Source organism: Drosophila melanogaster, chromosome 2R, assembly GCF_000001215.4.
Source record: "Drosophila melanogaster chromosome 2R".
Lineage (NCBI taxonomy): Eukaryota > Metazoa > Arthropoda > Insecta > Diptera > Drosophilidae > Drosophila > Drosophila melanogaster.
The window spans coordinates 2,910,196-2,971,143 of record NT_033778.4 but is presented as its reverse complement, the minus strand read 5'-3'; the positions used below and the strand labels follow the sequence as shown (position 1 = coordinate 2,971,143).

Below are 60,948 nucleotides of genomic sequence, written 5' to 3'. Positions count from 1 at the left end.
CGCAAAGTGAGAGCTTAGCGAGAAACGAGCTACATTGCTTTTTTTTTTTAGTTATTCGTGTGAACGTGATGGATTCGGACGGGGAATTTCTTGCATCAAGCGCAACTATTAACTTTCTGTTAAAATAAAACTGGCGTCCACTCTAACTTAACTAAAGCGATAAAGCAGGTTTCAAACTGATCTCTCGCTTTATCGCATGAGCTCACAACTCGCTTCGCTCTCACTCTGACATCTTTCGCGCGATTGTACTTAAAAATTCATGCAGTGTTTTATCGCTCGTTCTCGCCCAATAATATCGCATCGCTTCTCGAACTTACTCTGCCGTCAGACCCTTAAAAGTTATCTTTATGAAAAAGCAAAGAGTAAGATTTTTACAGATCATCAGCCCCTAGCGTATTCTCTGCATAGCTGTAATGGAAATGCCAGAATTAATAGATGGAAAGCTTAGCTAGAGGAGTATCATTACACGCTATTCTAAAAACCAGGAAAAGAATATATTTTCGCAGACGTGCTCTCAAGAATACCATTACACCAGATTAACTCTGTTTCCTTTACGCAACATAGTGCTGAAAGTTCTAGCCATGATCTAGTATTGTAGTTCATGTTGAAACAGCAATATATGTTCTTTAAAATCTAAAATTCTTTTACAATCAGACAGATCCAACTTCAGGCTTACATTTCCACTTCCAACCTTCCATAAACATAAAATATACAGTCCGGAATATACTACATACAAAATAAGAGCAGACCTAAAGAAACATCTCAACCCATCCGTAATAAACTGCATCCACATGACTGAACAATATTATTGAAAACTACAGACAATCTACCGAAGACACACCGTTACCGTTCAAATAGAACGGTTCCATTTGATTCCATTCGACACTTTCCGAAATACTGAGATGCCTCAAAAGAGGAGGTTCAGATAGAAATTTACAAAAACTTTTAGAAAGAACAAGTTATAAGTACAATTACGGTTTCTATTCAGTTACAAAGGAGCGACCATTAGAAGTATTCAGAAAAGTGACCCAAACTCGGACCAAAACGAAACAGCCAGACAACACATTTTGAAGACTTATCAAACAGAAACCAGACCTCGGAAATCATAATAAAAAGAAAAGGGAAATACGTAATTATCAATAATAATAGTTCTTAAATTGGCTAGGTCCCAGGTGAAAATACATAGCGGCCACTCCAGATCACGATGACCTGGTCATAATAGAGCAGAGCTCATTGACAACAATAACCAACAAGTCATTGTTTACAAACAAGAAAGAATAAACAAACTGACTACAGTATCTAAAGCTCTAACAATTTCTATACAAAAGGGCAGTTCCGTTCGTTTAGAAATTGCTCTTAGTTTACAAACCCAGATTAGACTCCTAAAAGTAGAAACTGCCATCCAGTGGGCGCGACAAGAGGTCGTAACACACTAGTACTAAATGAAGATGAATTAATTGAAATAGAAAGAATATTTAAGGGAAACAACATGTTATTACTATCGATGAAAGAAGCTATGGCGTTTTCCGAGGTCTCTATTCTACATAATAAGACAACACATTTGTACATCGTAAAAGTCGCAAACTTTATAGAAATACTAAGATATCATTGTAAAACCAATAGTTAAAAACAACAGAACTACAACAACTTAGACTTTCAAGAAATCTTTGCTTTCGAAAATCTTACCTATATATACATATATAAATATGCGATGAGAAAAAAATTGTAAATATAAGAAATTAATTAATTAAATTAGTTGATTGCTCTCCAAATTTAGTTCTGGGAAAGAAAGATCTGTGTAGTTTTAGCAACTCCGACAACTTATCCAGAATGGAAGAGGTCGACGACGGAATCATCCTATTAAACGATTACGATGGAATCATATCCTGGATCCTCACAGAGCTTCACCTACTTTGTTTAGCTATCAAACGACTCGATGATTATCGACAACAGGGGGATTCGCCAACTTGGAACCTACAGCCCTGTCTCCTAGTTCGCCTCTTGTACAATTTACAGATGAAGAAAAAGAAAGACTGAGGTTATATCTCTTGAAACACTGAACCGTTGCATATACATAAAAGGCCAACAGCATAACCCTACTGACGCTCTTCGACAATACTCTGATTATCATCCTGGGCCTTCACACCTATAGTCAAAGGAAGAGAAGCATAAACTTGCAGCTTAGACCTATACCGGGAATGGAAACAAAAGTTAACATCAGCTACCTCAGTTCAATAACATTCCCTACATAAATTAGAAAGTTAAAGTTAATAACAATGAATTCAACATCGGTCTACAACAGAATGTAATAGAGTAACAAACCCCAAATATGCAAGCTCAGCGCCACCAAGCAGATTTCCCAAAATGTGTTTGGCAATTGTTTCCGCTCCCACCAGCGCTTGTGATTCCAAGAAGCCGACGTCGATCCTCTGCCAATAAGGACAGCACAGCCGACAGCTAAAGACTCGCAGCTTATAAAGACGATGTTCTCACTTAAGTTTATAGTCCAACTCTTTTAATGCTCGTTACTCATAGAGTAAAAGGGTATACTAGATTGGTTGAAACAGGCAGAAGAAAGCGCTTCCGACAATAAAATGTATATATATTCATGATCAGGATCAATGTATCGATTTGCAAAAAAAAATTTTGCCACGCCTACTCAAACGCCCCAAAGCCGACAAGCCGGTCACCCCCGCACTTTTGAAAAATTGTTAGATATTTTTCATAATTTTATTGGTCGTGTATATTTCTATTGATTTGCCAAAAAACTTTTTGCCACGCCCACTCAAACGCCCTAAAGCCACCAAACCGGTCACGCCCACACTTTTTTAACAATTTTTTATTTTTTTTTCATTTTATTTTTTTTCTAATATCAATCAATCAATCGATATCAATCGATTTTCCAGAAAAATTATGAACTTTCGCGTTAGCATTGACCCTAGCTTAGTTACTGGTATCTGATAATCAGGGAACTCGACTATAGCCTTCTCTCTTGTTTTATATTATTATACCCGTTACACGTAGAATCAACGAATCTAATTTTACTCTACACGTATGGGGCATAAAAACATATATATATTTTCTTATATGTATATATATTGTTTTTATATAATATTATATCTTAACAGTAATAGACAACTATAGACCGCCGATCACAATGGTAATAAGACATAAAACTGTACATTTGAATGTTGAATATTGTATCTCCTATATATGTATATGTATATGTACATAAAACCGAAAATAAGAATTGTGAGTTTTATAAAATGTGTGCTTTATAATAGGTTATGCATGTACTATAAATATATACTTGTGAATATACATGTGTGTAAGCTTGCAAAAATAGTAAATATTTTTCTATTAATAATCATGTCAATTAATTATCAATTCTTTAAATGTTAAAATGATTTTTGATATATTTTACTATTAGTGTTCAAATACAAAATTAAATAGGGGTGAATTGTTCGCTTTTTTTCCATTTTAAATGGTTAATTAGAGCATAATCTATATGGAAACTTTCACGAATAACATTGTAACAGGTAGGCTTAATATTTGGTAGTAGAAAACTGAATTGTTATTGATTGTGATTTCAAAACAGTGCTATAGTTTACTTAATACAATAATTACATTTAGTACAATGGAAACTCCTAATTAAAAATAAACTACCTTTTGAAAGAGAACAAATATATACAAATGCACTTTCTATACAATACACATTTGTATGTATAATGTTTAGATACATACCATGTAAATAATGTTGCCAAAGTGTACGACTTTTGGCAAAAGGTTTAGCAAATTTAGTTAGTCTGAAGTAAGCTATTCCGAAGGTAAGGAGCTCATATTTACTATTCAAGAACTTTTTACCTAAAAGTACTATTTATAGATACCAAAAAATTTTAATTTATTTATAGACTTTTATTAGTTCAGATAGTAATGGTATTTCTACTTTTAGCTATTTACATTTTATGAGGATAAGCTCCAAACAAATTCCGTCATAATGGCTTATTCCTGGGATAACCGTGTCGATTTTGTCGTTCGGTATATGTATGGTGAGTAGAAAAGGACTTAGGCTTATTAAACGTATCCTATAGTGAATTAAAATACCTTAAAAATTTACGTATATTTTATACAAAAAATTTAAGTTTATATTCCATTGCATTGAATACATAAAGCCATTTTTATACATATCTTCGGAACTATCCGAAATCCGATATTTTAACAATATATACATTTTATTTTAATTTTATTTAATATGGGACGACTATATCATATAGCTGCATTAAGAACTGCTTGAAAATTAAACACCCAAAATAGAATATAAATAAAAGTTTCGTTTTTTAACACTATGGGTGCTAAGTAGACATATATGTTTTTGTAATTACTGAAAGGGTATTTGGATAGGATTAATCAAATTTGCAAGCGCACAAATACAATAAAAATAACATTTACAATTGCTGCGGATCAGATTTATGTAACAATCTCAAGTCTGGCAATTTAAATGTTGCGCCATATTTATGATGTAGTTTTATAATCCGTTAAAATGAGGTCACATGGAACCGGTCAAGTGGTCATTGCAGCTTATATGAGGTTAAGCCAAAGACATTTGAAGAACAAGATGCGTAACGCCATACAATTTTTTGCACACAATTTTATCGGGATGGCTCCAGAGGTGGCTCAGCAGTTCTTTTCTACGCATACAGTGACAGCCGACAACTGTATGGTAATGCATTGTAAATTTGACAATTTACAAGTTCATAGACTTTACATCTGTATTATCTTTGTTTAATTGGCAACATGTAAAAAATTCTTGGCTTGCATGGCCTTAACCAAAGACCCTAGTGTCTAGTTTCTTTGCCTTAACTATATTATTATTTGAATATATATGTACATAATATCACAAAATAAATTTCAAAGATGACTATATTAGAACAAAGGTTATTAGGGCGTTCACTTGCCCCTTGTGAAAAATTAATAAGGCAATCATTGTTGCAATAAACGTGTTCGTGTCTCAAGATATGACTTTTGCAATAAAAAGTTTTCATATTTTTATTCATTTTATAAATATTTATTTTCTACTACTTATTATTTTTGTGAAATATCTTTTCCTCAATGTAATGACTTCTTTTTGGAAAAGTTATGTTTTAATTTAAAATTTTATTATTTTATTTTATTATCCGTTTGATTAAAGCTGACTATACGCCGAGCTTCTCTATTTTTTGAAAGTTTCGCTATATAACCTAGTTTATATATTTAATTAAAGTCGTTTTGTTGCAATATCGTACTTTAGGTGATATATTCAAGGTGTAAATTCGTAATTATTATTTTATTTTATCATATTGCTAAGAAATTGGGTATACTAGGGTATACTAGACTCGTTGAAAAGTATGTAACAGCCAGAAGGTAGCGTTTCCGACTATATAAAGTATATATATTCTTAATCAGGATCAGTAGCGGACATGTCCATCTGTCCGTATGAACGTCGAGATCTCAGGAACTATAAAAGCTAGAAGGTTGAAATTAACCATACAGGTTCTAGAGATAAAGACGCACACTCATTTTTTCATATTTTTATTAGGCTTTAAAATTTCTATGGATTGGCCACAAAACTCTTTGCCACGCCCACTCTGACGGCAGGTTACAGCTAGGTTATGTTGATCATTAACCGAAATTATATTAGGCTAAGTTAAGCCGAGCTTTAAATCTCTCTAAATGCCTATGGGACTCTTGTGGACTCCAAATGGCAACCTCAACTTCACTTGGTCGTAGGGAAAATATTTCAGAGTGTTCAGACAACACGGTTTTCGAGTGTTCGCTTGGATCTCCAATCGCTAAGCTATGAAATCACTGAAATCTATATTCATTGTTAATGGTTTACAATATTAATCTTTGTGCAAATTAAAAGTGTTCCTTTTTAATTATTTGAACAAAAAATTTTTATTTTATTATAATTTAATATTTTATTCATGATAGACCTTTTCACTTATACTATTACAAGACATTCTTTTTATCTCTTGTCTTAAATTTAAAACTGTTCACGATCTCGTCCCGATTCAGACTGATCTTCTAAATATTAATCCTAATCCACTCAACCTTGGCCAGAAGCTTTTCTTTAGGATTTTCTTGAACTGTAAAATATGTTTAGGGTAAAAGCTTTATACTGAAATTATTTCACAGCATTGTGAAATTCAAATTTGTTGACTAGTGTTTACTTTAAGTTTGGTTATTCATCGGGTGGCTAAGTGATGGCGACTAAACGAGGACAAAGGAAATGCTGATGAGATTGGAGTTTTAAATTTGTTTATCAACTGGGTCAGAGTGCTATATTTACGGGTTGGATAACTTGCACATTTGTGCTTTTAAGTCAACTCGCACGTCCACGACGGTTGCGAGTTTCTTACAACTGCTGCTTCTCAGCGCTTGACATTTAAACGATTGACATGTGAGAGATAGCGGGAGCACAATACTACTGTTATAAGCTGGCGGTACAATATATACATTTACATATAAATGCAGTGGTTCATACAGATGCTGGGTTTCTTTGGTTTTTGGAGCATTATCTACGGCGTAGGTAAATCTGGGCGCAGGGTCGAAATAATATTTTCGAACTTACGGCACGGCGGCAACATTTTATTTGTCGACTTAACACATATTAATATTTCTCCTATTTGTTTTCCATAAAAAAGATAATCTTTTAAATATTTATCTATTAATATGAAAATTTATTTTTGTAAGGATAAGCTAACATAATAATGGGAGGGTGAGTAGCCAATTTTAATGGCCCACTATAAGTCTAATGATTCTAAACTAGAAATTGTTCACGTTACAGATTGATTCAAATTCATTGGGTAATCACCGAATTGATCTACAATTATAAGAAAATTGGTAATTTTTTCGGTTTGAGGATGTGGTACTCAAGTAAATTTTAATTTTTTTTTTTTTTGTAATTTCATAAGTCTTAAATTATGTTCTGTTTTAATTTGTTCTTTTTTCCGCTTTCAAATTCTTTTAATTAATTAATTAATTCAATGCTTGTGTACCCGTTACGGGTAGAGTAACAGGGTGTTTTATATTTGTTAAAAAGTATGTAGGCGGTTGCAGGAATGGTTTCCAATTCAATAAATTATATATATTCTTAATCAGGATCAAAAGGCCTAGCCATAAAACCTAGATAGTTGACAGTAAGTGTGCCAATTATCAGGATGTGGAAGCAGCTTGCTTAATAAATAAAAATTTTTTTAATTTGTTATTTGTTTGCCTTATTTCTATCTATACGCCCGGAAAAATGGAAAACTATTGTATAATTGTACTATTTTTCCTCAATCCTGATATATTAACTTATTACTCCCATTAGATGAGTAGCAGGTATTTGTTAGTCGAAGTCGAGATAGATTTTAATAAAATGCACTTTTTGGGTTTTTGCTAGTGATCTTTGCAAATGCGAAGGGAAAACAACAAGAAAGTCATAGCGATTGACAATTTTATTCAACAAAGAATAACAACAAACAAATAAGATTTAACGACTAGCAGTGTACGGGCAAATATTCTTGCAAAAATCGAATGTACCATGTAGAACCATTTGTCGTTGTCGTCCTTTGTCCCTGCCACCGTGCAAGTACAAATAGGCCCTTTTTGTTGCAAGAAGCTTTTCCTGTGTTTAATTATAACAAACTTTTAACTTTTTACAAATCTAAAAAGCCATGGAAATATCTGCGAGATATTAAAGTTCTCCTTAATCAAAGGAAATACGTCATAAATTATTTATTTTCCATTGGAAAAGTTTACCGCACTAATTGTTTGAACAATATTTATAAATTGCAGGCTTAGCAAGAGAGAACGTTATAGTCGAGTTTCTCGACTATTAGATAACTGTTACTTAGCTATTTTAATAATACTACGTTGACTAAATTATATATTTTTTTAGATATCGACAACAATGGATTTCTGGACCAAAATGATTTTCTGTGCATGGCAGTAAGAGCATGTGTCGTAGAAGGAAAAGGTGATTGCAGCACTGCTCGATTGGATGATTATAAAAAGCTAATGAAAAATTTATGGGATGAAATCTCTGCTATTGCTGACGACGATAAGGTATTCACATTAAGCTTAAATATATTCCGTTGTAATCGACAAAACGATTACGACATAACGAAATACATATCCAACCTTTTTCTACTCATTACTCGTAGGGTGACATAGTTGATCTGGTCATAAAAGCTGGGAAGTTGAGATTAAGCATACAGATTCCAAAAACGTAGACCCAGCGCAAGTTTGCCTGGCCCACACTTTTGAAAAATGTTTGGATATTTTTTTATATTTGTACGGCTCGTTGCGCCACGAACCACACTGATCTCCTTAAGTGGCTGACCTCACCAGCATTTAGTAGCCTCCTTTGGCAGTTCACCGTGTTTGTATCATCTATTTATTAAGGCGCACTCATTGTTTTTAGTCGAGAGTCACACATCCCACTGTAATTTCTCCAATGCATTGCAATGCCTGAGCCCGTAACCTATTGATTGGCAGAAACGCCTGAAAGAAAAATATACACCGTGTGTACGCTGCGAAGTTCATTTGAGACTAACTCTAATGAAAGAAGAAACTAAAATTAGTATACATATTTACCATACCATATTCGTGAGGCTCAGATATGTCCTGTTCGTATTGAAGCGTCATTTCAGTTAGCAGTGCTGTGCAGAACAAATGCACAGAGCTTTTCGATATGCAAAATGACTAAAAGATAAAAGATGGAGAATGCATCGTGAATGCTAATGTTATTGGCAACCTATACTTGTATGAAGGCTCGCGTAGTAAGTGTTTTGCAATGGTTCATGAATTCCTTAATTTCCTCACAATATAAGTCTTTCAGCTTGTATTTTTGGTACAGAAGCATTGTCTACTCCGCGAAGCATCCCTTTCTTGATAGAGAAATTTAAGTGACCAATTCTGTTCTGCAGGAAAATTCCATCTTCAGTTGTCAGCAGTTTTATGAAGGGCTCAGATATCAAAATACCATATCCTACCCAGCACAATTAAGTTAAGTTGGTCCACGCGGAACTTGGAAATTAATTTTGGACAGAAACAGTAACCACAGCCGTTTTCGAAACCGATCATATACTAGCGGAGTTAAAATCATGACACCTATTTAATCGTGGACGGGTTAGAATAGTCTTTTGTAGTTGGTCTGGACAAGGGTCTAAGGAACGTCAGCAAGCAAAAAAACCATATTTAGTTACTGGGTAGCACTTAAGCACGCACCGTTTTTCGCCGGTTTGTCGAATAGAGGTCATGGGTTTTGTTCCCTGTGACAATTACTGAAAGGCCTATTTTACTAGTGTTGGGCCAACCGCCTGAAACTCCTAAATTTATCCTTTGTAAATATGCCAACTTTGACGATAGCTACGGCACCTCAGGTGCACAGTATGTATGACTTTCGAAAAAAGAGGCTTTTGCTCCGAAAAAGCATGGTTTCGTTTCTTCATTAATTTAAAATGGCTAATGAAAAAGCTTATTAGCATTCCGTGACCCCGGCGTATCAACAACGTATCAACTTGTGCAAATACAAAGCTGTTTAAGCTTTAACATTAATTAAATCGCTGTTGTTGCTGAGTGAGTTGTTGACAACAATTTGTGTCTGCAATATTCAAACAAAGTTAAAAACAGTGAACATTGAAAGTACAGTTTGTCAAGAAATTGTTTGCACAATGAAAATAAATTGTACTTTTGAATTTCAATGCAAAAATATAAAGGCCTTTTATTAAAATTCATGGATTTTTTTTATTAATATCTATTTATTCATATGTTTTTCATCAATATGTAAAAAATAATAACAAAACTATTAACAATGAACGAGAAAAACTACTAAATCCAAGTTTGCACAGATTCGACACTGTCAAGAAATTGCTTGCACAAAGTACTTAAGCTATCTTAGACTTATAGTTTATAACAAATTATAACACCTTGAGGTAATTTTAAGCTTTCAGTGCTGCTCGGTTGTTTGCTGACCTTTTTGCCACTTTTTTCTTTAAATGAACCCACAAATTTTCTATAGGGTTCAGATCTGGAGTCTAAGGATGCGTATCGATGACCTTGCCGCAGTCGTAAAGCGTTCCGCATATTAAGCGCCTTATGCTTGGGGTCATCGTCCTGGTAAAATTTAAAATCAGGTCTATTGTTCTAATAAAAACCGAATTTTTTGGCGCTGGATGTCAGATTGCATTTCAAAATGTTTATTGTTCTGCATTCATTGTGTTCTCTATGAATGCCAAATCTCCAACTCCTCGACTAGACATTCATCCCCAAATCATAACCGACAGTTTGCAAAATTTGACTGTCGGTATGATGTTGCGGTTCTCCAGCGCAGTAAGCTACACTCTGTTGGGTTCATCGTTGTAATACAAAATCATCTTTCTATTCCTTTTTGCCAAAATTCTCCGAAATGCTTCTGTAAGCATTACTGAAATGCTCCCGAATGGATTTCTGTAAGAATTCCCTGAAAGGCTTCAGGATACATTCTCTCAAAAGCTTCTGGATGCATTCCCTAAAATGCTTTTGTAAGCATGCATTCACTGAAATGCTTCTGGGTGTATTCTTTCCAGAATCAATTATTAGGAAACCTAGTGCTAGTGAACCTAGTAAAACGAGTGCTTCCAAAGAGAAGAGAGTGTTCTCAAAGAATACAAAAGTGCATGTTTAAAAGGTATTTCAGTTTTTATTTTATTTGCTTACACGTCTATAAACATCTGCAAGACAAAATATGTATAAATTAAATTTGTAATAATTAATAATAATAACAAAATAAAATAAGAGTTGGATTCCCTCTATATCAGATACCCACTACTCAGATAGGGGGAATGCGAACACGAAATTTCCTAATTTTTCTGGGGAAGCGATAGAAATTATCTGGGGTATCGATAGATTTAGGAATGATCGTGGCAACATAGGTCAACAAGCTTGCTTGGAATCTGAATGTTTAAATTTCTAGCTTTTATAATTCCTGCTATCGTTCATACGGACCGTCAGACGAACGGACCTCGCCTATTGATCCTAATCAAGAATTCATATGTACCTCTACCTGCAACATAGTTTTCAATGAATTTAATATTTTATTCATAGAACACATAGAAGCAAATATATATCTGTTAATGCCGTAAAACGAAAATAATGGAGAAAAGGAAAATAATAAAACGGAAAAAAACGCAAAATTAAATTTTTTTGTATTTTATATTTATTAAGTGAAGAATCCGTTCATCTTAATATTGTATCTTAACATAACAGGATGGAGAAATATTCTGAAGAATTACCAAACACTATATCAAAATAAGTGAAGTAAAATTAAATAATTTATGAGCTACTTATTTGCAAAAAAAAAATTCTAAGAAAACACTGACTATCTTGACGAGTCAAAATCGAAAGAGCAACGGATCAACTGAAATGCTTTATATGCCTTGATTTGCTTTTCGTATGTATCGTTTGTTTAAATTCTGCTTGCTCTTTTACTGTTGCGATTAAAAATATAGCGTCTGGCAGTGTAAGAAAATGTACATACATGTACATATACGGTTTTGATTTTGTTTCACATATTTCTTCGATGTATGTGCGTACGAATGTATTTAAAAAAACTATATAACTCTATAGTCAGCGAGTGGCAATGATATCGCGAAATTTCATCGTTTTGGCATATCGGGAAATAAAATGATAATAATGAAAGTTGTTGGTAAAGGGGAGGCGTGACCAATGTTTTTGGTATACCGATAAAAATTGGCAAGACAAACAATAAAACGAAGAAAAATCTAAATATATTTTAAAAGTGTGGGCGTGGCAGTTTTGGGCGGTTTTGGAGGGTAAGAGTGGGTGTGAAAAATAGTTTTTTGACAAAACGATAAAAATTTACAAGACTATTAAATATGAAAATAAATCCAAACATTCTTAAAAAGCGTGGGCAGTTTTGGGAGGTTTTAGGGTGTTAGAATAAAATACAGGATAACACAGGATAAATATAGTACATTGTCAATAGCATAAAGCATACCACGGTTTAATAATTTCATGTGTTGAGTAATAATGATGGCCTTTAGTTTAATTATAATTTTTACATTACTGTTTGGTTTAAAAGTTTTTGGTAGAGTCATTTCAATGTATTGTTGTTTCATTCCAAATATTTTATTTTTAAGTTGTATTTACTAAGCCTAATTTGCCAACGTTGTAATTCCATATTTGGTTCTTTAATGTTATTTAGTCAGACATTTAATATACCAAAGGGGACTTCATATTTATGGACGGACTGGAAATGTTTTTGTAGATCAGGGCAAATGAGACTCTGGTCATTCATAACAACGGTTCTTAATTTTTCGAAAGAATGATACTCTTCATCATTTATATTAATTTTAGCTCCTTCTTTAAGAACAAAAAAAAAAAAACAAAAATACCATTTGGACTAAAAGATGACCTACGAGTTTAGTTTGCTATTCGAAAAATTCGAACTTATCTAACTGGTGCTTAAGATATGCCTCTTTAAGCTTTCTTTCGTCCGTATGAACGTCGAGATCTCAGGAAGATTCAGCATACAGCATACCACACTTTTGAAAAATGTATTTATATTTTTACACATTGTAAATTGTAAAATTATATAGTAAATTTCTATCGATTTAAAAAAAAAATGTTTGCCAAGCCCACTCGAACGCCCTTCATCCGCCCAAAACTGCCATGCCCACTCTAACACCCTACATCCGTACAAAACTGCTACGCCCACATTTTTGAAAAATTGTATATTTTTTCATAATTTTATTTGTTTTGTAAATTTCTATCTAACGGGTATTCTTGTTTCAACTCAAATGGCATGCAGGTGTAATCGTGACCGTGATAGAAGAAAAGTTTTTGGTATGGACTTACAATCCATTTCGATTTGGTGGAAGCCTTGCGCTAAGTCAATTGTTGTAAAGTATTGGCATTTTTCTAATTTGTTTAAAATTTTATCCATCTTCGGAATCGGGAATTTATCGTTAATAGTTATTTCATTTTAGTTTCGACCAACCTGAATTTCGGTATGTGGGGTCTGAGGTAATGTCATTGTTCAATGCGTAAATTATTTCAGCTGTAAATTTGTTTCCTGTACTTGCTTCGAAAATTCCTCCACTGATACCTGGTGATTTTCTTAAATAATCAATATAAACGTTATTACTCATTAACACTTTTTCTAATAGAATGGGATAAAATGGGGAAAATTTACAAATTTGTTTTATTTTGAGAAGCCAGTCATTCTTCGGAAAACTTTTTGAATTTAACGTGTTTATTGACGATCCAGTGTCGACTATACATCGGTATCTGTAATTGTTGAGCATGATGTCATGGTGGGCTCCATTGGAAAATTTTCGGATTGCCAAATTTGCTGATTTGTATACTCATACTTAGTTCGATTAAATGGGTATACTAGATTCGTTACTCGTTACACTTTATGTTTTAAGAATCTTTATGCTTAATCTCAACCTCCTAGCTGTTAGTTAGATGTAAAGAATTAAGGATCCATATTTTAGACATTGCTTAAAGTATTTTTTAAGAATCTCAATAAGAGATCGTTAGAGATAATTATATTTAATTAATATCTGATTATTCGTTTCAAGTATTTATTGTGACTGATCTAGAGTACAATGTTACTGCACGCAGGCAGCCAAATTACACGCTAAAGAGGATAACACAATAAGAGAAAAAAGCTTTTGGTTACCGCGACCAAAAGAGGGAGACACAGTGCATTGACTTTATTACATATTATTATATATACATACATATTACATACATATTTTCAACACTCCCTCTCAATGCAATATGTCAACCCTTCCGGATAATATTTTTATCTTAATTCCAAAATCAAAATACATTTTTGTTAGTTTAAACCCATCCCTTGGATACACTTTTCATGTTTAAATCTATTCACCAGCCCAATCCGCGTCAACATAGCAATGTATAGGCACACCAGTACGCTCGTAGTGTAACTGCAAATCAGCTGTGCCCCTCAAGTATCGCAGAACTCGCTTTGCACCGGCTTCGTGCTCTTTATGTGGGTCAGAGTTCCGTTGTGATAGTTTAATGACCGAATGCATAATATCAGGACGAGTTGTGATTGCCAGATACATTAATGAGCCAATCAGCGATTGATAGCTGACTTGATTCACCTTCTGACAATCGGCCTTGTCACATTTTACTTCAAAGCCTGCTTCCAGTGGGATGAGATTCGACTTACAATCCTGCATCGAATAATCATTGAGAAGGCTCTCAATATACTGCTTGTGGCCAATCCTGATTCCACCAGTTTCTCCGTCACGTTCAATTTCGATACCCAGGAAATGTCTTAGCTCGCCCCCGTCTACGACATCGAATTCTTTTGAAATTGATGCTTTAATATCGCACAGTTCCTCCTTGGTTGAACTGGCTATGATAAGGTCGTCTACGTACACTACAACAAGGTTCTTACTTTTGCCAGAATTACGGGTGTAAACACATGGCTCGCTAGGGCATGAAGAAAACCCAATCTTTTGCAGTACTTCGTTCAGTGGTTTATTCCATTCTCGGCCGTTCTGCTTCAGTCCATATATAGATTTGTGTAACTTCAGCACCTTCTTTGGATATCGTTCATCGATGAATCCCTCTGGCTGCCTCATATATACCGTTTCGTGAAGATCACCATTCAAGTATGCAGACGAGACATCCATTTGGTGCATGTACAGACCGTTTTCCACCGCCAGAGCAATTACTAATTTAATTGATGAGTAGCGTGCCACTGGTGAAAACGTATCCGTGAAGTTACCGCCATATCGCTGAGCGCACCCTTTTGCGACAAGTCGAGACTTAAACCTCTCGACTTTGCCCATCTTGTTACGCTTCACTGCAAAGACCCATTTTGACCCAATGGCCTTCTCACCTGCCGGCAAATGAGCCGTTGCTCCTGAATCAAGGCACCACATATTTTTTGGCAATTCGCCAAGCTGTACAGTTGAGCAGAGCACAGAGAATGATTTCTCGGTATTTAAGTTTTCGCTCTCTCTATGTTCTCCTTTCCTTTGCCTACAGTTTACAGCTTTGTGGCCGCTACGACCACAGTTCCAACAATTAACTGTTCTTTTCCCGTTAATCAGTTGCTGATTATTTACTTGCACACTCTTCTTAATGTCACTTTTCGCTTTTTGTTTCGCAGACCGAATTCCAAATGCACTTTGTTCGCTTTTCGCAGAATGTTCTTCATTTGCCATACGCCTTTGCCCTTCCTCTTGTAATTTTATTTGTGGGCAACTCGCGCGTTTCTATTGCAACTACGAAACTTTCAAACGATTCCGGCAAACTGGACAACAGGAGAATACTCAGGACTTCTTCTTGGATCACCAATTGAATTTCTTTTAGTTTTTCAACAACCGCACAAAAATTGTTCACATGACTCGAAACAACTTCTGTTTCAGACATTCTCATGTGCAACAACTGCTTTATTATTATACTTGCATTATACTTGCTAATGCTTTTTCGTCCTTCGCGTCGAACGAAGCCTTTAGCTCAGCACTATCACTTTCGTTTTTAACCACACGTCCACACACCACCCCCCATAATTCCGCATGAATTAAGACACTCTTCATTTGTACAGCCCACGCACTGTAGTTTTCACCATCAAGTTTTTCTATTTGGTTTATTGATGAACTCATTTTCACTTCGATAAGTTGTTCGTATTAAATCCCTGAATCACAATATTTAAAGATGCCGAAAATTCTAATTCGTTTAGAACTATTCACTTTTATGTCCGCGTGGGCTGGGCCCATAACCTATTCGTTTCAAGTATTTATTGTGACTGTATCTAGAGTACAATGTTACTGCACGCAGGCAGCCAAATTACACGCTAAAGAGGATAACACAATAAGAGAAAAAAGCTTTTGGTTACCGCGACCAAAAGAGGGCGACACAGTGCATTGACTTTATTACATATTATTATATATACATACATATTACATACATATTTTCAACACTGATAAAAATGTATTATATATGTGCAATAAAGTACATTAAATATAAAAGTTTTTTAAATTTAAATATTTTCTAGGATGGCAAAATATCCAATCAAGAATTTAAGGATGCTGTAAAAAAAACATGTGTGGGTAAAAAGTACGAAGAATTTCCACAGGTAAGACCTATATCTTTGTTTTTACGAGTTTAATTTTCAGGAGTAAGAAGATATACCAGAAGGATGCACATCCGACCGTATATTAGGTATATAAATTCTTTTAAAAAAATGTGGTATCGATTTCTGGGTATGATTTTGATATAATATTGTGGAGACCTTATTTTTAAAGTGCAGCAGTGCATGAGTTCAGATGTGCGAATGTAATCAATAATATATCCGTTACTCAGCTAGTGTGAATGCGAACGAGAAATTTTATAATTTCTCTGGGATATCCGAAGAAATTTGAGAATAAAATGACAAAATATTTTTAAATTTCACGACTAATAAAATTATGAAATAATATCAAAACATTTTCCGTAAGAGTGAAGTGGCAAAAAGTTTTTTACAAATAGATAGAAATTTACAAGACTAATATAAATGTGAAAAAAATACCAACACATTTTTTTAATAGTGTGACAGTTTTGTGCGGTTTGTGGGCGTTAGAGCGGACGACATGGATTAATAAACTTCCGCTGCGTCTATGTCAATAGGATCTGTATGGTGCATCGCAACTTTCTAGCTTTTATAGGTTTTGAGATCTCGACGTTCTTACGGACAGACTAACATGGCCAGATCGTCCCGGCTATTAATTCTGCTCAAGAATATATATACTTTATATGGTCGGAAACGCTTTCTTCTGCCTGTTACATACTTTTCACCAAATCTAATATACACTTTTACTATACGAGTAACGGATATTACAAAAAATTTTGATATTGGTCTTTTTATGAAGAGGCAAGAATAATAATATTTCACAGGGTGTATTTAATAATACGAATATTTAATTTGTATACAAAATAACGCTTAAGCGGTATTTAAGTAAGCTTTACAAAAATATTTTGGTAGATCTGTAGAAACTGTCAATACAATCGGTATAATAAAAAAAACGAGTAACGGGTATAACAATTAAACCATTTCTCAAAAAATTGGGCGCGACCGTTTTGGGCGTTTTGTAGAGGCCATCTATTAAAGGGGCGTGGCCAAAGTTTTGTTGGTATACCAATAGAAATTGGCAAGACAAACAATAAAACCAAGAAAGATCCCGTCAATACCGGTTTTATGTTGTTAATTTGTACCGTGTTTTGTGATAAGAATGAAATCTGTTGTTTAATATTTAGTCTGTCGCCTTCATCTAGTGTGCCAAAACAGTACTCGCAAAGTTAAACAGTCCTAGTTGTCCGTTCATTTCTCTTATCATTTTTTTAATTAGGAAAATTATTTGTAATAAATATTTACATTCCCGACATTCTTCAAGTTGTGTTATGTTGATCGTGAGACAATGGGTCATTGTTCCAGATTTAAATGATTGTTTTCGATTGTTTTCGATATGGCTTATTTCGATTGTTACTGCTGTAGTTTGTGTCATCTTTAAGGTCAATATAAATATTATGAGTCCGATATGTGGGTCGAAAGTTAATATTTGCTATTATTAATAATTGTTTTCTATTTAAATTTGCTATTGTTTTTGTTTTTCATATAATTGTTCTATTCTGCCTGTTACCCTATAGGGATTTTTAGTTTTTAACCGTGGTACTGGGTTTGTCCAAATTCCGTGTAAATTTCATAATTTTGTCTGCTCTCTTTAGGTTTTTTAATTTTATTTTCTTTAAATCTCTCATCTCATCTGCGAATTATACATAGATGATCGTGTCTGCGTAATGTACAATCAAAGGCACTAGTGTTTTTGGTAGAATGGTGGCTGGTATCTGTCCGGTTGTATTATGTTTAGTTTTATGGTTGCATGTGTCTAAAATTGTTATATTCTTGTTTCCCTAATTTCTCAGTCTTCAGTAATGATTATTCGTATTTTTCATTTATTGCTTTGTAAAGGAGTAATACATCGGCTATTCCTGCTCGTAAATTTGTATTCATTCATGAATGAACTTGCGGTAATATTCGCTTAAGCCTTAAAATGATCGATTTGGTGAAAGGCATTTTAAATTTTTACAAATATTCTGACATTTCCCTGACTTGGCTTAACTCGGGATCGGAAGTTAATCGGTTAAAGTTATATCATTTTAGTTTTGTTTTTTAGTTAGTTTTAATTGGTCGACGACCACCCTGAATTTTGGTTTACCAGATGCGTCCATTTCAAAGAACAATGCATAACGTACTGAAATGGCGTAAGTCGTTTTCACGTGTAATTCCTTATTTTAGCACTTCCTCAATTTGCTTATAACCTTCTGTTTCATGAGCAAAAGGATATGAGTAGGGTCTTTTATATACTGGACATATACTGGACATATAGACACTAGACAATGTGTATTACAGCAGTAACGGTGCTATCAACACTTAATTTGTAACTGAACTTGCTATGCAGAAGGCAAATAAGCAAGTTTCACATAAAAATGATTAACGCAGCTGTGCTCGCTCTCTATTGAGAGAGAGGAACATAGCATAAAGGGGAATGCAAAATCTATTGCTGCACAGAGCATTGTATAAGGGTGATTAATAAAATAACTCAAATTTATGATGAGCTGCTGCTGGCTGCGGGCTGCACAACCAAACACATATTTTTATTTATTTTATAAATTTTTATTATCTACTACTTATATTTTTATGAAATATTTATTTCTCAATATAATGTATTCTTTTTGGAAAATTTATGTTTTAAATTACAGTAGTTATACTAATTTTCTTTGTATTTGCCTTAATTATTTAGTCTATTTATCATCATTTGACTTAATAATCCATTTTTATTATTTAAAATGCACATTAGTTTCAGTTGTTCAGTTTTTATTTTTATTTTTTTTGTTAACTTCCAATTTGATTGATTTGCGCGCAATTTCATCATATTGTTACGAAATTAGCCAAATTCCCCTAATATGTAAATTCGTATTTCTTCGATCAGAATTGATTTCGGGCCGAAATCGTCTTCTAGCACAAGTACGCACACATATTCACGTTCTCGTCTCTTGTTTTCCCTCACACAAGAATGAAATTTCTATTTTTAGATTTTTTACGCTCTCAGCGTAAGCGAGCGGACAGAGGGAAATTTTGGCCGTCACCAAAATAGTGGCTACATAGTGCCAACCCTTCCAATGCTTCCATTATATCGCCGAAATGTTCCTTAAAACGTTTAAAAGCTTTGGATTTTGGATTCACAAAGCTAAATATTGGGAATTACCTTCCTTTTCAGAACGGACTCGCGGAAAAATGTAATAATATTCGTTGTTCCAATGGAGTTCCGAATATCTGGCAGTGCATTAAGCTCGCCGATGACTAAATTTAGTTAATGCGACAAACAATGAAAATATAAAGCTCTCTTGTATTTCACTGCTAGCCATTGTTGAGCAGCCTTCAAATCCCAGTCCTACGCATTTGACAGGACTGAGATCTGCTTTAGTTAGGAAATCGTCAATAGCATTATCTATTGATTTTGCATCCAACGTTTTTATTTCCCCAAACCCGACAAACGATTCTTGGACTTCGTTTTGGCCTTCATGGAAATACCTAAACCCTATTGACAATTGCTCTGATCCAGACAAATCAGCAGTTTCATAAGCTATAACGCTATAGGCGTCTGCATTTTCAATTAATTGTATAAACTGTTTTTTTAGGACTTCACCACAAAGGCTGATTACATTTTGAGTTTAAACTGATCGATAGCTTGCATTTCCTTTTCCATGCTCCATATGCTTTTTTAAAACATTGTCTACAGCGCCGATTCTAAGCTTGTAGAAGTCCTTTACAATTCCGTAGTGCTTGCGTCGCAACGCCACGTCGTGGGATCCGCAAAACACAATACAGGAGTAATGTTATTATCTTTCTATTTTCCTGAATAACGTTTTGTAACGTTATTTGTGTGCCCTTCGCGACCACGAAAACATCATACGTCTTGGGCGGTGTCCAGCATTTTTTTAATTCGGTCTTTTTTTCATAGGATAAGAACGATGATCGTCCAATATCGTTTTCATTGCAATCATCCTGGGCTAAATCTTTCGAAAAGCTTGGTCTTGCTATTTCGGTCGAAGTGGCCGCAGCACTTTTAGATATTCCAACGCCTAAGTCGGGAGCAGGCACAGCTGTCTCTATTTCGTTTTCCACTTTTTCGTCATCGTGATTGTTGTTACTCTCTCCACCTTTTTCTTCACATAGTTTGCGCTTTTTTGCTAATAAGCCAACCAATGAAATATTTAAGAACTTTGTAAAATCAACCCCGCTATAGGTAAATAATAGCGCCAAAACACAAACATTGATTTCTGAGGTCAACTCATACCCATTTACTTATCATAATCGGGGCTGCCTTATTTCAATGCTTACCAAAAAATTGTTTTATGCTTGTATGTGGCGGGCTTATACAACAAAATGTTTTTATTTACAGAAATCTTGTCACAATTGCCTTGATTGGCAAACTTTGTACAAGTGCATAACACAACACTTTAAGGCTAGGGTCGCGCATTGTAACCATGATCCAACAACATAGGTCCCGCCGATCTCCGTCTGAAACTCGTCGTGTTCTGCGCTGCCACCAATCAAACTCATTTTCCATGAGTGTGGCTGAACCTGTGTAATTGGAGCATGCTGTTAATTGTTCTACATGCTGTATAATATTCCCAGCAGCCCATTATGCCATCCTCAGCTCCTTCATCGCTAATCGGACCTTCGATGTTTCAGTACGAGACTCTCCGTCAAGCATGGAACACATTCATGCAGAAGTTCCACAGGGAAGTGTACACTGCTGACATTCCCACACCCGTCAACAACACCGATGAAGCGCCCCTGCTCAGCTGATCCTGGCCACCTACGCTGATGACACCGCCATGCTTGCGTCGCACTCATCCTTGCAATTCGCTTCCAATGCAGTTCAGGAATGGCTGCATGTAATAGAGCGATGGGTTGCCAAATGGAACATAGCCATTAACTGCACTAAGTCGGCCTGTGTCACATTTACCCTGCGACCTCAAACCTGCCTAGGTCTTCTCTTCGACGGAAATACCATTGACTACGTCTCATCCCACTGCTACCTCGGAGTTCACCTTGATCGGACGCTGAGTTGGAAAGCCCATATCACGGCAGTTAGAGCCAAATCCTGTTGGAAACAGGAAAAACAGGACAGGCTTTTCCACTCAATCAAACTGCATATGGCAACTAAGGCTCTTTTAATAAAAGCCATATTAGGTCCAACACTGACCTACGCCATCCAAGTGTGGGGAACAGCCTCTAAGACTCGGCTCAATAGGCTTAGAGTAATACAATCACGAGCGGCACGACATGCATTTGGGCTACCCTGGTATGTGAGGAACCGAGTTATTGAAAGGGACTTAAAAGTGGTCCCATTAGGAGACCAAATAAACTTCCACAGCAGCCGATATGCCGACAGACTTAGAGCCCACCCGAACCCGTTGGCGAATGATCTTGTCGACCCTATTTCCCTCCGACGTCTGAAGAGAATACATCCCCATGAACTCCTTACACGTAAGATAGTATAATCTCTACATACGTATACACTATAATTGAGGAACAGAATCCATAATATCTTTCAAGCTACACATAAGGTTAAGTTCAGAAGGAACTGGACGATTCCTAATGAATAATAATAAATGATTTAAACTCTAAAAAAAAAAAAAAAAATAATAATAATTTTCCAACACTGGAAACTCTTAGTGAAACCACCTAGCAAGCAGTATGGGAAACAGATCGACAGAAGTGGGGGCAGGTTGACTAAGGGAAGGTACGTGATAGGCAGAAAAATATGATATTTCATGAACATTCCTTTTAGGTCTAGGGGGGAAGGGGTAACTGCCCTCCCCAACCATACCCTGGCGACGTCCTTGGTGTCTACTATGCATCGGTATCTGTGATTGTTGTACTCGTGGGTTCCCCTGCTGGTATTGGAAATTTTCGGTTTGGTGAACTTGTTGATTTATATATATACGTCTCGTTTTGTTTATACTGTAATTAATCTGTATTGGTCTGCTATGTTTTTGTAATCTAATTCGTGTTGATGGTGTCTTTCATCTGTCTGCATACGTGTTTGTCCGCTGCCTTCTTTAAAACGCTTAGTCGTTTCGGGTGTCGTTTGGTCGGTCGCGATTTAAGCCTGGTTTAAATTTATTATACAAATATAATCTGTTTTGATCAAATTGCTGTTGTCTGGACGGAAACAATTGTTTACAAGTGGTCTGGCTGTTTATATTTGGTCTTTTGATCTGCGTGGGATTTATGAATGCATTAAAGGTGGTAACGAAAGGGGGTAGCGATTGATTGGAGTGAGAGTTTAGTATTCGTATAAATACAGGGTGCGGCAGGATAATTTCCTTTTTTCATAACTAAATGAATACTATTGTAAACTATTTATTTATTTAGGTACATGTCTAAAGTTATTATTTATTTTTTTTTTTTTTTAAGATGAAATCGGATAGGTGACGTTGCAGTTTGCCTGAATGTAGTGACTCATGTTACAATTGATTTGCAGTCTGGGGCGAAGGCCAACGGGGCTTAATTAAAGCGATTCCGAACAGCACGCTCTTGATAACCGAACATCCGTTTGAAAAGTATGCCTCAACGGCAGAGGCACGCTCCTCACTATTTCAACGCATGATGGCGACTGAACCGTGTCGGGACAAAACTTTGCAGTAGCCCCTCTTGAACGGGACCACTAGCGCTCCGTTATGACCGTTATGACTGAATGACGCGCATTTCAAAAAAGGAGGTTATGTTGCCGCACCCTGTATATGAGTTTAGTGAGTTTGGTACAGCTTTGGAACAATATCGGAATTTTTTGGAAATTGGGTCTTCATAAGTACCTTCTTTCTAAGTAATTTGTCGCATTTTTTGAACAGTCATTCATTGGTCATGACCAATCTATCAGGAAGTGAGCGTTTAATAGTATTCTTTATTGCTTTCGTATAAACTGATGAATTATATTGGTTGTTTTCTAAGTCTAACTTATTCATGACAATAGTTGACTTAACTTCCAATTCTTCACAAAATTGACGTAAATTACCTTTGTAGGGTGTACAATACAAACGTCTCAAAAGTTCCTCCAAGGGGGAAAAACCCTATCTGGCAGACCTTCTTGGTATCTCCAATGACTTGTAGTTCGATGGCTGCTCCAAAAATTACTGATTTCTGTCGAGTATCAAGTATTCGATTCGTCTGATAAACGAACTAAGGCTGCTGGGCTCCTCAGAGAACTGGGCACTTGGCGTATTTGTTGAAGGAGTTGGGATTAATTATCGACAGATAATGACATCTTAATTTATAAACGTTATAAAACATTTTTAGTTATGTAACGGTCACACTTGTATTTGTTTGAGCGGGTTAATGTTTTTGTTCACAGACTGCTACAGTACATCGAGTCTTATGCCTTATGTGAACTGCACTGTGCACTTTGATATTTTATTTTATACCTTATTAGCGGTCTCACTTTCGAAAGCGGGCGATTAATTAAGGTATTTAATATTGTAAGAACACACAGGTTCTTGGGGCGGATACCTATGAAGTAAAAACTACTGATTCACTTTGTTGCGGCAATTTCGCTTGCCCAATCTAAAGGAAAACTTGGTCATGCAGGTGATTTTTTCACTTGATTGTCAAAGACTACGGTTTTACTAGGACTTCCTTTTCGGTATTCTATCGGCAGCTTTCGTTATTTGGCTACGTACGCAATCTCGTAACTAACGAAATTCGTTATTTGGCTACGTACGCAATCTCGTAACTAACGGATATGGCAAGCTCAACAACGTGCTCAACAACAACAGCGGTATTAAAAATATAATACATCACCGAGGTTTTAATTATTATTCCTGTTACTAGTGGAGTAAATATAGTAGATTTGTTTAAAAATATGAAACAGGTAGAAGAAAGCATTTCCGACTTATATTCGGATATTCTTGATCAGTATCAAAATCCAAGTCGATCTGGCCGTGTCTGTCTGTCCGTCCGAACGTCGCGATACCAGGACCTATAAAAGCTCAAAGAACCTCAAGACGTAGACGCAGCGTAACATTGTTGACCCACACCCATTCTTACGCTCTCAAACTGCCCAAAACTGGCACACCCGCACATTTAAAAAATGTTTTGATTTATCTTCGTTTTATTATTTGCCTTCCGATTGTCTATCAGTATACCACACCTCAACCACGCCCCACAACTACAAAACGCCGAAAACGTTCACGGCCACACTTTTGAGAAATGTTTAAATATTTTCTCATTTTATTTCCCATATTTATCGATATCTTATAAAAATTATTAAATTTCGCGATCGCATTTCCACTAGCAGAGGAACGGGTATCTGATAACCGGTGAACTCGTCTTTATCATTATTTTATTATTTTCGGTTATTTATATTTATCCATTTTATTTGACTAGTAATTATGTGTACAATAATCATAAAAAGGTATGCATATCCAGTACCGCCTGCGTTACTTCCTGCTTTCGTCAGCTTTATTATCAATTTATTACCAATCTTGCTTACAATAGTTTGTGTTCATGTCATTAACTTCCCCGTTGGCTTGCGCCCAAACGGTGGGGTTCTATGTTGTTCAAAGCCGCACTCCTTGCAGTAGTTAGAGAACTCATCGCTAACGTACTGGCGTCCATTATCCGTTCGTTGGTACGCAGGATATCCCAGTCTACAAAAGATCTCTTTCATTTTCTCAACCAGGATCGTGAAATTTTAAAAAATGTATGCTCCATATATCGTGAGAAATAGTCGATAAAGACCAGAAAATATTCATAGTTGTGTGAATGTCCTAGAAAGTCCGATGCTATCCATATCCATGGGCCAGTGGGGAACGGATTTCTATCCATTGGGGCTGGCCGGATGTCTTACGATACCAGAAAGCAATCTCTACAAGCTTTAACGAAGTTAAATGCATCTTTGTATATCTGTGGCCACCATACTTTGGACCTCAGCCAGCGTTTGGTTGCTGTCTTACTGAGATGTCCTTTGTAAAGTGATTCCAGTATTCTTACTCTCAAAGATGTTGGAACAAAGACCCTAGAATAACAAGACGCGTAACGCCATACGATTTTTTGGCACACGATTTTTTCGCCGTGGCTCTAGAGGTGGCTCCAGGCTCTCTCGAATAATTCTAGTGTCTTTGATATTACTTTTGCAATAATCATATCATATTTAATTATTTAATTATTTAGTATATTTATTAAATCATTTGACATAATATGATGTAACATTAACATTAAAAGTGTTTCAAAAAAAATATTTCGCTTTTAAAAAATTGTCAGATGAGAGACAAATTAGAATTAAACATAAATATAAATGTGTAAACGGTAGCTAATTCGAGCGGCGATTTTAACAAACAAATTTAAAAAGCTTTAAAATTATAATAGTCAGGGCGCGAATTTTTAAAAACTATTTTATTTTATCATATTGCTACGAAATTGGCAAAAACTACCCTAATATGTACAATGTAAATTCGTTTCTTCGATCAGAATTGATTTCGGCCCGAAAATCGTCTTCTAGCACAATACGCACACATATACGCGTTCTCGTCTCTTGTTTTTACTCAGACAAGCAAGCAAATTCTATTTTTAGATTTCTTATGCTCTCAGCGGGAGCGAGCGGACAGAGAGCAATTTTGGCCGTCACTAAAAAATTGGCTGCATAGTGCCAAACCAATGTATGGCCGTTACGCATCTTGTTATTCTAGTGCCTTTGGTTGGAAAGACTTTACGGTTTTTCCTAAAAAGGAGCTGAGAGCTCGTTACGAAACGGGTAGTTTGCTAATGTATCGGACTTTCATGTATCGTTCTAAAGGCAACTGATTGCGTCTATAAGTCTATAATGTCTTTATCCCTCTTTGAAGACTCAGCTCTTGGGTTAGAGTTCTGCACGAGGCGGAGGATGCTGAATTCCGTCCTGAGATCGATCGGTTTTACCGTAGGCAGTTTGTTAACTCCAGATAGCTGTCGAGACAGCTCATCTGATATGTTGTCTATCACGGACTTAAAGATAAGGGTGATTCTACATGCCTGGAGTCGCAGCAGCCACTTTTCAATGTGGGCCGGGGACAAATCATGGCAAGGCTTTCCCTTTCCGTTTTAGAGGACCGTTTCTCCACCTCTGACAGGGCATTGCTAGCAGAGAATTATCAATCTCCTTTAGATTGAAAAAAAAAAGCGGCCCGAATGCAATAAGGCTAGCAACCGCAATCACCTGCGTTCGATGCTTTGGATCGAAATATGATAGCGTGGGTACTTTGGATAACAGATTCTTTATGTTCTTGAAATCATTTCTCTCGGCTTGGCCCCAGGTGAATTTGTTTTCGGTTCTCAGGTGGTTCCTTAGAGAATCTGTATGACTTGCAATGTCCGGGATGAACTACCCGACGTAGGTTACCAGACCGAGAAAACTCAGTGTTTCGTCTTTGTTCTTTGGGTCTCTGAAAGATCGTATGACGTAAATATTATCGGATAAGATATGTCCGAGGAATTTTAGTTTGGGTGTCTTCCCGATCTTCTCGCTATTCAGTAGGACATCATTTTACTGGAAGAGCTTGCCCACAGCGCTGTCGATTTCGATGTTAGTCGCGCTAAAGATGATGATGTCATACAGATATCATCTGCTCGAGAAGGCGTTCAAAAGTTTAAGGAGCAGAGGGTACTCCTAACATCAGCCGCTTATATCGGAAAAGTCCCCTTGCCTTACATCAATGTTTTTCCATTTCGGGAAAGATTCTTTAATCAATTCTTCAATCCGGTTAATGTTTCTTCTTAGTCGGAGGACTTCTTAAACGATGGACGTGTCTCGGCCCAAAAGAGATTGTTTCACCTTTCCAATAGCGTAATGAAGTAACGTAATGAAGCAAATTCTTCGGCACCTCGCTCAACGGAAATTGGGGCATCGAAAATACAAATTACTCGAAGTAATTCATTGGAGGCATATGCAGGGAATTGCTTTTCCGAGTGGGTTCTTACGTTAAAAAGTGTGATTTTCCCTTTACCAGGGAGACTAGTCCTCGTGGCTAATTAAGTTGAATTTTCAGCCGGAGTCGATAATTAGGGGAATTTCACGGCGTCCCACTCGGCATTCTATAAACTCCTTTTCATTCTCGCGTGACCAAACTTTCCACTTGGACATTCCCCACTCTGCTTGAAGCCGCGACTTGCAATTTTGCTGATGGGTTCTGCCACTAGTCATTGCTTTTGACTCATTGTTGATCTGTTCCTTAACCTGGCACGCTTCGATGACTTCTTCTAGTGAATTTTCCTTTCCCGTTAGTCTTCTTAAGGTGTACAAGTGACAACACATCTATAATTTTATCTTTATGGCATATTTCCTCAATCTCCGCTTTTGAAGATCCGAACGTACATCTTTGCATATACTAACGTAGTCGCAGCAAGTAATCCGAAAAGATTTCCGGTTTTCAAGTTGTTTGGCCTCAATATATGTCTCTGAAACGTTGAGTTATGCTTCGGTGAGAAGTGTTTTTTTAGATGGTCGATGACGATTTTGTAGATGTTGTTTTTATTTTCGTCGGTTGGCTCAACCAGCGCACCAGGTAAAGAATATACTACTGACTGTAGCTGGACTCCTCCCAAGAGTAGTAGCCTACTCCTCTTCTGCTTTTCGGCTTCAATACCCTCGGCCTCGAAGTATATGGTAAACCCCCTAAGCCATTTCTCTCATGCATATCGGAGAATTGCCCTGTCGATCGCCTCGCACTGAAACGGTTTTCCAATATGGGACCTAGAGTTTGGGTTTACAACGAAAGATATTAGATTTATAATTTGACTTGCAAATATTACACAGCCTCAGTTCAATAAAATTCAATTTAAATTTGGCTTGTGGAGGGCAGCCTGCTTCACCCGAGCTTTATATTATTTTTTTGTTTGGAACTCAGATTAATTACCTAGCTCTTTTTTTAAAAGCTTGTAATAATTTACTCACTGTCTTCTGTTTTTTTATTTTTATTTGTTATGTATTATAATTAATGTTTTAATATGTTTTGGCTGGTACCACTTCTCCGCTCCTCTCTTTGCTATTCTTAATATGCTTTGGCGTGTACTATTACTGCGCTTTTCTCCTTACAGCTTGTAATAGGTACTCGGCCCTAACATTTTTTTTGCTATTTTTATTACCTGTGGCTTGTACCATTACTCAGCTTCTCTCTTTAGAGCTTATAATGCGAACTCGGCCTTAAAATTTTTTTTTTTTGCTACAGAGTGTCTCTCTTACTCAGCAACTCTCAATATGGTGGTGAAGAGTAATTTCCTCACTTAGCATATCTATCGGAGTGCGAGTTGTGTGGAACGAATGCAGATTTGCAATCACTCCGTTTATTCCTTCTCTCCTGTATATGCCGCCTGACACATTTAAAACTGTTCTTTTTTTCACAGTTTAAAACACACACACACGGTGTGCGTGGCAAACTTATCAAATTTTGTTAGTTATTATCATTATTTACCTTATTTTCCTCTCGTCGGCAATGTAATGACCCGCTTATTCAGCAACGTAACACACTTTTTAATTGTGAGTTCTTGTAGTTCCTGAGTTCCATAATGTTTTATAAGAAGAAGAAGAAAGCTTCCTCAAACATCGTTCCTACAAAAACAACATATTCTCATGTACACCATGTGCATTGCATTGCTCTCGCCGCTTTCTGTGGATCTGATCTTTCTTCGCTCTCTGGATCGTATGGGTATACGCTTTTGGAAATTATCACATTTGAATATAGTCTCATTTATTAAAATCAATGTCAACATTATTAGCTACGACTTATTAAAATATTGGCATTTTAAACCTGTTCGCTTCATATTTCCCTACAAATTTTGAGTCGTCCTCATTGTCACATGTATCGGTTAACATGTAGACTCCGAGTATTCCCAGTACTTTTTCATGACCAGTAGACGGTAACTGAAGTATGATCCATTCACCGCTTTAGCCACTTTTTTGATTTCAATGTAACCACGCGCATCGCGGTCTCCGAAGTCAAACTGTGCGAACTTAAAACCAATAAATATTATAAAAACAGATAAGGGCAATAAGGGCGTTTCATTTATAAACATAAGCTTTTTTTGATCCTTCGAGCCGGATCGCCATCATCACGTCTGAATTTCGACAGCTTGACTTATTGTGGTTTTGTAGACGGTGATCTATAGACTCCTATGTCGTATAGAATCGCCTTTTATTCTCGGTCGCCATGTGGAGTGGAATTCAACATCGGGGCATCTGCAAAAGCCAAATTACCCTCGCCCATAATAGTGCCATCAAGTTTGTGCAGGAGATTCAATCTGTCAAAGAATTAGTAGTTCGTTTCGCGCAACTACAAGACAATATGTCGTTATGCGGCTCTCGCAAGAGCTGTATACCTTCCACGAGGAACAAGATTGGGAAAACTCTGACGACGACTTTGACGCGTATGAGGAGAAGCATTACTTCACATACGCCATTCTTTGGAATACCCTCAAAGAATTATGGGCTGTGGGTACGATCCAGTACACAGACCGTTGTTCAAATTACAAATACCACGCTGAGAAGCAAGGCGGTCTTTCAGTTTGAGCGAATTAAACTTCCTACCTCTTTCAGTAATTATTAGTATTGGAAACATTTTTCAGACATGTATACGGCATATATTGCTACCAGTGCGAGCCTTACTGACTGCCAACGATTTCATTAGCTAATGACGCGCTCTCATTAGTCAAACATATTTCTGTCACCAATTAAAACTATTGCGAAGCTTGGGAGCGACTACAGCAACTTATATGACGCTTCCTGTTGCTACCAACCCTATCACCAGCCACCTGCGTAAGGTGGGTGACGGCGTTAATGAAGTTATTCGGGGGTTACGGGCACAAAACTGCGAGAAACGTAATCCCTGGTTAATTTTTATATTGTTAACAATATATATCAGAGCACCAAGCGCGGACAGCGTAGACTGCATTGCGACTTCGGGAGTTGGAACTTTAAATACTGTGTCTGTGTCTGTGCCCGTCTCTACATCAAAATCACTATAAGAGAAACGTTTCGGCTACTGACAATAATTATACCAATCACAACATGGAAACTCGTACGATCGCAGGTATTCTTTCCAACCATTCCTGCAGACGTCCGCAACGCCTAGGGAAATATTACGCCGTGCAGGATGCTACTGGAAACTGGTTCTACAATAAGAGTGGCATCAGAATCATTTGTTCAGAGGATATGCGTCAGTCGAGTACACGCACGGATTTCTATTCTTGGTCTTGCAGCCAACAGCGCTGGCAAAACGGGAGGACGCGCAAACTTTAAGGTGAACTCTCGCAATTCGGTTGTTTATAGAAATGCAGCCTAACCAGACTGGGGCCCATGGATTTGACTCTAGCGCTGTCCATCAATTGTCTGGTCTCATTAGAACAGAAATTTCGTCGATCTCCGCTCACACCCGCTCAGACTCAGGAATGTCGCTCAATGACCGGCTACGAGTTTGACCGCCGATTAGCGTGATCTTCTTGGGACTTGTTTACGCTTCCGACAGCATAAATTTGTAATATGAGCCACCATTGATAAGATGTTCCGAGGGATCTCCAAAGCCCACAACAACCTTTAACGTACTACTTATCGCACTTATGAGACCGACCCATTGCTTAATACTCGCCATTTGACGGTTACCTACGGTTTGGCGCCATCGCCCTTTTGTGGCGCTTAGAGTTTTAAAACAACTGGCGGACGACCACTTCCAAGAGCAAACGCGCTCACGCACGATGCCTATGTCGATGATATCCCTACAGAGTGCGATTCGATTAAAGAACTTTTGCTATTAAAAGACGAGGTGATTGGACTGCTGGAGAGAGCGAAATTTAAATTACGAAAATTGAGTTCAAACTTTTCTCGCCTTTATAAATCCTTGCCAGAAGAAGATCGGAGCTTCGAACCTGGACAGCATCTCAACAGCTTAGCCAAGCATGCCTCAGTCAAAATTTTTGGAATTCAATGGAACAAGGTTCAGATGTTCTGTTTCTGAACATGAAGTACTTCGATGCGAGCCGTACACCTAGAGAATTACTATAAAATATTTCCCAAATTTACGACCGCCTTGGGCTCGCCTCTTCGACATCAGTCTTACTCAAGCTCGTACTTCAAGAAAGTTGGACAACAGTACTACAATGGGATGACCTAATTTCGGAAACCTTGAGCACTCGCTGGAAAGCGTTGGTTGAGGATCTCTCGTCGCTCACAAGCTTTCAAGTACCTAGATACATTGCAGTTTCCTTCCAATAAGTTCAATTGCACGGGTTTCCGGACGTCCCATGCAGCCGTACGGCGCTGGCCAAACCAGTGTACGATTGGCTACCGTCAACAAGTAAGTTAGAGGTGCGATCTCTTTGCTCTCGTCAAAGGAACAGTTTATCATTCCTTACCTCTGAAGAGTTGCTGGCAGCACGACCTCAACTCATTCGTCATGTACAACGAAAGGTCCTTACCCGGGAGTAGCTTCTAAATGGAGGAGCAATCAATTACAACGATAAACATCCGATTTTGAATGCAAAGGTTTCGCCCATCGCTGCATTACTGGTTAGACATTTTTATGGTGTCAATTTCCGTTTAAGCATCTTCGTCAACTGTACTGGATTTTGGGTGCCCGCAATCTAGTCAGAAAGATTGTGTTCAAATGCAAATTCAGCTTCCTCCAACGCAAGAACACCAGTCACCATATTATGGATGCGCTTTCGATTCCCCAAGTCCAATCCAGCCGTTGTTGTCAACATACCGGTTTGGATTACGCTGTTCCGATCTTAATTTAGGATTTCAAGGGAAAAAGCCCACGGTTCGGGCTGACCTGGTTTGCCATTTTTGTATGCTATTCACATTAAGGTAGTTAGCGACCTAGCTATCAAAGGTTTCATCGTCTGGCTGGATTTAATACTTAGGACCAGCGTATATTGCGCAACCCGAACCATGCCGCCTGGAAGTACCCATGAACAGAATGGAGAGGTGGAATCAGCTGCCAGCCAACGTTCAAAGTTTTTGAAAACATTGCGTACCAAATGACATCTAGAAACTGACAAAGATCAGTACACTGGAACCTAATCTACTCCCATATAATCGGATCCTTTGACGTATCATGGATGTTCATGCAGGTCAAGACGACAAGGTCCAAGGCGTGTACAAACTCCTAATTACTAAAGTGGCGCTTTGAAATCTTATCGCATTATATCCGCTAATTGTGTGTATCTGTTCACATGTAGGCTTTCCTTGTAAACGGTAACTTGCTTACATCTTTAGCAAAATGCAACCGCGCGCATCGCGATCTCCAAAGTACAAAGTAAGTTCGAACCAATGAAGATTGAAAAACAGATGCACAAAGGGCGTTTCATTTTTAAACACTAGCCTTCTACTTCATCTTTGGATAGTTTTTATAACCGGTACTCGTAGCGTAAAAGTGTATACTATATTCGTTTAAAATTATGTAACAGCCAATATGGTCGTTTTCGACCATTTAAAGTATATATACTCTTGTTAGCCGAGTCTAACTGGCCATGTCCGTCAGTCCGTATGAAAAAATAGATCTCAGGAACTATAAAAGTTAGAAGGCTTAGATTAAGCATAAAGAGTTATATACGCAGCGCAAGTTTGTTGTTTGTTGCAACGCCCACTCTAACGCCCACAAATCTGACCGCTGAGTAACAGGGATCTGATCTTAGAGATCTTTTTTTTCTTTTTTTTTACACTTTGACAAACAAAAAGAAGCATTTTTACCACAAAATGTAAATATGTTTTTCATCGGTATCGCCGGCCAAGTTCTTTTAGTCATACCTGTCTGTCTTGCTAGTTCCTATCGATATACCAAGCACATTGTGAAAATTCTCCCTCTTACTTCCAATAATTAAATTCCGGGTATCTGATAGTCTTTGTTGTTTAATTTGTCTTATTATATATTATATGTCTTTATGTTGTCTATTGAAACTAACGTTTTAACTTTTACTTTACACATTACAAGTGTTTAAATTGTTTGGGATATTTAACTTTTTTAAGAGTTTTCTGCTAAGCTAGAAGGTTTACAAAACAAAAAATTAATGTAAAAGTCATTAAATGCTTTTTCTTAATTTTTCCTTTTCTACGGAATATTCAGAGTTAATTACATCACATCTGACAAATATAGTTCTTAAGTTAAAATTAAATGATAAAAATGTATATGTTATATATATTTTTGGCGCTTTTATCCATTTTCTATTTTATATTTTATAGGCAATGAGAGCATTCATTGAATCAAACTTCAAGCTTCTTGACATAGACAGCGATGGAATAGTCGGAGTTAAAGAATACCGTTATAACTGTATAACTAGAGTAGCCATCGACGATATTACTCCAATTGATAAAGCCTTTGAAACATTGTTGAATGTAAGTTACATAAATTACATTTTGGAATTTTTTGTATTGGTATTTCTCCTCATTAGTCTTTTAAATTTCTGTCGATTTTCCAAAAAACGCCCTAAAACCTCCCAAAACTGCCACGCTCACATTTTTTAAAATTTTTTTGATATTTTGCACTAACTTTATTAGTCTTGTAAATTTCTATCGATTTGCCTAATAACTTTTTGCCACACCTACTACGCCATAAAACTGCCCAAAACTGCCACGCCCACATTTTTGAAAAATTCTTGATGTCCTTCAAAAAATTAAAAAAATTTTTCTCATTTTATTCCTTAATATCTATCGATATCACCGAAAAATAATCAAATTTTGTGTTCGCACTCACACCAGCTGAGTAAAGGATATCTGATATTAGGGGAACTCGACTATATCATTCTCTTTTGTTTTTCGTTTTATTGTTTGTCTTTTGTTTTTTTTTTTTTTCATTTAACCGACTTACGGTAGGAAAATTAGAAATTTCTAAAGATACCAACTACCGTGGGTGGCATGCACGATTCATAAACCCTAATGGTATTTTTCCTACGTACTAAAACAAAAACCTCCGCGTGATCTTCAGTCCTTTCACGCTCACCGGGACTGCCAGTCAAGGTATGACTTCGGTGAGCAGGATGTGAGGCTCCCACTCCCTTCCATCAGTGTAGTCCATGAGGGCTCCTCCTTCCAACCTTTAGTCGCCTTTTACGACTAGCCGGGAACGATGAAGTAGAATTCTTCGCCCGCCACCACTCAGGACGCCTGTTTGGGCTTAGCCACTCACGCTGGTGCCATCTCGTCTGATTCGACTCGCTTCATCATATTGATGATTAGGCTGTGTCCCAGCTCCCATTGCTCGCTGTTCGCCAGCATAGCCGTGAACAAGCCAATAGGACTGAACAGGGTACCAGACAGCGTCTACAGATGCTCCCTCTCCACCGTAAACCTGGAACAATGCATTAGCACATGTTCTGCTGTTTCTTCACAATCGAAGCAGAACAAGCTTTGAGCTGACTCTACGTGGCGGAACCGGAGTAGATAGGCCCATGAGGAACTGGGATAACTGCCCAAACCGCCAATTCAGGGATGATCTGGTAAGACCGCCTCCCCTGTCGCGACGTTTGCCATCTGCCCCTCGTGTGCCTCTAGCCGGAAGCACCACGCCGCATTAGGCTGAGAGCCTTGATCTCTAGATCAATGGGCGGCAGGCCTGCCAGTGCTAGCACCGCGTCTTCGGAAATGGTCCTCAATCCTCTAATGAGCCTGTGGGCCATGGACCATAGCACCTGCTGAACCCCTGGCATTGCTCCAGATTGGTTCAGCGTATAGCAGCGAAGCCTTTGCTACCGCCAAGAGTTTGACCAATGAAGAGGCTGTGACTGCTGCCTTTTTGCTGGCGTAACTCGTAACACACGATAGTCTGTGGTCTATTATTACACCCATGTACTTTAGGGACTCTTGGGAGGTCACCTGTGTGCCATTGACAGAGACTAGCATATTCTCCACCTTTTTCCTGCTGCTTATTCGGACTACCTCGGTCATGTGAGCCGCTATTGCTAGCCCGGCTTTCTCGAGCCAGCGGATGGCAGCACCAATCGTAGTGTTACATTTATTTTGCAACCATGCGATTGTTTTGGCGATTGCTGTAATTGCTACATCGTCAGCAAAACAGCAAAACGTTCAGGGTACTCTTTCCTTTTCGGAAGCCATATTGCTGACTTCCTAGGCCGTTGATGTTTTCGGTGATTCGAGTATACAGGATACGTTCAAATAGTTTTCCAACTATATCCAGTAGGCATAGTAGGTTTGCAGCATGTGCTGGTCCCTTGCCTTTCGGAAACAGGGCTTGTTTCTGGCTTTTCCACCTTGTTGGGAAGATTCCGTCCAGAAGACATTGCTGGAAGGTGGCCCTGACGATGATTTAATAACAACTCCAGGAATGCCATCTAGTCCAGGGGCTTTGTTGGGTTTGATGCGCTTTGCTGCCTCGCCGACTTCAAGTTCTATGACGCACGGGTAATCCGGGGCAGGGGCTACCTCTGTTGGCAGCCATAGTGTTGTCTGATTTGAGAATAGCTTCCCTACAATGTTAGCCAGGACCCCAGGGTCAGATGGGGTTACCGCTCTCTTCCTTCGCTTGTTGGCAACAAGCTTGTAGGCGAGTCCCCAGATCTCGCTGTCTATTAACTATCCAGCAGTTCCTCATACGACCGCGTTTTGGCATCCACTATGCCGTGTTTAAACTCCGAAAGCCTCCATGAGCTCCGCGTGGTGGGAACTGCCTCTGGCTCGTTGCGCCAATCTCCTAGCCCTGAGGCAATCAGACCGTAGTTGGCTTTGGGTGGTTTGCGCTGTACCTTATTTTTCTTGGCATGGTTACGTCTCAAATTCTACTAAGCATATTCATGAGGCCATCCGTCATACACTCTGCATCCCCATTTGGGAATTCCAGGGAATTGATCTGTTAAGCCAGCATGACCTCATCGATCTTCCTGGTGTCCCATGCTTGCCCAGCTGTTCTACTCTGTCGACTCCAGGGCGTGCCCTCTAGGAAGAGACAGAAGGAAATGGGAGTGTGGTCGCTCAGCGTTACGATGTCATGGACCACCCAGTTGTCGTAACCCACAAGCCCTCTGCTGACAATATAATTTCAATAAATGACGTACCCCTGTCGTTGTTAAACGTCGTTTTCCGTCCGTCGCTCAGCAGTATCAGGTCCAGCATTCCCATGCCGTCTATCACTGCTTGGCCTCTGGGATTGGATACACTGCTGCCCCATTCCACTGCCCAGGCATTAAAATCACCGGCAATGATCATCGGGCTTCGCCTTCTCGCATGGTCCACAAGTGCCTCCAAAAACTCCCCGAACTGATCAGGGGTGTCGCTAGGCGGAGCATAGCAGCTGTACATATGTATGTGTTTTATCTTCACATATGCAACTCCCCGCATAGGTGATGCAGCCAATTCCTGGACGTGAAGAGAGTTGTAGAAATTGATAGCTCTTTTACCTGACTCGTCTTGGATCATGGAGGATTGTCCCCTTTTAGTGACGTAAGTTTCACTTACGAGCATGAAGTCTATATTGCGCTTCTCCGCAGTCTGAATCAGGAGGTTTTGAGCAGCCGCGCAACGATTAACATTGAGCCGCATTACGCTAATATGGCCGTGCATTATGGAGGCTCTTGGCTTTTTTTAGGCTCGCTCTGTAGGTCGGGCACGCAAAACTATCCGTCAGGTGGTTACTATCCACATCGCTGCTGCAGATCAGGCATTGTGGCCACGCTCACCGCATCTAAGACAGCAGTCTGTTCTGTCAGTCTCCTTGCAGTTTGGTTCGAAGCCCAGGTGCTCCTTGGGCACCTGCGCATTGTGAGGAGCCTATTTGGTAGGCTTTTGTGCCTCAGTCTGGGTAGTATTGCTCGTCAAGCGGTTCTCACTAGTAGCACCTTCGTACAACTAAAGACACAAGAATAACAAGATGCGTAACAGCCATACATTGGTTTCGCATTGGTTTGGTGACTGCCAAAATTTCCCTCTTTCCGCTCGCTTACGCTGAGAGCGTAACGAATCTAAAAATATAATTTGCTTGCTTGTGTGTTGTGCTAGAAGACGATTTTCGGGCCGAAATTAATGCTGATCGAAGAAACGAATTTACATATTTGGGGAGTTTTGGTAGTTTCGTAGCATATGATGAAATTGCGCGCTGCTTAAAAATATCAAATTGGAATAAAATTTTTCAAAAAAAAGACATTACATTGAGGAATAAATATTTCATAAAAATAATACGAAGTAGAAAATATATATTTATAAAATAAAAAAATATGAAAATTGTTTATTGCTAAAGTCATATCAAAGACACTGGTGAGTATGCCCTTCAGGTCCTCATTCTGGAAGATGCTGTAGGAGCCAAGTTCTCTACTTCTACTTATGACTTAGTTTCCGTGATTCCAGCACATTATATTTTTGTATGTGCAGCCTCCCTAAATATCCTTTCATTAACCATATGGGGGCAAATAGTCCTAATGGTTCGAAAAATCAAGCATTTTGTTGCCGGGTATTGGGCTGGTTTTGTATCTGAGTTGGTAGTATTTAAGGTTGACAGATGACTTTTTTTGCGAATGATTAACACATTTTTACTTATATATATTGCTTTAGTTAAACTTAGTACATTATAACTTACTAATAAAAAGATTTCTTATTTATCTATTTGTAATGATATGTATTTTTATGACCATGATCACTAATCTCCTATAAAGGATATGAAATAATTAGTAATTGCGTGGGAAACTAACTTGCGAGACAGACTGAGAAAAAGGCTTTTATATTTCAATGCGATTTTTATTATAAAAATATAACAAGTATTGAAATTATCTTTTTCAGGACGAGGACCGGAAACGTGGCGGTCTTTCCCTAGATCGCTATAAGGAACTGTATGGTCAATTTTTGGGAAACACAGCCGATAATCATCCAGCAGTAAATCTCTTTGGGCCCTTATAAACATATTTTACAATTAATTGTCTTCGCTGTTGTTCAACAACTATTTATTAAGTTTTATTTGTAATTACTATGACTTTAAATTTATTACCGTATAGAAATAATACATTCATATCATTTTGTGTAGAATCGTCAGATGAGTTCGTCAGTTCGTTATTTTTAATGCTTTATAATACGTTAAGTACAATTGCTCTCAGAAGATAATAATAGGATATAGAGTTGGCGTTCTCTCTTAAAAGGGCTCTTCTGTTAAAACCTCTCTCTCAATACAGAGTTGATTTCGATTAAATGTTGTGTTATATTAATGTTACCATAATGTAAACTATTTAATAAAATGCCTAAACAAAATTGTTTGATTTCTGTAATAAAAGGAATAAACTAAAGAGTAAGTTGGCTACCGTGAGTCGACAGAAATTCCTAGCCTAAGTGTCTATCACCCAGTAGCGCAGCCCGCACCATCCAGGACAACGAGAACGGCTCTCGTGGCAGTGGAAACTGGACCGTCAAGCAAGCCCATCTAAGTACGAACGCACCAGTTTGAGGAATGGATAGGGTCGAACGGACTGCGGCATAAGCCAAACCACGGAGCGTTAGTGAAAACCGAAAAGGCGTCATGCGGGACTGGCCGGTACAGAGCAAGATAGCCTGGGATCGGTGACGCTTCCCTAATCACAACTTCCCACCTCCAGTCTACGCGTGGTAGCGGCAGTACCGGAGCAAGTATTTCCCCGGCAAAGGAGAGCCCCACAATACGAACACACAATATCCTCTGAGATAGCCACTGCAACTCGTAGACAATATAAATTCGTTTATCGTTACATCTTGTGGTAGGATGGATACTCAAAAGGCACAATGTACCACTGTGCCAGTGCATGGTTTACGTTAGATATAAGAATTACATTGTCATCTCGATCCTACCTATTAGCCCAGCATTAAGCAATAAGAATGTATATCTAGCTAACATGTACAAATTATTTAAAGATGGATCGCACCGTCTCGCGATCGTCGTCGTCCGGAATCCTCCAGAGGTGAAAGGCTTCCTTGTTGGCTGCTCCGGGGATTCCGGGGAGCAGAAGATTGTTATTTATGTAGAGAGGAACTTTCCTCTTTTAACTGCCAGCCTTGTGCCCTGGCAGAGTAAGTAACAAGAATATATTTTACGACGCTTAGTCGGAGTTGATGAGCTGTCGCTCTTTATTCAGACAAATGCAAATTCGAACTGAAGCTTAAAATTATTCTTATAGCTAACAAAGACTCGCAGCGGGAACGCAAATATGCTGTGTTTGCCGGCTGCGTGCGGGTTTCCGACCCAATGCTGAGTAAGCACTTTGATATTATGTTTCATGCACTGAGCCAACTGTTCTAGTTCGTTAGCTTGTGTTAACTACTACCCCTTCAAGATTACGACCGTCCTCGGCTGGTCCTAATTCGGCGATCATCACGTTTAATTGGATTGCAGATCTCCGCGCTCCGAAGAACCGTAGACAGGTGATGCCGATACAAATCAATGCACCACAAATCGCTGTTGCGATAAATATTATGCGATGTGAATGATTAGCATCAATTTCTCTCCAAGTAACGTTCACTCAGCTGGTGAAGATAGGGGAGAATATCTTTGTTGGCAGTGATATTCAATGATGGGGAACTAGCGAGCGCTGGAGCTCGTATTTGGGCCTTGTTGTGATTTATAAAGGTGGAGTCACTTACCACGACGCAATCGTTGAAGGTGATGAGATGTGTGCCACGTTTATAAATGCTCCATTGTCCACCGTGACCCTGGCTGATTGATGATGATGATTCCCTCATCCACGCGGGTAAGCGGGTGTAGGTCGCTTGGTTGTGATTCGCAATGCGCTAAACCGCCTGCGTGTAGTTCCCTGGCGCATGAGCTTTCTGTTGATAGGTGACAAAAGGTAGCACCCGGTGTTGGGGTGCAGTTTTTGATTGTATGGACTTATTCTCCACACTTTGCTCCCATGTTGTCGGTAATTCGCAGCACAACTCATTTGCAAGTGACTGGGAAAATAGTGACCTTTTTACAAGATAATTTTATTTTGCGGAATTTGATATTGAAGTGTATTATGTTAGAGGATTGTAGTATTTTTACCGACGATGCGGACATAAGATCCCCTATGGGGGTATCTGTGGGTTCTTTCAGCCAAACTGATTTTAAGTCTGCATGATCTAGGACATTTGGACTAACAATATTGTTTTTCGCCAGTGTTACTGCCAACATTAAATTTTGTAACTCCATCGTTAGTATTCCATTCCTAGCCAGCAGTGTCTCATATAAATGACCGGTGTCAATTTGGTTATTTTTATGTGTTTGCAAGATTTGATTTACACTTGTTGTTAATTGGTTGATTCCACTTTGTATTCCAGTAATTATTTGATTTGTCTATTGTTTGACTGTGCCACTCTGTGAACCTAACTCTTTCTTTCCAGCGTGTCCCGAAGGTGAGAGGTGTCCACTTCTAGCAACCTCCTCATGTGAGACTGTGGAAACATCTCATACATGCTGCTGGTTTCTTCCATAACGCGAATGTATTCCGTAAGATTTGCGGAGTGGTTCACATACGCGAGCTCCTCCCACACCAGGATCTCTCCATCTATGATGGGGATATACCTTGGTTGTGAATAGTTAGTGATACGCGCTGACACCAATGACAGTGAGAGGAGGATGAAAATTCTGCGCCTGTTTTAGTCGCTTTTTCTTGTTCGCTGAGGTTTATCCCAATGAATTTTATCCTAAAACTAAAACATCGTGCCTTTGACAACGGACCTAATGTCTATTAAATGGAAGTTTGCTAAACGGCTGATTATAGGTAGTAATAATAAAAAGCTTAAAATTAAGCGAGAGAGTCATTTTAAGTTGTCTTTGTGACCACCCTCCCTTTAATGAGGACCGTGGTCCCCAGATCTGCTTGTATGGCTTTTTCCTCACACAAGGGAGTGAGCTTATTGCCAAGCCTTCTATTAGTTTTGACCAAAACCTTTTCGCCCACTTCGAAGACTCTGTTTTGTCGAGATGCATTCTCTCTAGACCTTAGCGCATCTTGGGCACTCTTAGTTTTGTCAGCAATCCGTTCTTGTGTGTCGTCCGTGGATCCTTGTATTGCGTCGACTGGCCTCTTTTCAATGACCGAATAGATTGATTTGTTATATCTGTAGTGGCTAATAAGATTAACTCCACAGTATCACTTATGCCCTTGTTAATTTTCAGGCACCTGGCGAGCTCTAGTAGAGTGTTGTGAAAACTTAGCTGACCGGTGGGCCCTATTGTGTTCTGCTAAAATGACTTCCCTCCTTTCCTCGACCCCAAAAATGTCTGTAATACGGTTTTTGCAGTGCCAGAATTTTGTAGTCGGGAATCTCCGCACAAAGTCGTTCTGCACCGTTGCTAACGTGTGCAAATAACAATGGAGAGCGTTTACGCCCTTGGGGACTATTGCATACGCAAGGTCATTGAGTAATGACTCCTTGTCGGTGAAGTTGATTGCGTGTCGTTTCTTATTTTTGAAGAGAACGAAAGAGCGTTTAAGCGGAAAGCGGGCCTCTTCTAGAATTAGTTGGTTCTGGAAGCTACGGTGATTCTACGGTGTGGGTGACGGAAATGTCACTATGAATGGTCGCAAAACATGATTCTGCGTCCTGTTCTTCTATGGCGTTAATTTGCTGCCTAGACAAGGCATCAGCAATCAAATTTCCTTTTCCCGGTTTATATACTACTTTCGCACCCGTTTCCTCGATGCGACCCTTCCAACTTTTAATTTTCGCGTAGGGTTAGAATCTGATACCGAGAATGACAATGGCAGATGGTCAGTGAAGATAGTTATATCTTTCACTGCATATAAATATTGTCGCAGTTTGGCCAACGCCCAAACGATGGTTAATAATTGTCCATCATTTGTGGCGTAGTTCATTTCCCTATCGTTTAATGTCCTCGAGATCATTGTAATAGGACGGTTCTCTTGTGAAAGAACTGCTCCAATACCGTAGGCTGAAGCATGCGTTGTTGGATGGAACGGCTTCTTGTAATCCGGGTATTTGAGCATAACATCTTCGGATACCAAAATGTTGCGGAGTTTTTCGAAAGAATTTGTTTGTGCCTCATTGAAGTGTACCTGGATGTGGCGCGATCTATGTCTGCTTACACTTCCATTTTCGCCTTTTGAGATGTCAGAAATAGGCCTTGCTATGGCTGCGAAGTCCTTTATGAAGCATCTGTTATAGCTCGCGAGGCCTAGGAATGATCTAACCTCAAATACTGTTTTTGGGTTGGGGAAATTCCCTAATGGCCCAGACTTTTTCTGGGTAGGTGGTATTTCTATCACTGGTTACTATAAAGCCAAGAAAGTTTACTCTTTTTTAAAAATACTTGACTTTTTACTGAGACTCTCATGTTTGCATCACTTATGGTTTTCAAACCCCAATCCACGGCTTGACATGAGAATTCTCATTTTCTGAGAAGATTATTACGTCATCGACGTAAAAAGAGCAAGTCTTGCCGATTTGCTCTCTGAGAATGTCATCAATAAGATGCTGGCTGCTGTCATTTGGAAGATGCTAGCAGCATTTCTCAAGCCATGGGGAATCCTCATAAATTCGTACTTCCCTCCGCTTACGAAGAAGGAAGTTTTTCGAGGTCATGTTCCGCTAAGACGATCTGGTGATACCCGGACTTGAGGTCCAGGGTCGTAAAGAATTTGGTCTTGCCCAAGTTGCCTCGTATCATGAAGATATCTGTCATTGGGTATTTGTCCGGGAGAGTCCTATGACTAATCGTATATTTTGATTGCCGGCCTCGACGGTTCCTTTTTTGTCCACCACCATGGGGTGTTGATATAATTTGGCGTAAATGGTCTCTACGCTAGTCTTTCTAATCGTGGCCACTACCGATGTGTTATATGGTAGGGCCTCGTTGGGATCTACGAAGGCATTTTTTCGGCTTTTTATCATTCCAGAAATGCCTTCTTTACGAAAGGTGGTGCGCACTCTGCGCACTCCACGTTAGTGTAGTTGGGGTCAGTGCATGGAATGAAATCTTCTCAACCTCCTTACCCCATTTGAGTTGGGCGGAAGCGATGCGCCGGCCTGTGTTAACAGATCGTCCGCATTTATTCCGTCGAATATTGTAAAATCTGGTAGAATAAAAAAATTAAAAATCTTTTAAATTAAATCGAGACGAAGCATTTTTTTGTGACATTGGTAGCGCCATGAATTGAGTGAATTTCGACCACCGTAACGTCCACCGGGCGGATACCATTAAGTTTTTTGCGAGGTCTGTTGAAATTGTTTTGACGCGCCGGTGTATAAGAGGAAATTCATTGGTACCCCTGCTAATCTTGGTCTGATGACGGGCAACAGGGATTTTCCCCAAAAAAATTTACGTAGTCAGAATCATACTCGGCAATACGGATTTTTGGCATTATTTGGATGTGGGTCATGGTGGTCGGACTTGTCAATTTGACGACCCTGTGTTTTTGCAGTAGGCTTGCGATCTTTGTCTTCCTGACTTTTTGCAAAACTGGCTGCAAAAACGTACCTCTCGTGGTTAAATTCCATGTCAGTGAAATTGCGGTTAAGTCACGAAATGAAAATAAGCAAAACGTCATCTCGGAATTTTTCGCACAATATTTTTGTCGTCGACAGCTCGTGAGACATATGAGCCTTGTTTGTGAGTAATGTGTGTTTTTCTCGACCTCATCTTAAAGTGCTCATGTCTTGTTCAATGACATGCATTGGTCGCTTGTCAGTGTGAAATTAAGCCGATTTATAATAGCATCGAAATTCAGTACGTCGCCAAACGAGGATAAAACATTATCGGCCGTGCCGTTGAAATTTTTAAATATATATGCAGCTATCTCCGCTTGTCACCACGAAACGTATGATTTCTGTAAATATCTAACGGCGTCTAAAGTATATCTATGGGTTCGTGGGCTCTAATTATGGGGGCCACAGCTGAGGTGGACAGGACATGTGCTGACGCATTTCATTTTCGCGAGTTGGTTTTTGGCGGTCTCGTCCGCTGAAGTATTGGCCACAATTGCATTACTGCATTACATTAATTGTATTACAGCGCTGAGCTTTTCTGGGTCTATCGCGTCTTACACGTCTTAGAAGAAGCTGGATTTTCGCTTTCGGACTCTGAATCGGTGGAGTATTGCTTATTATTCCTGTACTGTGAGAATCCGGACCGCACGAGCGGTCCAATTCGCTTAGTTATGCAAAAGCTGCATGCTTGGGTAGCAGTTGACCAAAGACAAACAAACAATAATTAAAGACACAGGCTGTATCGTCGAATGTTGCGCTTGAATCGAATGGAAACATAAAATAGAAGCGAACGTACGCGCTGCTGAAAGAATTTGTTTGTGCCTCATTGAAGTGTACCTGGATGTGGCGCGATCTATGTCTGCTTACACTTCCATTTTCGCCTTTTGAGATGTCAGAAATAGGCCTTGCTATGGCTGCGAAGTCCTTTATGAAGCATCTGTTATAGCTCGCGAGGCCTAGGAATGATCTAACCTCAAATACTGTTTTTGGGTTGGGGAAATTCCCTAATGGCCCAGACTTTTTCTGGGTAGGTGGTATTTCTATCACTGGTTACTATAAAGCCAAGAAAGTTTACTCTTTTTTAAAAATACTTGACTTTTTACTGAGACTCTCATGTTTGCATCACTTATGGTTTTCAAACCCCAATCCACGGCTTGACATGAGAATTCTCATTTTCTGAGAAGATTATTACGTCATCGACGTAAAAAGAGCAAGTCTTGCCGATTTGCTCTCTGAGAATGTCATCAATAAGATGCTGGCTGCTGTCATTTGGAAGATGCTAGCAGCATTTCTCAAGCCATGGGGAATCCTCATAAATTCGTACTTCCCTCCGCTTACGAAGAAGGAAGTTTTTCGAGGTCATGTTCCGCTAAGACGATCTGGTGATACCCGGACTTGAGGTCCAGGGTCGTAAAGAATTTGGTCTTGCCCAAGTTGCCTCGTATCATGAAGATATCTGTCATTGGGTATTTGTCCGGGAGAGTCCTATGACTAATCGTATATTTTGATTGCCGGCCTCGACGGTTCCTTTTTTGTCCACCACCATGGGGTGTTGATATAATTTGGCGTAAATGGTCTCTACGCTAGTCTTTCTAATCGTGGCCACTACCGATGTGTTATATGGTAGGGCCTCGTTGGGATCTACGAAGGCATTTTTTCGGCTTTTTATCATTCCAGAAATGCCTTCTTTACGAAAGGTGGTGCGCACTCTGCGCACTCCACGTTAGTGTAGTTGGGGTCAGTGCATGGAATGAAATCTTCTCAACCTCCTTACCCCATTTGAGTTGGGCGGAAGCGATGCGCCGGCCTGTGTTAACAGATCGTCCGCATTTATTCCGTCGAATATTGTAAAATCTGGTAGAATAAAAAAATTAAAAATCTTTTAAATTAAATCGAGACGAAGCATTTTTTTGTGACATTGGTAGCGCCATGAATTGAGTGAATTTCGACCACCGTAACGTCCACCGGGCGGATACCATTAAGTTTTTTGCGAGGTCTGTTGAAATTGTTTTGACGCGCCGGTGTATAAGAGGAAATTCATTGGTACCCCTGCTAATCTTGGTCTGATGACGGGCAACAGGGATTTTCCCCAAAAAAATTTACGTAGTCAGAATCATACTCGGCAATACGGATTTTTGGCATTATTTGGATGTGGGTCATGGTGGTCGGACTTGTCAATTTGACGACCCTGTGTTTTTGCAGTAGGCTTGCGATCTTTGTCTTCCTGACTTTTTGCAAAACTGGCTGCAAAAACGTACCTCTCGTGGTTAAATTCCATGTCAGTGAAATTGCGGTTAAGTCACGAAATGAAAATAAGCAAAACGTCATCTCGGAATTTTTCGCACAATATTTTTGTCGTCGACAGCTCGTGAGACATATGAGCCTTGTTTGTGAGTAATGTGTGTTTTTCTCGACCTCATCTTAAAGTGCTCATGTCTTGTTCAATGACATGCATTGGTCGCTTGTCAGTGTGAAATTAAGCCGATTTATAATAGCATCGAAATTCAGTACGTCGCCAAACGAGGATAAAACATTATCGGCCGTGCCGTTGAAATTTTTAAATATATATTCAGCTATCTCCGCTTGTCACCACGAAACGTATGATTTCTGTAAATATCTAACGGCGTCTAAAGTATATCTATGGGTTCGTGGGCTCTAATTATGGGGGCCACAGCTGAGGTGGACAGGACATGTGCTGACGCATTTCATTTTCGCGAGTTGGTTTTTGGCGGTCTCGTCCGCTGAAGTATTGGCCACAATTGCATTACTGCATTACATTAATTGTATTACAGCGCTGAGCTTTTCTGGGTCTATCGCGTCTTACACGTCTTAGAAGAAGCTGGATTTTCGCTTTCGGACTCTGAATCGGTGGAGTATTGCTTATTATTCCTGTACTGTGAGAATCCGGACCGCACGAGCGGTCCAATCCGCTTAGTTATGCAAAAGCTGCATGCTTGGGTAGCAGTTGACCAAAGACAAACAAACAATACTTAAAGACACAGGCTGTATCGTCGAATGTTGCGCTTGAATCGAATGGAAACATAAAATAGAAGCGAACGTACGCGCTGTTATAAAAAAAATTATATAATTTTTTTTTTTATTCACATTGATTTCTGTTGAAAATCATTTTTTTTGTTTAAAATAATTTTTTTGTTTAAAGTAATTTTTTTTGGAAATAATTTTTTTCACTGTAACATTGGCGTTGATTAACAACGTATTTTTTTGTTTTTTTTTTAAGCTTCTGTGCAGCGCTTTGAGGTATAAAAATATTAACAGACTTAAAATGCGTTTAGCATCGGTTCACATGATTTTTTTTCGGTGTGTGTGTTGGTGTTGGTTTCTTTAGGGTGTTGGTGATGGTGGTGGTGGGTGGTGGTTTTCACCACTAGTTCAGCGCAAATTATTTAAAGATGGATCGCACCGTCTTGCGATCGTTGTCGTCCGGAATCCTCCAGAGGTAAAGGGCTTCCTTGTTGGCTGCTCCGGGGATTCCGGGGAGCAGAAGATTAACTTTCCTCTTTTAACTGCCAGCCTTGTTCTCTGGCAGAGTAAGTAACAAGAAAATATTTTACGACGCTTAGTCGGAGTTGATGAGCTGTCCCTTTTTATTCAGACATATGCAAATTCAAACTGAAGCTTAAAATTATTCTTATAGCTGACAAAGACTCCCAGTGGCCACTCAAATATGCTGTGTTTGCCGGCTGCGCACGGGTTTCCGGCCCAATGCTGAGTCAGCACATCGATATTATGTTTCATGCACTGAGCCAACTGTTCTAGTTCGTTGGCTTGTGCTAACTTGCATTGACATATAATCTTTGCTTGCTTGTTGCAAATTCGTTTTGTTCAAATGGGCAATTTTAATTCTCTTAACTAAAGATTCATATTTTCAACCTCACCATTCGCTTGAGGCCAAAATGGAGGAGTCCTTATATATGAATGCCATTCGTGTTACAGTATTGTTCGAAAATCGTACTAATATATTGTCTCCCGTTATCAGTCCGCAGATATTTTAGGAAACCTAAGCGACAAAATATTTCTTTCATGGCCCCAATTATTGATTCCGATGATATTGAATGTAAAAATTGTTTCTCCATATACTTGGAAAAGTAGTCAATAAACACAAGTGCGTATTTTCCGTTTCTAAGTTGACCTAATAGATCACTATGGAATTCCATGGGCTTGATGGAAAAATAATTCTTTGCTGGACGTGGCGGTTGAGAAACAAACATGCAAATGTTTTCACTAAATTTTCAGCATATCGATCGATGTGGGGAAACCACACCTTGCTTCTCAGTCGACGCTTCCTGGACGACTCACCCGGGTGCCCTTCATGACCTAATTCTAAAACTCTATTGCGCAGTCCTTCTGGGATGATTAACCGTGAGACCCTCAATAAAATTGTACCAAGCATTGAAAGTTCGCAACGAAATCGGTCGAAGCTGTTTGCTGCGCTTTTTCGTGCGATTTTCGATATGTTCAATGATGTAGGACCGTGTACTCAATAACCCGAAATACGTTATCTTCAGTTATCTGCCATCCGTATTGTAGATGACTTTGTATTTAAAAGCTTGTAGGCGTAACAGTCATTGCCCAATTCGAGCTGGAGTTGGCTTAAAGAAGGTTTCTAACGGCTTGTGGTCTGTCACCAATTCGAATTCTAGTTTGGCTAAATAAAATTAGAACATTTTAACTGTCCACACTAGGACCATGCTTAATTTCTCCGTCTGAGAGTACCGTTTTTCTACGTCTAAAAGGCTGCGGTTTGCAAACGAATCAAGCTTTGGATCGACGGTAGTATCGAATTGCAAATGTACTGATCCTAACGCAACTGGACTGGCGTCTGCTATAAGGCGCGTTCTATTTTTTGGATCGAAGTATGATAACCTCGGAATTTTCGCCAAGCTTTAGGTCTTCAAAACCCGTTGTTGCTGTCTGGCCCCAGTTAAATTTGCTTTCCGTTTTTGGCAATCTCCTTTGGGGTTCTGTACGATTGGCCAGGTCGGGAATGAATTTGCCAACGTATGCAATATTCTTAGGGTCTCTGAATGAAAGAATCGTTGTCAATTTTTCCGGATTTACTTCAATGCCTTTGTTTTTAGGTTTTCAGGTTTAATAGTGTGAAGTACTTGGCTCCTCTTAATTTTCTGTCTTAAGTACAGGAAGTTTATAGTTCTCTCTTAAGATTGCCTTATTAGCAAGCCTCTTGTGTATGCAAATTCTGATGTCGCCATTCTCTTTGAATACTATGACCATAGGTGATATCAAAGCTGAATGACATATTACTGTCTCAACAATGTCAAAACCCACAGCTTCTTCCAATTTTGCGATTACTTTGTTTTCAAGTGCAACTGGTATTTTTCTTATTGGTTGCTGAATCGGTTTGATGGTTGCATCGATTGAGTGCCGTATCCTTTCCAAATAATGATTGTGTTGCGTTTTTTATTAAAAAAAATAAAGCAAATACCTCAGGGTTCAAATCTATTTAAATGGGAGCTTCAAAAAGGCAAGTACGTGCAGCAATTCTTTTGAAGCATAGGCTCTAAACCTATTCGTTGAATTTGGTCGAACATTAAATACTTTTGACTTTTTCGCTTAAAGACATGACCAGTCATTTGGGGTTATTAGGCTGAATCGAGAACCTGAATCGATTACTAATTTGAGTTCGCGCCCACCAAGCTGACAATTAATAAGTTCATCTTCATCGTTGCTGTGGATCTTAAAACAATTTCCTCCAGGTTAGATCAGGTCAACTGGCTGGTCAGATCGCTTTCTCCCTCTAACGCACTTTGCTGCTTTGAAGTTTAGCATAGTCAAATTGGTCGTAAGTTCTCTCACGCTTCAAATTTGTATTGCACTTGACAGGAAAATTATTAATTTCCTCATCGACTTGACAGGCATCTATCATTTGTGAAAGGGTGTATTCTTTTTCTAAAAATTCTTTTTTTTTAGATTTATTCGGGCCCAACTGTCCATTATTTCGTTCTTTAGACAAGTCTATTCGATTTCTGCTTTAGTAACTCCAAAATTACATTTATGTATTTAATGCTGCAGCCTTAAGACAAACTTTGCGAACGTCTCCCCTTCTGTAGGGCAAGACTCCTAAACAAATGCCTCTCAAAACTGAAATTTTGCTTTGGTGAGAAATATGCACTTAGCCTATCAACAAGAACCTTCTAAATATCTATTTGTTTATCAGTGATATTCTCTATTACAGCGTCAGGTAGTGAGAATGCAACAGTTTGAAGCTGTGGCCCCCCAGATGAAGAAGTTTACTTCTCCTGCGAATAGCTGTGGTGAGCCTCGGTTATGGGATAAATTTCCAAAAGACATGTAATCATTTATGGTACCTGGTTTACGAAAATTTCACATTGGCCCCGTTCGATGATAACGTTAATGTCGCAGAAAACGAGAAATGGCACAGCGCTTATTAGCCTTTGCGGATGATATAGACAAGGATGGACATTCCGTTAAGCGCATTAATATAAAAGTACGATATTTGTCAACTTTTGTTTTAAAAAAATTATCTGATTTCATTACATCAAATAGTATTAAGTCTTTCGACCGGTTGAATGTATCGAAATCTTTTTTAGTCATAGATCCATCGAAGTGGCATGATCACGAAGACTTTGAAAATGCTGTTGAGATTGTCCGAAAATTAAAAGTTTAAAAATTAATTAAAAATAAATTCTTATATATTATAAATACATTTTATCATATAAAACTAAAATAAAGTTGATTAGAGCAATTTACGACCTAAAACCTTAAATGCTCACAAAAAAACAGCATTTTAACCAAAAAATTCAGCATTTAAGACAAAAATGCCTGTATCAAATTTTGGTTAGGAAAGGCACCTCTAAACATTATCCGATCGGATAATTTTTTAAAATTTAAAATTTTACAAATTTAAGTTTTACACCAAAACGAACAATTTGAGACTATGAGACCCTGAGAATTCGCACTTTCGCAAATAAGCCGAACCCGATCTGCGTCATTGCTATCGGGAGTGAAACATCGCTCCTCTCTGTGTGTGACCGACAGGCACTCTCTTGCCCCGGTTCCCACATATACAGCACGCGACTACTATTCCAACGCGACTGAACCGTGTCCCGCATTTTAAAAAAGGAAGTTATGCTGCCTCACCCTTTATAAAACACATTTTCCCAGTTTCTTCATATTTAAATGTCACTGGATACCGATAAAATTTCGAGTAGACACTATTATCGGACGAGGTTCGGATCGCTGCCTTCACATATCTTGTGTTGGTCAGTTTTTAGTTTGGGTTTGCTTTTAGCTTGGCTTTTTGCATATTGGACAATTGGGATGTTCTGACTGCTTCGAATTTTTTTCTTTTGTGAGGATCAATAGACCGTTTTCTAGTGTCATAATACTTTTGCTGAATTTTATCTCTGCACTTAGTTTATATACCCGTTACTCAAGGATCAATAGCCGAGTCGATCTAGCCATTTCCGTCTGTCAATCTGTCCATCTGTCCGACAGTGCGTCTATCCGTATGAACGTCAAGATCTTAGGAACTATAAAAGCTGGAAGGTTGAGATTCAGCATACAGATTCTTGAGACAAAGAAGCATTTGTTGCTGCAATGCCCACTCTAACGCATGCAAACCGCACAAAACTGCAACGCCCACATTTTTGAACCATTTTTTGATGTTTTCTCACAATTTTATTAGTCTTGTGAATTTCTATAGACTTGCCAAAAACCTTTTCGAACCGGTCACGCACACACTTTGGAAACATTTTTAATTTTTTTTTTTATTATTTTATTACCCAATATCTATCGATATCCCAGAAAAGTGTATCTGAAAGACTCTAGAATAACAAGATACATAACGGCCATACATTGGTTTTGCACTATGCAGCCGTCACTTTTTTGGTGACGGCCAAAATTTCCCTCTGTCCGCTCGCTTACGCTGAGAGCGTAAAAAATCTAAAAATAGAATTTTCATTCTTGAAAACAAGAGACGAGAACGTGACACATGTGTGTACTTGTGCTAGAAGACGATTTCGGCCCGAAATCAATTCTGATTCAAGAAACGAATTTACAACTGTGTTCGTAAAAATAGCAGTGCTTGGGACCTGCGAGTTTAAGATAAATAAATCCTTTGATTTACAGTTGTAATTAGTAATTTTTTTTATAATATCATTAAAATATAGATTAGAACAACTTAAAAGGCAGAAATTCTGGTGTTGACTGAAATAGCAGTGCTATGAAAACATAATTAACAAAATTTAACTTGACTTGGAACTAACTTAGTTTTTCTTTTTAATGTGTTAATTAGGGTCTTGGTTGGACTGCCTTGTTAGCCAGTACAGCCTTACATCTTCGCGGTATCGATTATCGGGCTTCCATTTATATTTAATGGCATCGAACATGTTTTTCCTTCCTTTCTTAGCTTAAGTATAAACATTATTTTCTCCTGGGAGCAGTTATACTCAATAAAATATAATTTTAAAATTTTTTTTTTTTCAATTTATTGCCCTTTTAAATATACGAATTAACTTAACCAAACTCACACTTTTAAAAAATATTGATAAAATATTGACTGCTGTTCTTATGAACAGCCTAAAAGTTGTGAATTTGTTCAAGAATTTAAAGAAAAAAGGATAACACGAAAAACTAAACTCTTCTTTTTTCTATCTACACATTCCACTTTACAAAAATAAGTGGAATAAAAAGTCGATTCCGAAAAGAGACATGGAAAAATAGCTTTGTATTTCTTAGTTTCCCTCGCACTGCTATTTCATTGAATACAGATGTACAATATTTGGAGTTTTGGACAATTTCGTAGCAATATGATGAAATAAAATAATAATAAGTAACGGGTATCTGATAGTCAGGAACTCGAACATAGCATTCTCTATTTTTTCTATTATTTTCCTACCGCATGGTTAAAAGTTCCCAAACGGCATTAGAATTTTTGACAGAACCTGTCAAACCTGGGCTGGCTTATATTATATGTCGCATATTACTTAAATATAACAACATTTCTAGTAATAGCGTGTTTCTGCTGGGCACGCGCAATGCAGCGCCTTTTCTATTCTTTTGATGCGCGGCAGAGTAACGGTTCTCTTCTGCCGAACGTATTCTGGTCGCGGGTTGGAGCGGGGGGAAGTAGATGTCTGCGGGAATAACGGAAGCGTACAGAAAAATACGGTGTGCATTAGTATTGATGTATTTGGACTGCACTATGGGGCATTTGGCCCGTTGTTTTTACAATAATGTGTTTTTCACAAGTATGCAAATTTGAAGTATTTTAGTATTAATAAATTGGAAATACGTTAAACTGTTATGTTATAGCCCGCATACGTTAATTTAACAGTGCACCGTTATAATAACAGCTGTTAAAGTCGGCTGTTGCGAGCATATACCATGTGGCTGCATTGCGCGCAAAATTTAGCTTAACTTTCAAAGTGATAAAATTTAAAGAGAAGAAGAGGAAGAGTGAAATTGATAATCAATCTTTAGGTTTTTATGATGTGTTGAACTTAATATATTGTTTATTGTGTGCTACAACAATTTGTTCAAAGTTCAAAGTGTGTTCATTTTCTAACTCATATCAGGTAGTCTCTATGTGCGCTTTTTGCGGTTTTTTGAGAAATTTCATTTTTTAGGGAGCAATATCTCGATTGCCAATGCTGCCCTGCTGGAAGTGTTGCGCAAGCAAAAGGGTGTTCGTCAAAACGAAAATTCTATTTGCACTTTTATCAGTGGGCATTTTTCTGATAGCAAGCTAGACTTTAATAAACGATTAACTAATAATAATAATAACGAATGATTTCAGTCAATCTTTTACGAAATTGGAGAAAATGCAATCGAAAAATATATGAATTTTTAAAATTTTTTTCAAATTGGTTAGAAGAACACCTAGTCCTGAAGGTAAAGGAGAAAAATAAATAGGAAAGGAAATTAGTTGGACTCCCGAAAACGTCATATTATTTAAAAAGTTTGAGTGGCCGAAGACAGCAAGCAGATGAACTCGTAAGGGCGCAGAATCACCATGAACGTCTTTTGGTTCAAGCTCGGAAGCGCGGACTGCGGGATCTTGCAACCATACTTAAAATTCTTTTGTTGAACCCAGCCAAGGTTCGCAGATGTCTTTTACAGAGAAATGGATACTTCGAATCCCATAATATCATCAATAAATTTAATGAGGCGAAAACATAAGCGACTATCTATTCCACCAGAAGCTGATTGTGAAGAGGAAGACGGTTATGAATTTTTATACAATATTGAAATCAAAAATAAACTTTAGAAATATAATAATTAAAAAAATAAAATAAAAATATTCCTGGAGGCATGTGTAGCACATAAAAAAGAAGTCATCCAAATATCTCCAATAGTTTAGGAGGTATTAATTTCTTTTTTTTTTAAACAGGCCAAATGCCCCATAGTCGACTGGAGTGGGTCTCCAAAATGTGTTGGTAATGCGTGTAGAGTTAAGAACTACTCAAAATTCTGATTTTGTGAAAAGAGATTGGGTCAGTCAGTCAACGTTTCGCAGACAACGAGAATCGTGAAGAGGAAGAAGGGCGTCCTGATGAATTTCCGACATATACTTAAAAGTATTTTATTATATTAAATTCAATAGGTTCAATAGGCCCAGTTACATTTTCGGACAAGTGTTGAAATAATTTAATGTGTACAATAAAATTAAATAATTATAATTAAAATACATACATATAACGATACACAAAAACTTTTAGTTCTATAGATGTGTATGTATACATACACGTTTATTAATTTGGGTTTTGCGCCCACCACCATGCTTGATTCAAGCATGACTTCTTTTTCCGTGCGAATTTAAACATTGTAGACGGTCTTACGGGATACAGAAAACATTTCAACTAATTCTGGAATAGATTTTGGGTAATAAATAGATAATTGGGTAACTTCAAAAGTTAATCTCTTCCCAGGCATTTTATTAAAATGCTTCACTTTAAGCACGTTCGAAATTAGCATCGAAATTAAAGACCAAAGCTCCAAACAAAAACAAGCACACTAACAACAGCGACAGTGAATCGATATAGAACCTTAAACTCTACACAAAACCTAAATCGTTAACCTTTAAGTTAAGTTATAAGCTTTAATTTTCTCATAAATGTCACTAACTATAATCCAATCGAATTTAAAAGGATATGTAAACAACTACAGCCAACTCCTAATTCTAATCAAAAAATACTCCCCTCACATAATTTCCCACCAAGAAACACATATACAATACAATAATAACATTCCAACCCCAATAAACTACAAACTATTAACAAATACTGCCACCAACAGATTTGGGGGCGTAGCACTACTAGTCCATAAGTCAATACTAGTATTACTATCCTTAACACAATAATCGATATAGCAGCAATAGCCATAAATATAGAATCTAAACTTAAATTAAACATATTTTCCACATACATTTCTTCGACCAAAAACATTACTAATCAGACACTTCATAACACATTTAATATACAAGAAACACCCTCACTAATTACGGGAGATTTTAATGGATGGCACCCATCCTGGGGCTACCCAACGCACGTGGAAAAATAACTCAAAGATTCATTGACCACAAGCACCTTATTCTGTTAAACGACAAATCTCCCACACAGTTTTCAACACACAATACATACACACACATAGACCTTATACTAGCCCCCCACGCCAAGTGGAAAATACTAAACGATCTTCATGGTAGCGACCATTTCCCTATTATCACAACACTATTCCCAACAACCAATCCACAAAAATTCAACAGACCCTTTTTTAAACCCAAAGAAGCCAACTGGGAACAATTCAACGCACTTACCCACCAAACCAACAAGAAATACCCCACCTCCCACAACGTAAACAAAGAAGCCGCTCTAATCAATAGAATTATTCTTTATAGCGCAAACCTCTCCATCCCACAAACCTCACCTAACACACATCCATACAGGGTTCCATGGTGGAATAAACACCTCGACCAACTACGAAAACAAAAACAACTTGCCCGGAAAAAATTAAACCGCACAATTACTGTAGACTACATTTTAGACTATAGACGCAAAAACGCAAAATTTAGATTCGAACTAAAAAAGAAGAAAAAAGAAGCTTCCAGCTCTTTCACCTCAACCATCCAACCCAGTACTCCCTCATCCAAAATATGGGGCAATATAAGACGCTTCTGCGGACTTAACCCAGTAAAAAAAAAATTCATGCCATCACAAACCCAGAAAACAATGAGACTACATTGGCTAGCAACGAAATTGCTAACATATTCGTACAACACTTTTCTGACCTCTCCGGCGACTGGAACTTTTCAGAAGAGTTCCGGAACAATAAATATAGAAATAACCTACATCACTATACCCCCTCTCCAATAGCCCAAACCATAGAAGAAAACATAACTTATCTCGAACTTAGCTCAGCCCTACGAACATTAAAAGGACTTAATAGAATCTCTTATCAAATGATCAAAAATAGCTCCCACACAACAAAAAACAGAATAACAAAACTATTTAATGAAATATTCAATACCCACATACAAGCCTACAAAACAAGCCTAATTATCCCAATCCTCAAGCCAAACACCGACAAAACGAAAACTTCCTCATACCGACCCATCTCTCTCAACTGCTGTATAACAAAAACACTTGATAAAATAATAGCAAAAAGACTCTGGTGGCTAGTGACATATAACAATCTTATTAACTACAACCAATTTGGATTTAAAAAAAGCAAATCGACTTCGGACTGTCTACTCTATGTAGACTATCTCATAACGAAGTCAAAAATGCATACCTCCCTCGTCACTCTTGATTTTTCAAGAGCCTTCGATCGAGTAGATGTGCACTCCATAATCCAGCAATTGCAGGAATGGAAAACGGGCCCCAAAATAATAAAGTACATCAAAAACTTCCTGAGTACCAGAAAAATAACTGTCCGCGTCGGTCCGCATACATCAAACCCATTACCCCTATTCAACGGAATCCCCCAAGGTTCACCCATATCCGTGATACTATTCCTCATAGCATTCAGCAAATTATCCAACATCACATCCCTACATAAAGAAATTAAATTTAATGCATACGCCGACGACTTCTTCCTTATAATAAATTTCAACAAAAACACAAATACAAACTTCAGCTTAGACAACCTATTTAATGATATTGAAAATTGGTGCTCCTACTCAGGGGCATCGCTATCCCTATCCAAATGCCAACACCTCCACATATGCAGAAAACACCACTGCACATGAAAGATAAACTGCAACAACATCCAAATTCCAACCGTTACTTCATTAAAAATTCTAGGAATGACCTTAAACAAAAAAAACCAATGGAACAATTATAGCCAAACTAGAGTGAGAGACTGTTCGAGTTCCCGCGTATTTCGCACGTCTTTTTGCTGCGCTGCGCGAATTTCGTCATATACGAGTCCGGTCAGCCGTAAACTGCAACAAAAACCTGCAAATCCACTCTGGGGTTTGCGCCGCGTTTCTGAGCGTCACGGTGTCGTTTCGGAATTCACGAGTGATCCAGTAAACTGGTAATAAATCAGATCAGCTGCATCAGACAATACAGCTGATAGCATTGCCAACCTTTCGCAGTCGACGAGCTGGTAAGACTGGCGTTGCCAGATCAGCGGTGCGATCGTCATTCGGCCGCGCGCTCGTTGGGCGCGAAATTCGAATTCAAATTCAAATTTGAACTAATTAAGTTGAACTAAAATTTGAAATATAACCTAAGAACTGAAGCTAGTTCTATTTCCCACGGAGCGCTGGGGACCAACAAAGTCCCCCTTTTATATCTGATGGACAGAACAGGGCGGGGCAGTGCCCCCGACCCCAACGACCCGTTTAGGAGGAGTGGTAGGCTATCGAGATCCCCTATAAGAGGAGTCGGAACCCCAATCCAGGGAGCGGGAGGTGAGCAAGCAGGCCCCCCGCCGCCGAAAGCTAGCGACTGCAGTGCAGCTGTGGAGGTGGAGACTCTGGCCACTACAGCCTCCACGACAGCCACAAGCCAGAAGACAATGGATTTCATTAGCGTGCCGGCCCAAAGGGCGGGAGCGAAGTCCCCATCAGGATCGCCGCATCGCTCGCCAGAACTGACTACGACGCTCCAGAATGAGGACCTGCAGGGCATCCTGGACATGATGAAAGCCATGATCACCGCCATTCTATCCTCGTTCGAGACTAGGCGTCATGTAACCAGCGAGGATAGGGACGTGCTAGTGGACCTATCGGCGCTCAATAACAGAGCGATTGAGTTACAGGAGGGTATCAACAAGAAGCCCCCACCAAGGAGTACTGCCACACAGACTGAGGCAGAAAAAACGAAGCGTAGCCAGGTGGCGCCACCCAGACAGGCATTACCGAATGTGCAGGTCCGCAAAACGGACAACCATCGATCTGCCGCGAAATCCACCGGTAAGGCGGTACCCACGACGGCTGACTCCAAACCGGAAAGTTATGCGTCTGTCGCCAAGGATGCTAACAAGGACGAAGAATGGGCTGAGGTGAAGCCCAAGCGCCTGCGCAAAAAACCTGAGGCGCTAGTCCTGAAAAAAACGGGTGAGGTTACGTACGCGGATATGCTTCGGAAGATGAAAGCAGAACCGAGTCTGAGCGAATTCGGCAAGCACGTGCGTAAAATAAGGAGGACGCAACAGGGAGAACTACTTCTTGAATTAGAAGGTAAAGCCTCGGAGGTCATCCCCAGCTTTAAAAATGAGCTAGAAGCGACGCTCAAAGAGATTGCTTCGGTTCGCACGGGCGCGCATAGGACTACATAATCTGCAGCGGACTAGACGAGACAACGACGGCTCAGGACCTTCATAATTCCCTGATCTCCCAATTTCAGGGCATCCGCCTGGAACCAGAGGATGTAAGAGGCCTTCGCAGGATGCGTGATGGGACCCAGATAGCCTCTGTGCTAATGTGCGCGAACGATGCCATTGCGGTCATCAACCGGGGCGTTATAACTGTGGGATGGTCGCGTTGCCGCATAGCCCAAGACGTCCGCCCAATAAAATACTTCAGATGCCTCGAATTCGGCCACCGAGCTCCCTACTGCAAGTCAGTCGATCGCTCTGACTGCTGCCTACGGTGCGGCGAGCATGGGCATAAGGCAAAGGGCTGCGTAGCCCCACCAAGATGCCTGATCTGCAGCAGTGACGTGGACAAGAAACACGCGACGGGTGGTTTTCATGCCCCACCTACAAAGCCAACACCAAAGGAGCTAATAGCCGTCAAAATGATGCCAGAAGAAATTAACATCATCCAGCTCAACGTTAACCATTGCGCAGCAGCACAGAACCTCCTGACTCAAACAGCGAAGGAGCGCCATGCGGACGTAGTGCTTTTGAGTGAACCATACCTACCTGGTGTGGGTAACTCAGGAGTGCTACTCGATGAGACAGGCAAGGCGGCCATTAAATGTACATCCAGTCTATTGGTAGAGGAGTGGGATACCGTACCAATGCGCGGCATAGCATACGCCAAAATTAGAGGAATCCACTTCTACAGCTGCTATGCTCCACCTAGCGACAGTCCCGAACATTTCGAGGACATGCTCGAAAAGCTGGTTAACCATGCAAGTGGGCGCAGACCAACAGTCATCGGAGGTGACCTCAATGCCTGGGCTACAGAATGGGGCAGTCGAATCTCTAACACAAGAGGACGAGCAGTGATCGATGCCATGAACCTGCTAGATCTCGTATTGCTAAACGACGGGTTCAAACCGACGTTCAATAATGACAGAGGTACATCTTTCATTGATGTCACCTTTGTTAGCAGAGTTCTAGTGGCTAGCTCGAACTGGATGGTCCATGAGGACATAACGCTGAGCGACCACAACCTAATCACGTTCGGTGCCCGAACAATGAGGCCGTCTCCCAAACAGCGAAGATGTGCGCTAGGTCCGGTATGGGACATTAGGAAACTGGATGAAGACATGCTGGCATACCAGATCGAGGGCATGGAGTCCATAATTGGACACGCGGAGACCATGGTGGCAGCGCTCATGGATAGGCTCAGAGCAATGTGTGATGCGGTGATGCCGAGAAAAAGGAACACGAAACGAAAGCCCCCTGTCTACTGGTGGAGTGACTCATTGCACCAGCTTCGGACGGAATGCATCAAGGCGAGGAGGCAAGCGCAGCGATCTAGAGGGCAACCGCACCACTCCCAGTGCATTGAGGTATATAAAGCGAAGCGAACTGAGCTTAAGAACGGCATATCAGCAGCAAAGGCGAATGCATTTAAGGACCTGATTGATTGCGTAGACGACGACCCCTGGGGTCTCGCCTACAAAGTCGTAAGGAAAAAACTCAATTCCGCTGGTGCAGGATCTCCTCAGGACCCAGCCGCCCTGGCCAACATCGTGTCGGAACTATTTCCAAGCCAACACACGTTATGGCAACCCGCTGTTGACCCCCCCGCCTCTGACTTCCCGTGCATCACGTCATGCGAAGTCGTCGAAGCAGCAAAGAGGATCAGACCGAACAAAGCTCCCGGCATTGATGGTATCCCGGGCGTGATCGTCAAAGCAGCCGCCACCGCAAGACCGGAGGTCTTCAGGGATACATTCCAACAGTGTCTGCTGGACGGAGTCTTCCCCAAGCGCTGGAAAAAGATGAAGCTGGTCCTTCTGCCGAAAGGCAAAGGGCCCGCAAATGCTCCACGCAGTTACCGACCGTTGTGTCATTTGGACATTGTTGGCAAGCTCTTTGAGCGCATACTGTACGCTAATCACTGAAAGTCCTACAGGCCTTCAGGGCCAACAGTATGGCTTCCGAAAGGGTAAAAGTACGCTCGACGCTCTCAAAGCCGTAACAGACGCTGCCAGGAAAGCACTCGACGGTAACCGATGGTTAGGCGGCAGTAAGAAGTACTGTGCCATCATCACGCTAGACGTCAAGAACGCATTCAATACAGCGAGATGGCCCAATATCCTCGGGGCAATGCGCAACTTGGGCATTCCCGACTACATACGAGGCGTAATTGGCAACTACTTCAGAAGATGGTCCAAGAAGCCACCAAGTCTCTGCAGGTGTTCCCCAAGGGTCGGTACTAGGACCGATCTTGTGGAACATTATGTATGATGGAATACTGAGCATTAGCAAGCCCAGAGGTGTGGAGCTGCACTGCTTCGCCGACGACGTTGCGGTAACAGCGGTCGCCAAGACAATACCGGAGCTCCAGGACAAAAGTAACGTGGCAATCTCGGCGGTCATAGAATGGCTCGAGAAAGTCGGACTTAAAATAGCTGCGCATAAGACCGAAGTAGTCCTGCTGAGCAGCAGAAAGTCCGTTGAGTGCATGCGTGTGGAAGTCAAAGGAGTTGAAATCGCCTCAGCAGAAACGTTGAAATACCTTGGTGTTCTAATAGACCGAAGGCTCTCGTTCAAGGCTCACGCAAGGTATGCC

The 60,948-nt window shown here is 39.2% G+C and overlaps 1 protein-coding gene across 2 annotated transcripts, besides 2 other annotated features; it reads left to right on the top strand.

Annotated features, from left to right (window-relative positions):
- Nucleotides 1–3,091: 3,091 nt before the first annotated feature.
- Nucleotides 3,092–38,549, top strand: Scp1 (Sarcoplasmic calcium-binding protein 1). Of its 2 annotated transcripts, NM_001276231.1 has the most exons (7): nt 3,092–3,160; nt 3,953–4,049; nt 7,922–8,088; nt 16,067–16,147; nt 33,321–33,473; nt 37,860–38,358; nt 38,418–38,549. In NM_001276231.1, the coding sequence occupies exons 2-6, from the start codon at nt 3,998–4,000 to the stop codon at nt 37,974–37,976; spliced, it is 570 nt and encodes a 189-aa protein (NP_001263160.1). In that variant the 5' UTR covers nt 3,092–3,160; nt 3,953–3,997; the 3' UTR covers nt 37,977–38,358; nt 38,418–38,549. The 2 variants fall into 2 exon arrangements, with proteins under 2 accessions (NP_001263160.1, NP_001015389.1); NM_001015389.3 differs by lacking the exons at nt 3,092–3,160; nt 38,418–38,549 and adding an exon at nt 3,800–3,827 and having other exon boundaries at nt 37,860–38,317.
- Nucleotides 25,126–25,811: a mobile genetic element.
- An 18,349-nt stretch (nt 38,550–56,898) lies between the features above and the next one.
- Nucleotides 56,899–60,948: part of a mobile genetic element that runs on past the window's edge.

Excerpts from the sequence above, each read along its gene's own strand:
- Scp1 (NM_001276231.1), top strand. The coding sequence starts at position 3,998 with ATGGCTTATTCCTGGGATAACCGTGTCGATTTTGTCGTTCGGTATATG. Across the intron at positions 8,089-16,066 it reads CTATTGCTGACGACGATAAG|GATGGCAAAATATCCAATCA; the intron begins GTATTCACATTA and ends AATATTTTCTAG. Across the intron at positions 16,148-33,320 it reads AGTACGAAGAATTTCCACAG|GCAATGAGAGCATTCATTGA; the intron begins GTAAGACCTATA and ends TATATTTTATAG.